Raw genomic sequence first — 72,089 nt, 5'->3', positions numbered from 1 at the left:
TTAACAGATTAGTCTGTTTGCCCTGATCCTGAGCGTGACATTCCCTAAGAGCTGTCTGCACATGTGGGTTGGAGGTTACAGACAAATTTCAAGAAATCAGTGGAATCTAACATTATTCCTCCCAGCCCCTTGATCTGAAATTCGGATCATCCTAGTGATTAAAACTTCACCCGGTCTTTGGATAAATCTAGATAATATGTCATTAATCTCTTGTTGGGTAAAATACTCAATAGTTGTTTTCCCTGCTACATGGCCTGTAGCCATATCCCTCTCTTCCCACCGGCGCACAATAGGACGTGCACCAAACGGATGTTTTCCCTCATTTCCCTCTTTAGCCTCTTTCTCCAGTTCATCCCAATCCTCCTGACCATCATCTGTATCGTCCCAAATATCCCCATCCCAACTATCAGGATCCCGATCTGCCTTAGCAGAGGTTATAACAGCCTGCACCTTCTTAGAATTTACCTTTCCTCTCCTTTTTTTATATTTATATTTTGCAACCCTAATAGCTACACTCTCAGCAATAGTCTGGTAAATTCAAGCCTGATCAGCCAAAACATAATTCTGGCATTGTAGCATGGACAAATGACTTTGTAAGTCATTCCCTTTTCCATTTCCCATTTTTCCTTAAGCAGGCTTTCCTTTTTGTGGGGACAGAGTCCCAGAGAGCAGTTTTCAGGCTCTCGGCCTCACATAGAAAGGTGCTGGCTCAGGTAGTAAATGGCCATCAACTGTGATCTGATGGCCATCAGCTGTGGCTAGTTGGCCGTCAGCTGTAACCAGTGAGCCACTGGCCACTAATATAAATGCTGTGGCTACACTAGCAGGAAAATGGGGCCTAGCAAGAGCGGATTGCAGAAAGGCAGATGCCGCAGCGAGAATATAGTGGTATGACTCCCCTACCTATGGCTTCGTGGGTGTTTCTTTTTGGCCTCACCATGTCCTGCGTTCTTATCTGGGGAGCGGGACCAGAGACCCCACAGGCTGCCCTGCATGACAAATGGCGCACCGAGCAGGGTCCCCTGCACGACACATGGTGCAGTCGGCAGGATACGGTGTTGGCCAAAGCTCTCCAAAGGGCGGTGGAGCAGTTTGTGCATATAAACACTCAGTCTCAGGAAGACCAAGAGGAGCAGCTGCCGGAGAGCTGGACCCCCGTGGAGGGGTGGGAAGACATGGACGGTTCCCCAACAGCAAAGACCAAGAAAGCGAAGGTCCTTGTGGCCCTGTGGGCTGGGAAGTGCTTGCTGAGGCAGCCCGGATGCAGGACTTGTAGTCCCAGGAGGAAAGGCTTGCTGAGTCCTCCGTGGGAGATTAGGGTGAGGTCAAGGTCGTCCTTCACCCCCAGGACAGCCCTGGTGAATGACTATGGACTATGGGGAATTGCCTTCCATCCCTAATTTAATGGACTGCTTGACTGTTTGGGAACATGCCACCATGTAGTGGAACTGGCGGATGTTTGCTTTTGTGTCTTGACCGGACGCCATCGAGAATATATGTAAGCACCTTGACTGTGAGTCGCTGTTGTTCCAGCACGGTACCCCAAGAGGCCCAGAGAGAGTGGCAGTGCCCTGAGAGCCCTGCTGAGCCCAGGAAGTCTGGCTGAGCCCAGAGAGAGTGGCAGTGCCCTGAGAGCCCTGGCTGAGTCCAGGAAGACGGGCTGTGCCCAGAGAGAGTGGCAGTGCCCTGAGAGCCCTGGCTGAGCCCAGGAAGTCTGGCTGTGCCCAAAAGTACTGGCTGTCCCCCAAGAAACCCTGGCTGTGCCCAAAACGCCTGGCTGTGTCCAGGATATTGCATTCACCTCCAAGCTCCTCACACAGGGCCCCTCGCAGAAGACACGTTGCGTAGATTGTGAGGCGAGACCCTGTAGGGGTGGAGTGTGGAGACAGAGCCCCAGAGAGCAGTTTCCAGGCTCTAGGCCTCATGTGGAAAGGTGCTGGCTCAGGTAGTAAATGTGTTCCTTTTTGGCCTCACCATGTCCTGCGTTCATTTTTGGAGAACAGGAGCAGAGACCCCGCAGGCTGCTCCGCAGGACATGTGGCGCAGTGAGCAGGGTCTCCCACGTGACACTTGTTTTCTCACATCTTTCAGTAGGCAGTTAAAATGGCCCAACCGCGGCAAGCAACAGACTTCTTTTCTGTAGTGCTGACAGGCACGTCAGCAACTGCGGAGGCTCAGCATTAAAAACCCCTGTATCCCAGTTTTCAGCGAGGCCTCAGCCCTGAGCCCATTCCTCGGCCAGCTGAGAATAGGGGTTCTTCCCATCCGGCACAAGGGCCACCAGGCTCTCAATATCTCTTTTCTTGCCAAATGGCATGGTGATCGCGTATCATGCTCACAGCACCAAAATGTAGCAGCAAGGAACTATGTTTTAAGTGGCCACAGAATTTTGGTGCCAAATATGCATTTACCATGCACACTGAGACGGAGTTGAGGCAGCAAAACACTATTTATTAAGTGAGGCAATAAGTAAGATAGACAGAATAAAGCAAAGTAAGACAAAGAGCAACAGCGAATTCTCGCTACCCACCCAAAGAGTGTTTCCAAGGCGCTGGGGTACCCAGACAGCGTCCTGGCTTCAGGTGTGTCCGGCCCCGTCTGAGAGTCCCAACTAGGGCTCCCCCAGGACACTGATTTTATAGGGTTTTGTCCAATAGATTACCAGTCGGGAAAGAATGCCAGGCCATAACGATTACAATCAGCAAGTATGGGAACAATGAATCACAAGTTTCAGGGTAATTATCTAGGGCAGGAGGCAGGGGACATGGTTTCCACAATTTTACAATGTACATGAGGCTACAATGGCAACGGGACAACCTACGTTCAACCATGCATTTCACCGGCAGGTCAGCTATTGTTCAACCAGGGGGGCTAGTGAGGCCTTCCAGAGTTTACTCCTGCTGACCGGGGAGTCAAAGTCCAGGTGCCACCCAGACAGAGCGTTCCCCTGACACAACAAGTGGAGGGCACCAGGGGGAACCTACCTCACACTATATTTACTGTACACATGGGTACTAGATCTTTGGGGATGATAGATGGGAGGGAAGTTGGGGACAGGGTGAAAAAGTTGAAAGGATTAAGAAATACAAGTTGGTAGTTATAAAATATTGAAGGGGGTGTAAAATAAAGCATATGGGATATAATCAATAATAAGACAATAAGTATGTATAGTGCCAGGTGGGTACTAGTCAGAGGGATCCCTTCATAAATTATATAAATATCTAACCACTATGCTGTACACCTGAAATTAACATAAAGTAATATTGCACGTCAACTATAATTGAAAACTTTTAAAAGGGGTGGAAGAAAAACGGGAATAAGAGGTACCAATTTCCAGGTATAAAACAAATAAGTCATGGGGATGTAATATACAGCATAGGAAATATAGTCAATAATATTGTGATAGTGTGGTACAGTGTCAGAAGATTGCTGGATTTATTGTGGTGATCGCTTCTTTAGCATAGAGAGTATAATCAATCTTATGGTAATAAGTAAGTATAATGACAGGTGGGTACTGTTGAATAACTACGATGTACACCTGAAACTAATATAATATTGTATGTTATTGTATAAATATTGTATGTTAGCTATATTTAATTTTCTTTTAAATGAGCAAGAAACAGAAAGTAGAATAGTGGTTAACAGAGGTTGAAGGGGGCAGAGGGAGGAAAATAGGGAGTAATTGTTTAATGGGTATAGAGTTTCAGTTTGGGATGACGAAAAAGTTCTGGAAATGGATGTGATATTGGTTGAATAACAATGTGAATGTACTTAACGCCAATGAATTATCCACTTAGGATGGTCAAACTAGTAAATTATATATTATGTATATTTTACCACAATAAAAAATGTGAGGAAAAAAAAGAAAAAAAGGTGAGCAAGAATGGATGAACTTTTAAAAGGCTGAGCTGTTGCCCCAATAAAATGCCATGATCAAGTGATGTCCAGTGAGTGTGGTTTCAGATCCAGAACTAGTGATGGGAATGGTGACCCAACACTCAGTGAAACAGCATCACCCCCGCACTATGCTGACAAGTATACAATACAGTGACCTCCCCCATCTTTTCCCACACTGACCTGTGAGCATTTATTCAAGAAGCTACATACACCAGAGAAAGAGGAACACCCAGTTACCTGACAATTATATGCTTTCTGAAAAACAGCTCCTAGCACTTTTTTTTTGTTGTCGTTACCATAGTCAACTTAACCATGTGAAATCAAGTGACATGCACCCAGAATTGCTCAGCATGATCTGGGTCCTATGAGACCCACCAAATTATAAAGTTAGGCGAGCCCAGCAGAAATCCATCATAAGATGAAAATAGTACATCTGGGACCAAGTACAAATAGGACCAGGGGGCACATGCAAGCTGCATGAGCCAATATCTGAGACCCCTGGTCATCAATCAGTTACTCTAGCTCTCTTCCATCAGCTGATCCTATGTGACCAGCTGAAGGAGGAGGAAAATGTCAAGCTTAGTTTAAAGTGCATAGTTTATTATATATATATATATATATATATATATATATATATATATATATATTCCAGCCAAAAGTAGGCAGGGAGTGCATGCCAGCTGCACACAGGGGAGACCTTGGAAGACAATGGCAAAGTGAAATCACTCCAGTGTGTGGAGCCTTGGGAAGTCCACCTGGTCATTCATTTGTGTGTAAAGAGAAGTGGCCCGAGAACTATACAGACACCCGTTCTAAATATTGTCTTTGTAATTATTTGGTATTTTATTTGTGAATGTCCTGGCAAATAGTCTGAGGCCTGGGAGAGAAAAGGTGGAAAATCAGAGAAAAGGATGTCTGGGGTAGATGTCACAATGGTCATATGAAAGTGGACACAAAGTACAAAGAACTTTTCATGACATATTAAAGGGCATCAGAAAACATCTGTGGTGAAAGAGTCACCATCAACCAGGTAAACAGAGGCCAGTCGACATTATCCAGCTGTTTAGTGACCCCTCCGTCCTGGGGTTGACATGTACACACAAACAGAATGGCTATGATGCGTATACCCAATCCCATCAGCCTAGGCAGATAGATTTAGCTCCTGCTACTTCTGCATGTCCAACATACCCTCCAGTGAGATCAATGCTAAGCCCTTGGGTTGGCACTGCTCTTTGAGGAATGAACCAACCTCGGGTCCCTCTGTCCAGAAAGGCCATCAGTGTGTCACCGGCATAGACACCCATTGGGCTTATGGCTTTGCCGTTCCTGCTGGCAGGGCATCAATCACCACCAGTATTTGGGAGTTGACAGGATGCCTGATCCCACACAAGATGGCCATCCAACCAGGAAACCCACTTTACAAAAAATGATGGGTGAGAGTACACCTCTGACCACAGTGTCCACTAGAATTGTCCTGCACCACCCAGAAGCTGCTGGCCTAAAAGACCTTTGGAATGGCCTTCTGAAGCTGAAGGCAGAGCAGAGCCACCAGCCCTGAGGCAATCCGTGTGAGAACGGAGCATATTCTTCTAGTACGCACGTCAATCAGATATCTTTGGAATCTGCTGTGTACCTAACAGGACAGAACACAGATCTGGGAAACCCTGGGGGAAGCAGCAGTGGTTCCACTTACTGTCACTTCCCATGACCTTCTCGGAGGCTTTTTGTTTCCTGTCCCAACAATTTTGGACCCTAGAGGTTGAGGGTTCTAGTCCCCAAAGGGTGCTCACTCTCGCCAGGAAATGCAGCAAAGTCCCCAGCGAACGTTAAGTGATGGCTGCCACATGGACCCCACCGAGCTAGGGATCCGTCAGTAAAGAGAGTCACCAAAACTTGTCAAGTATAATTGACCTTGGTAGCAGGAGTAGGTAGAGTTGCCCTTAAAAATGGAGGTCATTTTGATACTTTCGGGTCTTGCTTCTATGATTCCTTAGGTAGGACCCAGCTGTGGTCATTCTGGTCTAATTATTCCCCACTACTGAGGCAAGATCCTTCGATGTACTATACCTAACTTCCCATGAGTCCCGACGTTTTCTGTTTGGGCTGCTGAGAACAGGCACTCATCCCAGCCCCCTGTGAGCACCAAGCATTGTTACTTCAGGTTTTTCCCTGGCCGTAGGTAGCTCCTTCATACACATGTGCTGAGCTGTACTCAGCCAAATATTGGTGAGCATACCTTGTGAAGATCTCTGGAATTCTCTGCTCAGCTTTCTCCTCTCTGGTACTCTGTTGTGCAAACAGTAGCCACTTTGGCCTCCCCAGATTGTCTGCCTCATAGTCTCAACTGGAGTTTGCCAGGCTTTGCTTGGGTTCCCAGCTTGAAAATTTTCTCAAGGAAGTAAGCTGGGATAATCATATGACTCATCTTGTTTGTTGCTTATTTTTCAAGGATCACTACCCTTTGTTAAAATCATTGGGTGTGTGTGTGTGTGTGTGTGTGTGTGTGTACTCATATGTTTACATTTACCAGCCTGACTTTATATTTTATTTTTTTCCAGTGATAGAGCAAATCCAGTCGCTATTGCTCCATCTTGGTCAGAAGCAAATGTCTTCTCACACTTAAACTTTGTAAGTACCAATTTCTATTTAAAATGGTAGTTATAGGTTTTCTGTTATCTCTTTGTTGAAGTAACCCTAAGGATCACCTCCCGTTAACTGTCAGCTGTTTTACATTTTCCTCTAAAGTGGAAAGTGAAAAAATTAAATTTATCTAAGGATAGAGAGATATTTTTATTGCTCCTCATATTCAGACTGTCCTCTTTAAATATTAATTATATTTTAAGATCTTACTGCCCAAAGCACACGGTGCCTTATTAAGGGTTACTTGTGAAATTATTTTCAATAGGTCTGTCTTATTCAAAAGAGAGGAAAGGAATTTCCCTAAAGGAATGTTTATAAATATGTTCTCTAAGCCAGGGAAGTAATACTTTCAAAGCTTCTGGCTCAGTGTGTAAATAAAATATGAAAATCCATAAGAACCTTTGAAAACTTCTGCTGTAGGCTTTAATCCAAACTTTTCAATAAAGCTGGATTCAACCAACTACCACTTACTTTTAATTCAATTAAGCAAGTATGTATGGAGACTCCCTTATGTACAAAGTCCCAGTGCCATGAGGAGAAGTGGGCAGAGCCAGTCCGTAAAGTGCTAGCATCAGTACTGTAGTGTAATTTAGGACAACTTCTGTATACATTAGCATTGTAAATGCCATAAATGGTGCTTCCTACAAACTCTCACTGAGGATCAAATTAGCTCTCATAAAGAAATGTAAATGGGGAGGATCACTTCATAGATTGTGTAGATACCTGACCACTGTGCTACACACCTGAAACTAATATAAAATAATATTGTCAACTACAATTATATATATATCTATATATGGTCATGGATGATAAAGTGCAGCATAGGGAATATAGTTAATGGTATTGTAACAGCTATGTATGGTGTCAGACAGGTAGTAGACTTGGGGTGGGAGGGTTATTACTTTGTGAGGGGTCTAAATGTCTAATCATTATTGTTTTGTACACCTGAAACTAATATTAATAAATTAAATTAAATTATAAAAAGAGATGTAAAATTAAAAAGTGTCTTGAAGAGTTTCAATTAGAAATAATAGGGCAAAGCTCTGAAGAGAGTGGAACTAAAATGAGAAAAGGCAAATGTGAGAATGTATATGATGAATTCTGAGGAAAATGGATGCTGTGAATTCCGATTGGCTATGGTGTAGCCTACATGCATGAGAGTGAACTGGAGAATGGGAGCTGGATACTCTTTGTTTGTTGCCAAGTAGACAAGTTTCCACCTGACAATAAGGAGCTTCTGAAAGATTTTGAACTAGAGAATAACTTTGTCAGCAAAATAAATAATACATAATGGTGTACATAAAATAAAGATTTAGAGAATTAGGGCATTAAAAGGATATATCAGAGACATCAGAAAAATTAGGACAAAGCAGAGGTGTTTCAAAGATATTTTATATAACATGCTGCTTTTTTAAAAGGTAAAATTCTAAAGTAGAAGAAACAGCATCAACGGAGGAAGAAGATGTGAAGGAAGAGTAAGAGAGGTAGCTGGACTCTAAAAATGCTCCGAGTTACAGGGAGTGTAGGGGAATTTTTAGAAAACAAAATTTAAACGTCTCACAAACTTGAAAACTGCTAAGTTTCAGAAACAAAACAACAAATACTATTTTCACTTTTAAATGATCACATATCAAAAAATGACAGGACCCCCAAATGTTTAACAATGCCCTTGGGCAATATATACCATGAGGCTTAAAATGTTTAAATCCGTTGTCCTAGTAATTCCCCTTCAAGGACTCTGATTCTAACGATAAAAACACTCAGAAAAAAAATTTATAAGCAAAGCCAGTAAACACATTATTACTTGCATTCTTAAAACACTAAAATAGTTTTAGTTGTTCAAGCAAAGGAAAATAACACTGAACCACGAATAAAACCTTCTCTAACCCTTACTGCTACACCCCAGGAATTTATTTCCACAGTCCCATCTAACCATATTTCAATAAATTATATAATCTCTATCACTCTCACACTATAAAGAGAGGTTAACTTTTCTAAGAGATTACATGATATGAAACGTAAAAACTTCCTGGCACCACAAATCACAACACAAACACATGTATAAGAAACATAGAAGAAAAAATGACTTAAAGAAAAAAAGGAATGAATATAAACAATATGATTATGAAGTAAGTGTCTTTGGTAATAATTTGAAAACAAAAATCCCTCCAATTTAAGATCTGCTGATGTGATTTAGGCATTCTCCTGCTTTCAGAAAGGTGATGAGAATACAAAAGTAAATTAAGTATGATCTTACCTTCAGAGAGTCCATTGTCTGGTGAAAACACAAAAATGTATCTGTGAAAATATAATGTTGAGATTTTATACACACGCACGCACGTACCCACGCACACGCAGCACACGCACACGCACGCACACGCAGCGCACGCACACGCACGCACACGCAGCGCACTACTAGTAAATATAGTCAACAGCTAGCAAGTCAGCATCACTGTACTCTACTCAGATGGCCTCTCATCTGAAAAAAATCAAAAAGCAATGTTTTTAGCAATTCTAAGTGAATAATTACCATACGTTGTAAAGTCAGTTACATATGGTTTAGAACTACATTTAGTATGCAACTCAAATTTATGGCTCTATGTGAAACAAATTCTTTACAAATGATTTCAAACCTAGTCCCAAGTATAAATTGGTAGAGAAAAAGAAGTTCTTTTTTTTCTTTTAGGATACAATTTTTCTTTAGAATACAACAAATACAATTTTGAATTCATTTAAAATTCGTAATATCCTATTTGTAGGACCCCCATGAGCATATCTATAATTGAAATCGCATTCGCAGGAAATATGTTTTGGGAAAGATGTTTTAATTCATTGGAAGGCTATGAATCTATGAAAAGGTGTACAAGTTTGTTTTTCCGTGTCACAGATAAGACTGTTTTAAAAAGCAGAAGTTGCTAATAGACATATTGCTAATTTTTTAGTTGGTACCAAAATAAGTTCATGAAGTTAAATTATTCTTGCTGGAATAACTGAATGCTGAGATACCTACTACATAGAACACATAAAAAAGTAAAGTGTTTATATCATGAGAGATTGATACAAATATTTTATAAACAAAATATGCCATAATAAGCCAGTATTTGAATCTCTCTTTATGTTTATGAACCCATATATTAAATTCTTGCAATATTGTTATGTTACTTAGGTTAGTTAAGGAAAAAACAATATCTATGGTTGAATTTACTATTAGAAGCATCATTTTAATTTATATTTCATACCTAAAACTGTCTATAATAGTAAAAACAAACATATATAGAGGATGACAAAAATATGTATACACATTTTAAGAAAGGAAAACTATTAAAATTGTAATACTCAATATATACCGATAACAAAAGATGAATACAAGTCACGTTTGACTTGTGCAATTACAAGAGGTGTTCAAAGTGGTTACCGTCAGCATCCAGACACTTCTGATTACAGCGAACTACTGCTTGAGCAACGCTGACCAAAGTGTCCACTTGTGTACATTTTTTTGGCACCCCCAGTATACACACACACACACACACACACACACACACACACACACACGAATATGGGAACTTTAAAACCTTGCTCCCTAATTATAAGTATAAAACTAGAAGGATATTCAAGGCAGTATTTTAGTTCAAAATTACTTTCAGGGCAGGAGAAATCAAGTGACTGCTTCAAAGCTACAAAGCTAAGAAGGTTCAGTTACTTCTCCTATGCTAGTATAGCACTATTTCCACAACATCATTATATCTCCCAAAACAAGAAGGAATTTAATTTTAGCCTCTTTCATTAGCACACATTTTACATTTTTTTGGATAGAAATTCAAAAAAACTAGATCTAGAAAGAGAGATGACATTGTTAACACCTTATTACTATTTATTACTCTTCCTATAATTTTTTGAATTATAAAAACATGTACATCTCTCAAAAGACATATATATTTTAAAAGATAACACATGGAAAATTATTCAGTGGAAATGAAAGATAAACACTACATTAACCACTGACTATACTCCCTAACAGTACATATACTGTTTTATATATATATATATACATATATATACACTGTTATATATACACTGTTCAACATTGGTAAAGCTCAGAGGACATGTTCTTCAATACCATGTTATCTATCATGCTACCTAATGCTAATTGTAACTAGGCACCAGAGAAGGAAGCTGGGTTAAACACTTAAATTACAGATACCATTTACCAACCATATTTCGTTCTATGAGGAGATCAGAAAATAATTTTTAAATAATTATTCAGAAAAATGTCAAAGGAGATGTAAAAGGGGCTTTTATTTTTTCATAAATGTTTGTCTTACTTGGTGTATAATGAATATACCTCACTTCTACACCTCTAATACAGTTTCACTTATTGTAAAAAACAACCTGATATAATTTTTGAATTTCAGAATTTCATCACTTATTCATAAATTTAAGGGTTTTGTTGTGCTAAATTAGTTTCTCATTATTTAGCTATTTGGGGATATTTATTTTTATATTCCTATTAATATTCTAGTCTGAATTAATCATAATAGTGTGTATAAGCATACATAAACATAAAGTCACTAGTTTGGAAAAATGTTTAATCCAATGGGTTTTGAATTATCCGAAACACTTATTCTTCCTTTTGACCAAAGAGCCATATGACTCGGGCAGACCCCAAGGTATTGTCAACCCCAAGGTGGAAAGATTCTGTTGCACTGAATTAGTAATTCCCAGAAATAGGTGATTTCAAGTTCTTCCTCTTATATAGATGTTGGACAGAGCTACCCCTCTTCTAATGCAGGTATAAAAAGATAAAAGGCAACTGTTGATCTCCAGGGCATCCCAAACTTCAGTGTACCTATGAATCATCTGGGCATTCTGTTAAAATGCAGACTCTGATTCAGCAGGTCTGGGGTGAGCTGAGATTTTGCCTTTCTAATGAGCTCCGAGACCCTGCTGCTGCTGCTGCTCCATAGGCCACATTTTGAGGGGCAAGAAGTAAATCACATTTCCCTCCCTCTTTTCTTTAGCCCTTCCCCAAGTCATGTGTTTCAATTGCCCTAAAAATGTATTTCTTACACTATTCAGTTAAAAATCAGAATGTATTAGGGAGAATAAATAGTTGTCCTTCCTTCCAGTGTTATGATTTTACTTTAGTAAAATTGGAATAGTACCATTATACCGTATTTCAGGTTATTATCAGTTAAATAGGCTCTGCTTGACTGCTTTACAATTTAATCATCATTTATAGCCTTAATTTGGGGGGAATATAAATTCTAAAATCAAAACAACTCACTTAATAATGAACTTTTGGAACAATGCCCATTTATAAATTTGGGTTCCACTGTATTTTATAAACTCAAACAATAAAAACCCAAATGAATCAAAGAAACATTACAATGGGCCAGGTAAAATACTATGATATATAGTAAGTCTTTCAAAATATAGCCATAAACTGTGTTAAACACAATGTATTTGTATAATGCAGAGCAATTATGGAAAATAAAAAGGTATTGAGTTATAAAGTGAAACACAGACAGTTTATAAAATACAATGTATACAGCAGTAGAATATATAATCACATTTCTAGTTCATATTCTTAAAATGTTTACCTTAGTCAAATATGCTCATTAATAAATATTTATTGAATACCCCCAACCTACACAATCAGGATATAAAAAAAGAAATAAGGTATAGCCAAAAATCTCTAGAATAAGAGAGTATAATAAAAAATTTAATGAAAAGTATCAGTGCAACTTGAGAGGTGCTTTAGACCAGTGTGAAAAATACAAGGAAAAGAAATTCTGCTTCCTAAAGTCAGGGAGGACTTCACTGTACAGAAAGAACATGAGCAGGATCATGAAAGACAAGTGGTTTCCTTAACTGGAGATGGAAACAATATTCACAAGGGCACAGAAACTGGAAAGAGCTTTTCAATTTTGGTACTAGCAAATACGTTGGTGAGATCCCATCCCTGGGCCCTGGGGCAGGCAGTCTGTGCTGGGGAAGGAGGCTGGGGAGCTGGGTGCCACAATTAGGAGGGATCTGTGCCAGATTAGGGAGTTCAGACTGGATCCTCTAGTCTGAACCATTGCTCTTCAGACCGGATAATGTATCACCCGAGGTACACAAAGACTTTCCAAGACCACACAAGCACAATTATCAAAGCATATTTATTCTTTCCTAAAAATCATCTATCTGAGAAAGCAACTGAAGTCCGTGCTACTTATCTTACTCCTCTTTTTTAAAAAAGGCATCCACCTCTACCTTGACTAGTGCATTACCCCAAGGAGCTAAATCTTCCCCAAATCAAAGGTGACGGTTGATGTGACTCTCAATGTTGAGAAAGTACCTACAATGCTGTATAACAAAACTGTTAGCAAATCATATGCTTTCCATTTCTTTGCTTACAATAATATTAAAAGGGGTCCTAATTGAATTGTCACATGACAGATCATTAAAAATAATATGTGATAAATCACTTTATGATTTTTGGTATATAACTAACTCTAGGACCCCATACAGCCCAAAATTGAATAATGTTGATAAGAAAACAAAATACTTCTTACATTTCCATCTACTTATATTTGAACTCATTTTCTCAGTATTCTATGCATGAGAAAATATAAAAAAGAAAATGACCCTGTCTCCTAGCAATGAATAATATTTACCCATGACTGTACAAAATCATTGATAGAAGCCTTATAAATCTTTTGAAGAGACACATTGCAAAAATATTTAAATAAATATTAATGACATTTTTAAAGTTTGAAGATCTATCCTTTGATAATAAAGAGCTCTGAAAGTTTCTATGATCAAATATGAGTTTCAGAAAAACACAATTCTGGTGACCATATTAAGGATCAAATGGAGAAATTGGAAACAGACTAGCTAGAATATTCTTGCAATAGCTCAAGTCAATTTCACACAGACTTCTTCTTTTTACAGAATTAGATAATAGTTCATTAAGCTAAATCATTGCTTTATTATCTTATTCGTCCCAGTAATTCTACTTTTTTCCCCCTCATCTGATCCACGTTGTGACAGAAACGGACAGATCAGGGCTATGTTACAAGTACTGTGACAAAAATAATTTAGTAAAACAATTACAACTCAGTAAAAAAATTGTGGTCATTATGAGGGTCAAAATACTTCCCTTAAATAGGATGAAAGTCTAATTGATTTGGTTTTCTATTTCTTTCCTCCTTTGACTTAGCTGGGTCTGGCAGCCTAACTGCATAACATTCAAATTTCTGAAGCAATGTACACAGTTTTCCTTTCTTGAGTTTGTCTCAATAAAATGTCTTCATTTTTTCTTTAAGTTTCAATGTGAAAAACATTTCATCAAGTTACTGATATGGTGATTTGTCTCTAATTTAATATCTACCTATTTATATTTAAATTATCTGATGAATTACTTGCTTTATAATATACTGTCTATAAAACAGTAATAAGTGGTAATATAAAACTGATGGCAATGCCAAACTGGAATAGTGTATATGAAGTATTACTAGTCTACAACAGGTAATGAGTAGCTAAGTTGCTAAAAATTCTAGGCTTGCTAACAATTTGCATGTATGACTATTTAAAAAATATATAGTTGAAGCAATTGCCTGTATTTCAGATGTTTCTATATTGCTCCACAATGCCTTTCTTTTTACTCTATGGTTTGTGTAGAAAGTTTTCAAAACAAGTTGTCAAATCATGATATAAATTCAGGTCTATTTGAAGAGATATGAAAACACTTAAAGTCGGGAATACGATTTAAATATTTAAGGTTACAACAGATTCATTTATAATTTATGGGTTAGATGCTTTAGAAAGGTTAACATGGTTTCTTGGTTAGGACATGTCTACTGTCATTTCAGGGGATTTTAGAGCACAAAAAGACATTCTTTTCCAGTCATACTTACCTATACATGCATCAACGCCCTCCCTTCATCCACTCATCCTCCTCTCTCCAATCATAAATGAAAACAAACTCAATTATTATTTAGTGAGGACATACTCTGTTCCTGGTTCTATGTTAGGTACTTGGCACTCAGTGGCAAGTCATAATTCCTATTGTTTTGGCTTTTATAGCATAGCCCCAAAGCAGACCATAATTAAATAATGTTATTTTAATCACAGTTGCTATTACTACTCTAAAAGACTACCGTTGTAATGCGAATGGATAACAGGGCATTGATCTACTTAAGGAAGCATGAAAGATGATCTTTCAGCATTCTTGTAACTGATATTCAAGTTGATGTCTGATGGATGGGGAGTTGGCATGGCAGAGGATGGAGATGGAAGAAGACTGTGCAGGGAGCACTCCAAGCAGAGAAAGAGACACTCCTACATTATAGTTCCCAGGACCAAAGAGCCTTTTCAAAAACATGTAAGAGAACATATAGTGAAAATTATGTTTTAACCAACTTGAGATATACCAAAGTTGTGCCTAAAGGAACTGTAATAATAGTTAAAATTTTGTTTTCATAGTGAAACAGTTGCTTATCAAAAATCTTTCTTCATGTCGTTAGTGCTTATGCATTCATGAATACCAATCTGTCTTTGTAAAATATATGTAATTAAGTATTGTACTCTGTCTGGTGGCTCTTATTCACATACAACTTGCACAAATTTCAATGAAGTCCTCTTTATAGTAATTTGTCATTGTTATCTTATTCTCTAATGAAAATGATGTATACACGAAGAATAGGGATAATCAGAAATCATTATTTTCATTTTTCAAGATTTGAAAAGAAACTTTTTAAAATAGATACAAAAATAACACAGTTATTACAATTATAAAATATTAATCTCCTTTCAGGTCTGTTTTACACCAATAAAAGGAGATCTTTAGGGAGTTTCTAAAGCATAGATTATGAAAACGTTAGAATTAGAAAATGTTTTAAATAAAAAAGTTTTTAAATAGAGATAGGTTATCAGATTTAACAATTATTTTTTTTATGGAATGGTCTGAAATTCATGTGTACGATGTATCCATTCCAAGAGAACAAGATAAAACTGAAGTGAAAAAATAAAAACGAAACTTATTTACACTCAATTGTCTTCAGGTCTTCATGTGTCATAGAAATATGATTGAAACTATCACAAATTTCAAGATATATTTATTCTTCTTTCATACTATCCTCATGTATGCTTAGTATACTCATTTATAAAATCACTTTTAAAACACTTATATGAACATTGGTTCATCTTGTTTGGGGCTCTCTGTACTTCCTGGGTTTGTATGCCTATTTCCTTCACCAGGTTAGGAAAGTTTTCAGACATTACTTCTTCAAATAGCTTCCCAATCCCTTGCTCCCTCTCTCTCCTTCTGGTACCCATGTGATGCAAACATTACACTTTATGTTTCCCCATAGGCCCTTTAAACTACCTTTATTATTTTGTATCATTCTTTTTTCTTCCTGTTGTTCTGATTTGGTATTTTTTGCTACCTTGTCTTCTAAATCACTGATTTCATCTTCTGCTTCATTTAATAGGCTGTTGATTTCTTCTAGTGTATTCATTTTAGTTGTATTATTTTTTCTGATTTTTTTTATGGTTACTCTATCCTTCTTTATGCTTACTATCGCTTTGTTGAAATTCTCACTAAGTTCCTTAAGCATTCTTCTAACCAGTTTTTTAAACTCTGTCTTGCTAGGTTGGTTGCCATCATTTCATTTAGTTCTATTTCTGGAGCTTTCTTCTGTTGTATTTGGGACATGTTTCTTTGTTTCCTCATTCTGGCTGCCTCCCTGTGTTTGTTTCTATGTATTGGGTAGATCTCCTATATCTCTCAGTCTTTTCTGGATGACCTTATGTAATATGTGTCCTGTGTGGTCCAGTGGTACAATGTCCCTGATCTCCTGTTCCAGGACCAACTCCACCATTGAGGTGTCCCTCCCATTATCCAACCACTATCTGAGGGTTTGGGGTCAGCCCGTGTTATGTCTCTGACCCTCCTACCAATCTCAATGTGAACTCTTCTTTATGTCCCTAGTAATAGTTCAGCTAGTCTTCAGATGATACTTGAGGTTGATTGCTCTATAAGTTATCTGTAATTTTGATGTGATCTGGGAGGCAGTAGACATAGCGTTTACCTAACACATCATGGAACTTCTTCGGAATGTTTTCCGTTTTACAGCTTATATGCCAGCACTCAAAACTCAGGGTCAAATTTTGACAAAAGATGTATTTAGTCATACTGAATACTAAGATAGTATTTCTATCTTAGGTTTGTCAAAGTAAATCAATAATGAAAAAATGAGCTAAGATATCCTAAGGAACATCCGCCTACATTTAACAGGGTTTAAATGTAACTTTGTGATCAGCTCTTGATTTACAGAGAATATCATATATCAAGACTTTTGATATAAAATGATCATTTCTACTTACTGTGCATCATTGTCCATTGATGTGATGACTATGGATGATAAAATTTATCCAAAGTTGAATATGTCAGAATGTATGTGACACGTGCAGAGTGGGTGGAAGAAATATTGTGAAACACATGAGTTTACATTGATTGGAACAAAGGTGCGAGATGATAGGTGAGTTGTATGTTATTAACTGAGACCTAACTGGTCTTTAAACTACTACTTTTATATCATATCTGTGCAAAATACACTTAAGATGCATTGTATAGTAATAGGGGCCTTTTAAAATAAATTGTTTTGTCCCCTGCCTACTTGATAATTCAATACTTCAAATCAGTTAGAACTTTGCAGACATACCTAAAATTTTCTTGTGTGTTTGTTTCTTTAGTACTTTAAAGATAAAGAAACACATTTTAAGTAATAAATGTCATTATGTGCCTTTAAAGTTTCCTGTGAGTTGGGTTCAAAATAATTTAGTTGTCTTTGCTCTGTGTATAAGTTACATAATTTGTTACTTTCAAACACCAGTACTTCAATACAGTTTTTTTGTGGGTTTTTTTTTTTGGGGGGGGAGGAGGTGTTATGTACAAACATTGAGAGAAACAGGCTCCAGTCAAAATGGCAGAGTAGATGAGTTCTGTGCTTGCCTCCTTCCAGGACAACCTCAGGATTACAACTAAACAGCAGAACAGCTATCGCTGAGCCAAACAGAAGTTCTGTAACCAAGAATATACAGAAGAAGCCACATTGAGACTGACAGGCGAGGCAGAGATGAGGAATTGACTGGCCCCACACCCACGTGTGGCAGTTAAAAAGCAGGAGTGATACCTCGGCTGCAGAGGTGCCCCCTGAGGAGCGAGAGGTCCCAGCCCCACACCAGGCTCCCCCTCCCAGTGTTCCAGTGTCAGGAAGAGAAGTCTCCATATTTTATGTCTATGAAACCAGTGGAGATTGTGGCTGAGTGAGATGGAGGGCTGCTGGAATTCCAGTCATTACTCCTGAAGGGACCACACATGCACTTACTCTGAGCTCCAATACTGGGGCAGCAGGGTGAAAGGTGCCAGGGAAATACAGAGAGGAACTGAATTGTCTGGCATCAGAGCAAGGACTGTGGGGGCAGCTTTCTCCCAGATAGAAGTGCTGCTAGAGGCCATTGTTCCTTTGTGGAGCCTTCCCCTCACTCAGGAGTGCAGAAGCAGGCGGCTGCCACATCTGAGTCTCCATCAACCTGGCTAACACCTCTCGCCACATCCTGGTAGTTCCCTGAGATCCCACTCTACACAAACTTAGGCCCACCCATGTCATTACCATAGGCTTTTTCATACAAACAACCTGTCTTGGCTCATGCTGTGGACATTCCTAAAATCTCTCCAAGGTTCAAAAACCCCAAATAAGCCGCATCTGACCTTGCTTGGCATACTCCATACTTCTTGCTAAGCAGCCCCAACCTGGCACTAATGGCGGCGAGCCTCAGTTTCCAGTTTAGCCTCTCCCAGTCACCTCCAAGCTTAGCACAAGTGGCAACCATCTGCAGATCACATTGTAGCTCATACTAAGTGACCCCAGGCAGGCAGAGGCAGCAGCTGATTTTGACCTGCAACAGAGCCACTCCCAAGAGGCCCCAGAAACAATACACCAGTGGCCATCTATGGATCACAACAGAGTACCACTTAACCACCTCCACAAATGACATACCTGAAGGGCAAATTTGGCAGACACCAGAGCCCTGCTAAAGTGAATCCTACTCTATAGGGTCAGTCCCTATACAATAGCTCCTCCACTGTAGTCACAGACAGTCCTCACAACCAAGCAGCCTGAAGGGCAATCCCACCCACTGATGTGCAAATAGCAACCAAGGCTCAACTAAAACAGAAGGACACACCTGGAGCACCTAGATCAGGTGACCAGAATGATTGCACCACTGGGCCCCACAGGACACCTACCACATAAGGCTACTAGACCAAAATCACAGACATAGCCGCTCTATCTAGTACAGACAAACAAACACAGAGAGGCAGCTAAAATGAGAAGACAAAGAAACATCTTCCAAATAAAAGACCACAACAAAGCTCCAGAAGGAGAACTAAACAAAATGGAGAGAAGCAATCTACTAGACGCCGAGTTCAAAATACTGGCTATAAGGATGCTGAGTGATCTAGAGTCAGTTTCAACAAAGAGACAGGAAACATAAAAATGGACATAGAAAACATAAAAAAAGAACCAGTCAGAAATAAGAAATACAATAACTGAACAGAGAGGGTATTGTGCTGAATGGAGTAAGTCAGACAGAAAAAGATAAATGCTGTATAATTTCACACTTATGTAGAATCTAAAGAACAAAATAAACAAAAAATACAGAAACAAACTCACAGATACAAGGAGCATTTTGATGGGTGTCAAATGGGAGGGGAATTTGGAGGATGGGTGAAAGGGGGAATGATTAAGAAGTACAAATTGGTAGTTACAAAATAGTCGTGGGGGTGTAAAATATAGCATAAGGAGTATAATCAATAATATTGTGATGGCTACATATGGTGTCAAACAGGTACTCGATTTATTGGGGTGATCACCTCATGAGTTACATGGATGTTTGATCACTGTATTGTACACCCAATACTAATATAAAATTGTATGTCAATTGTAATTTAAAATTTAAAATTATTTTTAAAAATTTAAAAACAGTGATGCATACCAATATTTTGCTTTTGATCACATTTATAAGCATAAATTTACCTTCCAAATTACGTTTACTTAATGTTCAATTTTGTTTGCATTCTTGAGGATGTATTTATTTGAAAATAAAACAATACACATGTATATTTAAATATTAGGCAGAATACAATCAATGATTTTAAATTTTCCTTGAATAATCCATATAATGAATAATTCAAATACAGATAAATGAGAGTTGGCAGTACATTACAGTATATAATTTTGTGTTTTTCAGGAAAATAAATTTAAAGCAAATTCCTATTACTTTTTTTCTTTTTATTATAATGACCCACTTTTGGTATTTCATTGTTACTAATATATATTTTTAGAATAAAATTTTGTTATCCAAGGAAAAAACAAACAACTATATGTTGATTATAATAAACCCAATTTAAATAAAAAGACAAAAGGGGCTGAAAGTAAAAGGATAAGAAAAAACATATTATGCAACAATAGTTTATAAAATTTGGAGTGGCTATATTAATATTAGAAAAAGTTGATTTTATAACACAAATATTAAGAAGCTCATTCATAATGAAAAGCAAGTTATTCAAATGACATAAATATCCTAAAAATTTATGTACCTAATAGCAGAGCATCAAGACATGGAATAAAAACTGATAGACCTACAAGAAGAAATGGAAAAATACACCAATTAAGTCATATTCTTCAATAACCTATCTCAATAATTGATAATGCAAGTAGAAAATCGGTAAGAATATAAACTTTTAACAATATTAATAATCAAGTTCCCCTAATTTATGTTGATAGAACACTCCACTCGACAGCATCAGAATACATATTTTTACAAGTGCACACAGAAACATTCTGGTCCACAACACAAGTCACAAAAATTACAAAGGATTCAAGTCATACAATATGTAGTATATGAACACAATGGGATTGAATTACAAAAAGTAATAAAAATGTTTCAGGAAAATCCCCAAATACTTGGAAACTAAATAACACATGGACCAAAGAAGAAATCTAATGGCAAATAAGAAAGCCTTTGGATTTTAATGAAAATACAACATACTGATTTATACCATACCATCAATGCAGTCACAATCAAAGATGCAGCAGGGCTTGTTTTCTTGTTTCTTGTGTTGGTTTTACTGTTTTGTCTTTGTTTTGTTTTTGTTTTTAGAAATTGAGAAGCTAATTCGAAAATGATATGAAAATGTACAGGACTTAGAATAACCAAAGCAACTACATGATTTCAAGACTTATTACACAGTTGCAGAAATCAACACGGTAGAATATTGACATCGAGATCGACAAATTGATCAACAGAAGAGACTAAACTCCAGGCATAGACCCAGAAATATATAGAGAATTGACGTTTAACAAAGGTGTAAAGGCAATTCAGTATAGAAAGTATAGTCTTTCCAACAAATGCTGCAGGAACAACTGATATACATGAAAAACATATAGACCTCATGTTAAGTGTTCTTAGCACAATTTTAAAAACCTGATGCAAATAGGGAAGAGGTGGGAACTTTATGGTTTAATTTTCTTCTTACTGGAGGAGAGGGAAATAAAGGCCTTAATAAAGGTTGCTTTTATAAGCTGTGTGCGGGGGAAACACTATCCTTTCAAATTGAGAAATTTGTAGCCTTGGGGTTAAGTTACTATGAGTTAGGTTTCTATGATTCAGTCTACAAAAAACTAGTAGAGGGTGGGTCTCCAAGACCCTCACAGCTCTTCAACCAGAAGAACTCTTTTTATACTAATATATTTTACAACTTAGCCATCTATTTAAGATTTTTTTAATGAGTTTATGCTGCTAAAAAGAGTAATGGAAATTATTTCTTTATTTATCATAGTAATGCAAAATACGCTTTTTATCAATAAACTTGAAAGAACTTTTTCAATTTGTGGTCTAGGGCATGTGTGTACATGCGTGTGTGTATACACACAATGTACATTCACAAAACCAACATTACCATTTTAGGAAGCTTCAAAAATTCTGTAGGTATCTTCCAAATTTCTAATTTTAATTAATTAATTAATTCTTAATAGTATCACAAGCCTTTCATTAATTCTATTTGGTGATAAGAAAAGACGAAATAGGACCATTTGTGACAACATGGATGGATCTTGAGATTATAATGCTAAGTGAAATAAGTCACACAGAAAAAGCAGAGAACCCTATGATTTCACTGATATGTGGTATATAAACCAAAAACAACAAAAGAACAAGACAAACAAATGAGAAACAAAAACTCATAGATATAGACAATAGTTTAGGGTAAGGGGAGAGGAGGGAGCGGGGCTCTAGAAGACGGTAAACAGGGTCTAATATATGGTGATGGAAAGAGAACTGACTCTGGGTGGTGAACACACAATGTGAGATATGGATAATGTATTGCAGAATTGTACACCTGAAATCTATGCAACTTTACTAACAATTGCAAAAGTTTTACCAATAAACTTTTAAAAAAAATTTCTGAGGTATCTTCCAAATTTCTAATTAATTAATTAATTCTTAATAGCATCACAAGCCTTTCATTAATTCAATCTGGCAGCATGACAGCATCAGAAATACCAAAATAATTTAAGGTATACAGAAAACTGCATAACATAAGAGTGTGAGCTACTTGAGGGCAGGCATATTAAACTTATTCATGTTCATATCTCCAGCAGTGGCATATCAGACAAAGAACATATAACACACCAATAGTTTATTGAGTCATATTCCTAAATAAGTATCCAATTTTTCATTTTGATTTATTAAGCAAATATCTATATGAATTCCCATAGCACACAAGAAGAAAATTTTTAAACACATTAAACTTAAAATACAAATGTATTAAGTATTGAATCCTTGAATGAAATCATTTCATAACTTTTTGGATGTGAAAAGTCAAAATCTCTCCATAAGGTAAAAAATTGTATCTACTCACACAATTACAAATGATGGAGGAAATCAATATTCACAGCAGCTTCCATATTAGCCTCACCTAAATTTTGTTGCATTTGTGCTCCATTGGCAACTTTAAAGTTTGTTATTATTTATAAACCACTAACCTTTGCATTTTTAATCCATAAATACTTTTCTTTTTCTTCTTTTTAAGGCTAGATAATTTATGTAAAATAAACTGCAAAATGAAACAGGTGATTTAGTCAAAGCATATGCTATATTCCTGGGATAAAACAAATTGGGCTTTTATTACAGACATGATGAGGTAACTAATAATCTTAACATGCAACAGAAATAATTGAAGGGTATGGAGAAGAATGAAAAAAATTCAATATTACATCATGCATTACTGAGGCAATCTTTGGTTTACAAATTTGTTTTCTGGATTATTGAACAAAGTACATTAGTGCCATCTCCTGGTAATTATAACAACCGTGAAGAAGAGGTTTAACTTGCAAGAAATGCCCTTACTTAATAAGTATTAACATTCATATTTACAAATATAAGTGGAGGGGAGAAGCCCGTAGATCGATCTTCCAATGGCAATACAGTAATACTGTAATTATTATTTCTTACATACGGTAATATGAGTATTAATTTTTTCACCTATATAAAGGTATTTTTTTATTTTAGTACCTTACATCATGAATATTATAGCTTTAATATTAAGAATTTATACTAAACATATAGGAGGGGCATGTGTGAGTTGTCTCATGTTTTGATATTAATTTCGTACTAAAGCCAGTGGATTCATACCTTATAAAAGCTCTTCTTAACCTATGTCATTTGTAAAAACATTTCAACGGAATTAGAGGGAAAGGTATTAGAATCTTGTACTGAGGGCCTGATGTTCCCATACATAAGTTTTCAGTATTTGTTTCTAAAAGAGCATTTTCCAATGCAAAGAGCTTTAATAGCTTCTTTAGAAACTTTTGTGTGTGTGTGTGTGTGTGTGTGTGAGTGTGTGTGTGTTTAATTTCTATGAGAAAGGTCATTGTTATATGTTGTGCTGTCTCTCATGCTCAAATTTAGTCCATTTCTTCATATTTTTAATTAAATGGAAATATACATAAATGCACTTTACTTTGTTTCTCTGTTTTAAGCTGTGGGTGATTTTTGCTGTTTTCCCATAAAATTACTGATATTTTACATCTTTTTTCAAGAAATTAACCAAACTATATATTCAGTAAAGTAGTGCTGTCTGTATGATTAATTAGGGATTGCTGAAATTTAATGTCAAAGACTAGAAAATCTTCAGTGAATGTAAGGTTCATGTAAAGTAAAAATGTTTTCCTATTTGGTTCAAAGATATATCCTCAGCACTTATAAAAAGACCTGATATATAGTAGGTGTTCAGTGTATATTTATTAATCTTCTTAATGAAAGAGGATAGGAATTTATTAACATAAAATAAAATTTAATATAAAATTAAATCTGAAGATTTTATTTGAGCCTCCGTTTATTTCTTATGTCTCAAAATATTTCAAATGGAATATACACACAAACACATACACACAATACATAAGCTACATTAATTTACATATAAACTCTTAATTTGAGCTTTTGTGTTTGGCCCACTTTTTCTCTGTCTGCCCACTTCCTCTTAGCAATTTAATTTATCCTTAAGGTTTCAAGTAGCTCCAATATGTGGATGACTCCCAAATCTCTACCTACAGCCATATCCCTTCTCGTATGCTCTAAAGTCAACCCACATTTCAAACTCTGCTAAGTATATCTGTTTATATACCTGGTATATCTGCTAAATGAACCTGTTCTAGATACACTTAACTCTAGTAATAAACAAACCTGAACATATGCCCCCATAAATGTATTTCTTCTCTTATTCCATATTTCTGTTAATACAAGACCATCTTCCCAGCTAATCAGACTTGAAATTAGAGTAAACCTCAGATCTATTTCCTACATGAGATATTTACACTTATATGCAAGCACAAAAACACAGCACACACTTACACACCCCTTTCCACTTTCACTGTTATATGCTCAGCTGAAACCTTGATTAATTCTCAGCTAGCTATATTCAGTAATCAGCCTCATGGCTAAAAAGCCTGTAGTCTCTCCTCACTGCATAACCTCCTAATTCTTGCTGTCTTTTTAATCATCCTAGAGCAACATTACCTCAAAGCATCTTTGAGTAAAACACTAACTCATTGTGTTAAATGAATAAAAGTCTCTAGCCAAGTAAGTTGGGGTAAAACTATATTTTTAAATTTAAACTATTTAATCTACACACAAAAAAAACCCATAATTCATCAATTTCTCCCACCCCCCACCTAATATGCCCTCTTTTGCAACCACCAAACTGTTCTCTATATCTATAAGCTTGGGTTTTTTTCTCTTTTATTTTTTTTTAGATTCCACGTTTAAGAGAGATCATACAGTATTTGTCTTTATCTCATTTATTTCACTTAGCATAATGCCTGCGAGGTCCATCCATGTTGTCGCAAATGACAAGATTTCATTATTTTTTTTATCTTGGCTATTGTAAATAATGCCACAATGAACATGGACATATATCTTTTTCAGTCAGTGTTTTTGTTTTCTTCTAATAAACGCCCAAAAGTGTAATTGCTGGGTTTTACAGTAGTTCTATTTTTGAGTTTTTTAGGAATCTATATACTGTTTTCCATAGTAGCTGCACCAACTTACATTCCCACCAACAGTGCACAAATTTTCCCTTTTCTCCACATCCTTGCCAACATTTGTTATTTCTTGTCTTTTTGATAATAGCCATTCTAACAGGTTGTAAAGTAATATCACAAGTTGGTTTTGCTTTGCATTTCCCTGATGATTAATGATGTTGAACATCTTTTCATGTACCTGTTGGCTGACTATGTGTCTTCTTTGGAAAAATGTCTATTAAGATCTTCTGACCCTTTTTAATCAGATTTTTGTTTGTTTTTTGTTATTGAGTTGCACGAGTTCTCTGTATATTTTGGATATTAGCCCTGTAGCAACTATATGATTTGCAAATATCTTTCATTCAGTAGGTTGTCTTTTCATGTTGATGCTTTCCTTTGCAGTGTACACACTCTTTAGTATTATGTAATCCCACTTATTTATTTTTGCTTTTATTGCTTTTGGTATTGGCGTTCAATTCAAAAATTATTGCCAACACCGATGTCAAGGATCTCACTGCCTGTGTTTTCCTCTACAAGTTTTATGGTTCCAGGTCTTAGAGTCAAGTCTTTAATCCATTTTGAGTTAATTTTTGTGTATGGTATAAGAGAGTGGTCAAGTTTCATTATTTTGAATGTGGTTGTCCAGTTTTCCCAATATCATTTATTGAAGATACTTTCTATTCTTTTATTAATGTGGTTAATGTGATATGTCACGTTGATTGATTTGCAAATGTTGAACCATCCTTACATCCCAGGAATAAATCCCACTTGATCATGGTGTATGATTCTCTCAATGTATTGTTGAACTCATCTTGGTAGTAATACTTGGATAAGGATTTTTGCATCTATGTCCATTAGGGATATTAGTCTGTAACTTTCTTTTCTTTTTGTGTCCTTTTCTGGTTTTGGTATCAGGCTGATGCAGGCCTTAAAAAGTGAGTTTGGAAGAGTTCCTTCCTCCTCTATTTTTTTTGGAAGAGTTTGAGAATGATCAATATTAATTCTTCTTGGAATGTTCGGTAGAATTCACCAGCGAAGCCATCTGGTCCTCGACTTTTGTTTTTTGAAGAGGTTTTTCATTACCACATTTTTTAAAAAGTAAAATTAAAATATTTACTTTATAGCTTAAATATACTAATGTAAATGTGAGTTTCTAGCGTGGGAACATGCTATGCATGTTTTCCCTCTCTTACGTGGACTTTGTATTTGTTTAGGTGAGCCCACCTCTTCAACAATCATTCCCTAGAAGAAGCTTTGGAAAGTACTGCTGCAGAGCACCATTGTGACAACATCTTGCCTCCGCTCAAAAATGGAATGAAAGGGAGAGCACATCCCAGAACTGTGCTGTCTCGTACGCTAACCACTGGCCTAGTGTGACTATTTAAATTTAAATTAATCACCATTAAATAAAATTTAAAAATTCAGTTCCTCAGCACACTAGTCACACGTTGCAAGTGCTCAGCAGCCACCTGGGGCTGGTGGATACCACATGGGACAGCATTGCTCTAGAGTGACATTACCTGAGCTCAGTGGGTTAGTAGTAGTGGCTTGACCTGGGACAAGTTACTAACCTACTCAGGATCTCCATTTCCTTAACTAGAAGCTGGAGAAAACCACCAAATCAACTCACAGAATTAAAGTGATAATTAAATGACTAATGCCTGGCAAGTGCTCAGAAGAGTGATTGGCACATAGTAATAATTCAGTAACTGTAAAGTAATATTATCCATTAGCATTATTAAAATTGTTCTTCATCACCTATTGATTGAAAACCAAGCTTCATAATCTGCTATTCAGATTCTTTTTGAACCATGCCCACCGGCCTTTGAACCTTTATTTCTGTTATTTCCTTATATGCAGACTGGCTTCTAATCAACCTCACAGGTCCCAATAAATATCCCATAGTTTCCCCCTTTGATAAATCTCTCTCATTTGCTGGAATTGCCCTTTCCAATTCCTGTCATCACCACATTTAATCCTGTTCATTACTTAAAGTCCAGATCAAATTCCACCTTCACCACAAAGCAAGAAATAAGCTCTCACACCCCTGACTCTCAAGGCTTGCTCTCTGAATCTGATTTTGTAGAATCCAAACTTTTTGATGTGTGTGTATGCTTTATTTTTTCTACATGAGTTATCCCATGATTCATGGTATATCTTACACCCTATGAAGGTGATCAATGAACATGTCCTAAATAATTGAGCAAATCATACTTTAATATAAAGACTTTAATTTTGCAGTTTAGCCCCCACACCTACTAAGTGACATATGCTATTTGCAAATACACCTTCTATGACATTTAGTATCTTCCTATGGTCTAAAATTCACTGTTTCAGCAGACATGTGAATGCTATGAAGAAAATTTATTTTCCCAATGAGAATAAAATGAGATTATAATACATTGTTGGATCACTGGAGCATTAAAATCAAACAAAACCATAGCTGTTAATATAAATAGATGTTTTATTTGGAAAAATTATTTTAAACTCCTATCTTCAAATGATTGGTTACTAACTAATTTTGTTCTGAAACAGAAATGAAATTAAAACTAATATTCTTGCTTGATATAAATTATCACTGAATTTTTATCATTGGGTGTCCTTTTTTGTCTGGTTTGAATACTGACAATCAAGTGACAGAGGGAAAGGCTCAAGAACTATCCATCTGAATGATCAGAGAATGTGATTTCATGAACGTAAAACACTTTTTTAAAAAGTGAATGCAATAATTAAAAGTGCTTCTGGGCATGAATAAGTCTTAAAACTCAGCAGTATTTATAGACACAATCTTTACAATGGACAAATCAAATGATATATCCAGTGTACCAGCAACTTTTCTTTCATTGTTAGACAAAATGAATAGGAATTTTCAACCTCTTTTAGAATGCATTCAGTATCTGTCAATGGGGAAAAAATTCAATTTCCAAGAGGGTTTTAAAAATCTCTGAAGGGCAAAGACTCAACTATTGCTTCACTATGACAGTGACACAGAGTAGGAGCTCAATCATTGATTACCAAGATGTTAATAATGGTAATAATTTTTAATGGGTATACATTTCCATATTTTATAGCAGCTTTTGGTTAATTTTTTCGGTGCTGGAAAACTGTTCACTTTTAAAATCATTTCGAGTTTTCATCAACACATGTATTAAAATCAAAAGGGAAATGGGTAAATAGAATGCAATAAGATGTTCTCTAGAAATAGTATTATCCAAAAAAGAGGTAGAATAACTTATTTGAGTTCAGGTGCATAATATCAAAAGCAATTTTATTTGGCAGGACCTCAACTGAACTATTAAGTCATTTACTCCTTAATCCCAAATAGTTTGATCAAAATCACCCTTCACTTTTTCTCCTGTTCCATCAAAACTTACCCTTCCAGAACACACAAACACTTCAGCTAGTTTGTAGCAGTATATAAGCTGATGTCTCTACCGGTTGGGTTGCAATATGTAACAAACTTTGCCCCAAATGAAATTGTAAATTGGCACCTTTCAAATTTCCTAATGCTAGCGGTCCTCCTCCGTCAGAAACACCAACATTATAGTGAAGACAATCCAAATATGTTCAAAAAAACATTTTTTGAGGAACTCTCATACACTGTTGGTGGGAATGCAGACTGGTGCAGCCGCTATGGAAGGCAGTGTGGAGGTTCCTCAAGAAATTACAAATAGAATTACCATATGACCCAGCAATCGCTCTCCTGGGTATCTACCCCAAAAATATAAAAGCATTTCTCTATAGAGACACGTGTACGCCAATGTTCATTGCAGCTTTGTTTACGGTGGCCAAGACATGGAAACAACCAAAATGTCCTTCGATAGATGAATGGATAAAGAAGTTGTGGTACATATACACAATGGAATACTATTTGGCGTTAAGGAAAGATGATATAGGAACATTTGTGACAACATGGATGGATCTCGAGAGAATAATGCTAAGTGAAACAAGTCAGACAGAAAAAGCAGAGAACCCTATGATTTAACTGATATGTGGTATATAAACCAAAAAGAACAAGACAAACAAATGAGAAACAAAAACTCATAGACACAGACAATAATTTAGTGGTTACCAGAGGGTAAGGGGGTGGGGGGTGGGTGATGAGGGTAAAGGGGATCAAATATATGGTGATGGAAGGAGAACTGACTCTGGGTGGTGAACACACAATGGGATTTATAGACGATGTAATACAGAATTGTACACCTGAAATCTATGTAAATTTACTAACAATTGTCACCCCAATAAAATTAATTAAAAAAAAAAAAACATTTTTTGAAAGCCACTCATCTTTCACTGATAACTTCACGGAGCTTAATTCAAAAGATCTAGACAAAATATATCTTTAGCTATCTTTACTTATGAGAGAAATAAAAGGAGAAAGAGATGTGAATATTGCATGTATATGAAATATTAGTTTATGGTTATTTTATTATAAAAAGAACATAGGTTCAAATATTTGTATTTTAATCATACAGAAAAGTAGAGAAAATAATATAAAACACTTATTCATCTATCTGACTTCCTTATCATATTTTATTATTATTCTTTTCATATTAGCCTCAAATCATTTTAAAAAATCATCCCTGGGTAACACTCTCTGATCCTATGTCAATTATTCTTTTTCCCAAAATAAAAAACAGTATAAATTTTGTATTTACTGTTCCAATGCATGCTTCCATATTTTACCAATTATGTACATACATGTGAAAATATATGAGCTTATTTGTTTTTAAATTTTATATATGGCCTTATACTTAAAGCATTCTTCTGCAAAACTCCTTTTTCTGTCAATATTAATTTATAAGTACGTTTTGTTCATTAAAACTATAGTATTTACAGATAAACATATTTTATATTGTGTGAAAGAAAAGGGAAGGAGAGGTACATGGTTTTATTTAGGTGGCTGAACATGGCAGGTGAGTAAGAAAGACATACGAGTGGTCATCAAACAATAAGGCGAATGTTTAAATTTAAAAATAATTATTACAGTAAAAGACACATTGCCTTTAATCTCCCTCAAAATACTCCTCCTCTCTTCGAACACACTTATCCCATCATTCTTGCCACTTTCTGAAGCAGTTCTGGAAGTCCTCTTTCTTGAGTGTCTTTAATTGCTCTGTCATGGCTGCCTCAATGTCCTGAAACATTTTTACTTTGGGGAGGAGCCAGAAGTCACATGGTGTCAGATCCAGTGAAGAAGGTGGATGAGGACACACCGTAATGATTTTATTGGACAGAAATTGTCATATGCTAGAAGCTATGTGTGACATGGAGTGTTGTCATGATGGAGGATGAAGTAAAGACACTCACAAAAGAGAACTTCCAGAACTGCTTCAGAAAGTGGCAAGAACTTGTTGCCACTGGGATAAGTGTGTTCAAAGAGAGAGGGAGTATTTTGAGGGGGATTAATGGCAATGTGTCCTTTACTGTAATACTTTTTTTTAATTTAAACATTCACTGCATTGTTTGATGATGCCTCATATATCAAAATGTCTGACCTGGCTTTTCATATTACACACATCCCCTTTTTCCTCACCCCAGTACCAGTTTATAATCATTGATTCCCATGAGATATATCATGGATGGGATAGTGGTCTAACTGTGAATTATAGTATTAAGACAGAAAAAGCTAAAAATCAATGCTTAAACAGAAGAATGGTTTTCTGACCTTATAATTTGATTAGAAATACTAAATACCAAACGAAAGAATTTATTTATTATAATCGGAGAAGGACAATAGCAGAACATGGAAAAATAAGTAAATATTGGTCAAGTCAACTCAGAAAAATGGGCATTGCCACACCAAGTATCCTGTAGGCTGTCAGAGAGACCTTATTGTGTTATTAAATGATGCCATTAAACACGTTAATCTTAGAGATAATATCCCTTTTCTGATTCTATTGATTCTCAGATTATTGATGGCATCCATGTATCATACTTCCTGGGAGAGAAAATGCATTGGTATAACTAACACAAGTATCTAATCCATTTTTACATTCTTATTCTAACTAAACTAAATTGAAATCTTGATTTTTTACATTAGGTTCTTCTGAGATTTAATAATATGTCAGCTTCCTTAAATATAATTTGTTCTGAGAACACATGAGAGTCTCTAACCCTCAGTACCTTAGAGTTTGTACCCAGACAGTGAAGACCACAAAGGTGAATGCAGCCATATGGACCCAGGGGGTGAAGAGCCAGGCTTCTCCCACACCTGCCTGGCCTCATCTCGAGTGTTCTTCCTAGGCCTGCATGTTCTCTTCAACCTGGAAAGCCTTCATTCAACCAGCTTTAAACCAAGCATGTCCTTTAAGACACAGTTTAAAGATAAATCTATTGAAAAAACCATCCCTCATTGTCAAATTCAGAATTAATCACGTAACTTAGTATAGCCTTGGCACATTATGTACACATCAATCTTTCTATTTTACTTGTAACTTGCTTAAGGTATACACTGTGTCATATTCAATTTCTTTGGTCCTAACAGAACCCTGAAGCATGATTTGTAGACAATAGTGATTTCATAAATAGATGTTGAATAAATCAGAAAACCTTAAGGTATGTCATTCATTCAACATTAGTGACATACTTTGTCACATAACAAGAATATGACCTTTTTGACACAAATCAGTTTTATAATTTTATGTGTTCACAGCTATACTTTTCTGTTTGAAATTTTCTGTTTCAGGTATTTTCTCTTCAAAATATGAAGTGGTCTTATGACTCAAAAAGGAATAAATGAGCATACATTATGCACAGATTTGAAATAGGTCATTCATATACACACAATAGCAATTTTAAAAGGTCTTGTAAAAACATGAACTTTAAATTAGATTAAATTAATTAAATAAAATAAATGAGATACCATGTTTTTAACCAACATATTGACCAAGATTTTAAAGATACGTAATACCTTATATTTGAGAAAGTGAGAGAAACAAATACTCATATGAGATGGTATTCAGATATACTGCTGGTAAGAATGGAAATGAATCCAATCTTTCTGGAAGGAAATTTTGCAATATGTATGAAAAGTTTAAAATGTATATACCGATGGACGCCCCGGGTTGCAGAGGTCGGCGTAGCAGCAGGCCGGTGTGCCACCACACAGGAGCCCAGTCGCAGACTTCAAACTACAGCAGCCTAGGCAATGAACTCTTCAGAAAACAATTTTGACATCAGTAACGGCCGCCCCTTTATCGTGCACACCATGGCCCAGCAGCAGCCTTACCCGAGCTTCTGGTACCAGAATCCTGCCTATAATCCATTCTGCGTTCCCGGGGCAGGGTCCAGAAATGGAAGCCTGTATTTCCCATGTTCAGTGGTGCCCAATGAGTATCCTGGCTTCCTCGTACCTCAATCCCCGTTGCCCACTACACTTAACCGCAGACCGGGATTCCCTATGTGTTATCATCCAGCACAGTTCTGGCACTACAGTGGCTATGCAAAAAAAATGAAAACACAAGAGACTCAAACTGAACTTCAGCAGGAGAATATGAGCATAAAACAAGATTTACACTCTAAAGGCAACAGCCGTGACATAGGCAGGGTGACCAGTTTCTCTACTAACAGTGACATAGAAACTGACAACATTCCCGAAGAAACAGATGGGGGTTGGTCTTCGGTTGCCCAGAAGAGGGAACTACATGGTAAGAGCTCTCCTAATGACACTCTGTGTGGTGACACACCTCAAGGAAGCTATGCATCTGAGAACAAGAAAATGATGGAAGAGGGCAAAGGATCCCTTATAATACAGTTCTGGAAGACTTTCCAAGAAACCGTGCATTTGTATAACCTGGCTTATGGTAGATCCATGCCAGAGAATGTGCAGCACAATGGGATTTCAGGGAGTTCATGTGAAAGTCTGGGTGTGCCCAATAATCCTCAGGAAGGTGAAGACCCCGTTTATAAAGGTGAACAAATCGCTGTCGGGTCAGAGCAGTGTCAGGATGTAAGACATGATGAGATGTTGAAGTCAAGGTTAATCGTGGAGATGGATAAAGAAAAGAAGGGACATGTAGCTGTTCCCCAAATCCTGCCACCTCCAGATGAAGTCAAAGACGGAGTTGAGATCCATAATACTCTGAACTCAGACTTGTACCCATCTTCTGGAGATGTCACCACGCTTCACGAAAGGCCACTGTGCATCACCATGGAAGCAGTCAAGGACCTGAGCCTACAATCTAGATCCCAGAAGACCCTTGTTGTTGGGGAAAGAAAGCCAGACAACAGTAGGGGGTGCCATGGCTTCCCTGAGAAAATAGATGAAGAGGAAGTGGGAGAGCAGAACAGCTACCCCCAGCGGGCTGTTCCCTCAGCTGCCTGGTTGGCCCAGTTTGAGAAAGTTGATGAAGCCATCCAGTGTGATAGGAGCTGGAGGCAGGATGCAGAGCTGGAGAGGTGCTCTGAGTCAACAGAAGGGAGTCTAAAGGGAACAGGGAGAGATTCAAGACCTTGAGCTTTATCCTGCAGATGAAAACTTAAAGATATTGGTAATGATTCTGTGTTTAATGTATCTTGAGTCTCTTATACAACCAATTTAAGGAGATGTATTATTCCATCACTATTTCATAGGAAACTATTTTCTGAGTTCCAGTTACAAAGAATAGCTAAATATTACAATGTCATGTTTGGTTTAGAACATGATTTTTCTCTTGATTTGAACTAATACAGCTATTATACAACAACCAAGTTAAGAAAATGTGACATTGTAAAGCCTTTGGAAGATTAATATTATTAAATTAAAAAAATAATAAAAAAAATAAAAATAAAATGTATATACCTGATAATTCCACTTTTTGGAATTTATTATAAAATAACCAGAGATGTATAAAGAAGTGTATGTTCATGGACGTTTAGCAGAGCATTCTGTATCCTCTTCATTTTTTCTCTTAACATTGTAGCATAAACACTTTCCATTTCTATAAAAATCCATCATAAACATTTTTAGTAACTGTATAATATTCCACTATATAAGTGTACTATAATTTACTAATATTAAACATTCAAGCTATTTCCAGATTCTCATCATTATAAATAATGCTGCAATGAATATCTTTCTCTTCATATTTCTTCACAATAAGGTCCATTTTGATAAAGGGGTAAGAATATTTAAGTGATTAATGCACATTGCCCAACTGCTCTCTAATTACCTTTGAGTGGTTCAGTATAAACACTTACCAGAAGAATTTATGAATCCATTTCTCCATGACCTCTTCAGTAGTATTACATTTTTTAAATCTTTTTTGATTCAATAGATGAAAACAATGGTTCACTATGCTGCTTTGTTTTCCCTTCTTTGATTATATTTAAGGTTAAACTTAAATGTAATTTTTTATATATTTAAATTTTTATATATTTGTTGGTAATATTTATTTCAATTTTATAACTTGTCTTTTCTTTGCCTTTACTTATCTTTTTGTTCACTTTAGGGGTTCCCCCCCTTGATTTGTGTGAACTTTATATATCAAGATATAAAAAAAATCTCGAAAATAAATGACCTTTTTTATGCAAATCAGTTTTATAATTTTATGTGTTCAAAGCTATACTTTTCTTTTTGAGATACATATTAATAACTATATGTTTAGAAAATACTCATCTAGAGACCAAACAAATACATAGATCTACATAGATTTGTTCAATTGTTTACATTTATGCTTTAGTCCTAGAATTTCCTTGGAGTATAATCTCATGTGGAAGTAGGGTTCCAAATAATTTTCTAATTTTTCCAGTGTCATTTGGTTGATAATAATTTTTAAAAACCTTTCTTTCTCATTTAATATATGTCTTCCTCCATTCAACATAAATTTCCTATCAGAGTGGGTTTCAGGATTATCTCTTTTGTTCTACTGTTTTGACTATCCTTATAAAATTTCAACACTGCTTTCATAATATTGTTTTTGTAATCTATTTTTAATGTCTATTAAAGCAAATTTTCTGCAATTATACCTTAAAGATAGGATATACAAATGGAAAATGGCCACACCACAAATGACAAGAGAGCTAATCAATCACCTCTGCAGCAACCAGCTTGGGAAGCCAACCCTCAGCCGCTGCAACAAATGATGGTCAATGACTACCAGCTTGCCTAGTCTGTCCCCACTTCCAACTCACAACAAGCAAGCGAAAGTAAATAAATATGCTCCCTAAATCAACTTCATGAGATGACCATCTTCTTGTTAACCTGCCTCTATTCCCATGCCTACAACCTCTAATGAGAACATACCTGAAGTCTTCCCTTTCTTTCTTTCCAAAGTTCTCCCACCCGCTGCTTGTCTTTTCATCTCTGTCAAACACAAGTGATTGTGGCTGACTCCCTTACTGTAGCAAGTGATGAATAAATAGCCTTTGTTCTCATTTGGGTTTTTGTTTTGTTTTGTTTTGTTTTTCATTTATTTCCACATATCTCTTTTTCAAAATTTTCATAGCATCCCCAAAATTTAGAGAATCACTTTGAGTCTGCCTTTATTTTTCTCTTAGGAATGAATCTTAACTTTAAACACCAAAAAGTTCCTGGGTGCTGTGTCTTTAGCTATGAAACTATAATTTTTCCCCAAGGATTAATCTTTAAGTCAAAAGCCACCTGGAACAGAGAGACCTGTTCAGAGACGTAATAATGACTATGACTGAAGCTCTAAAAAAGGCTTGTTGCTCTTATAATACTTACAGGATATTGGACACAGAAACAGACTCTCATATAACAATGCTGTGTTTTCCACTTAAAATACATAAAATTAAAGAGAAATTTTCTAGTATAGCAAAAATGCTAAGGGCCAAGAAAGGCCTGATATAGGCAGTAAATTATATTATTAACTACACCCTTCAGTAGTCTTCAGTGACACCGTTGAAGAGTTGGTGTTACTGGAGGTCTGGGAAGACTGGAAATCTTCACAAACCGAGGTTCTGTCAAAGGCCTGTGCTCAGACTAACAACCTTGGCATTCACTGAGGGATTCCACTCCAGGGAGAGAGATGACCTGTCCTGGGGTCAGGATTGGGTGGGGTGGGGGTACATGAGGGAAGATGAACCCCCTATCCTCACATAAGCACAGAGACCAAAAAGGATTCCGCTATCAAGGGTAAAGGCATTCTAAACTAAAGCACAGGAGATAGAGAACTAAGCCGAGCATCAATCAGATTTTGTTCTGTTCTTTTAAAAAATTCAGCTAAACTATAAAAATAAACACAAATGATCTGTATGACAGTGTTTAGAAGGTTCCTTGTGTTAACTTCCACCATCAATTTTTTTTTTCTGACTCTAATGTTTAGAATGACTCTTATATATAACTTAGAGTAAAAAGTGTGTAATAATATGGTTCTGTTGGAACATACAATAGGTCTGTTTTTTATTATTTGTCAAAAAACTATTATTAGAATCAAGTAAAAGTTATTGATTTCCTCTTCAACAAGATGTAATAAATCCAGAGATTGTACTAAATTGAATATGTTACAAAGTACTTCTTTGAGGAAAATAACTGTGTATTGTTTCCCTTGCAGAGTCTAATTTTTAGAAAAACATCACCTGGGCAGCAGGAAGTGATGCTAGAGACTACACAACCTAACAAAGTGATAGTGAATGTCAGATTCCCTAGGTTACAGGAAGGCAGAGATGGCTGGAAGATGCAGGGCAACTTTCCAGAGAGAGGAGAGAGCTATGCAGAAAAGGAACCCCACACATCTACACAGGGATTCCCCCTGGTGTTAGCTGAGGACCAACAGGGCATGAATAGGATGAAACTCCCAGAGCTGGGCAAGAAAGTCAGGGAAGTGCAAACTGAAAAATTCCCAGACATTCTATCTCTAACCTCCCAGAATGGGGAGTCCTCCGTTACTCTGCAGGACATTCAAACATTCACCAGAATCCCCAGAAGGACCAAGGAAATATATACACACATATATGTGTATATGCATATATACACAGATGCACATCATATTACAAATATAGGTACTCATTATATGTATTTGTGATACACGATATATATCTATGCAAATCTATGCATAGAACATATATATGTATATATATATATATACATATATATATATATATATATGTATATCTCACATATGTGTGTCTAGAGAGGGAGGGGGAGAGAGAGAGAGAGAGAGAGAGAGAGAGAGAGAGAGAGAAGGCAGTTACCTACTTGATAATCCAACCTACAAAAAACGTCTTCTCTAGATTCTGAAATTCTTCTTGAATTGCTATCCATGCCACGCTTGTGTTTACAGGTTTCTTTCAAACAAAAACATTCCTGGAAAGTACTATAACATTCCCAGGAACCACTATTAAGCCTTTAACACCCTGGCTTGGATGCATTTCTGACATCACTGGAGGACCCTCCTGAAAGGCTGGATGGACCTCAGTATTTAACCCCGACAATCAAGGAGGACTGATTCCCCTGGTTCTAGACCATCCCTCTACTCAGGGCAAAATTTTAGCTCTAGAAATGTGATTAGATTACACTCAGTGCTAATGAAGAGACTTTAAGAATTGCAAAGTGCCACATAATCAATTGCTAATTTCTAAATAGAGTCTTAACAGCATGTGGTCATTAAGTTTTTATAATTTTAAGTTAGTTCAAAAGTGAACAAGCCATGTCATGACCATTTTTTCATGTCTGCATGTCAATCAGCCAAACTGATGAATTCTGAAACAGAACTAACTATTCACTTAATTTCCTCCTAATCAAGATATTTACTTTCTCTTCTCATTTCATCCCTTCCAGTCTAATCAACCTGCCTTGCTGTGTGTCTGAACCTCTTATCATTTTCTGTGAATCACTGTTTATAAGCAAAAATATATAAATTATAAGGGCTCCCATTCAATATACCTCTGAAATTCTAAAGCACATTATGCAAAGAAACATTTGCAGAGTTGCTTTAAAAGTACAGAATTATTTTAAATTAAATTATTAATGACAACACTATTTATTGAGTGTATGCTAGGTGCCTGACACAATTATAGAGAAGGCACTATTATTCTAAAATACATTTTGAAAATGAAGAAACTGAGAGAAGAAAATTTTAAACAACGTTGACTAAAGTCATTTTTGTAAGGTCATTTTAAAAGCCAAATAGGTACATTCACCGCATTTTGATCGCTAAGCATCTGAAGTATTTAATTTGACAGAAAAATCTTCTCAGACTAGGATTTGATAACTGTTAATTCTGTGAGAAGATTGTAGTTATCCTGCAGCTAACCAGATTTAAAAGGGGAGGCCTCAACATGGCATTTCTTTTATCTGCTTTCTAAAAATTATCTCCAGGCTACTTTTATCCCTTCAGAAACCTGCCGTATATGGGGCCCAACATCACTCTCCTGAGATCTTTTCCATCAAAGCAAAGCAGCTCAGGCTAATTCCAACAGCTCTCATATACTCAGAAAAAGGCTGTTTTGCACAGGTTTAGTGTGACCTCTAACCCAAGAGTAAGAAAATCAGATGAAATTTATGCCAAAAAAATGTTTAATAACTTTGATGAGAAATATTTCCACCAACAGCAGTCTGGTCTCTAGTCTTTGGCACATTTCCTCATAACTAAATATCATCATACTATAGAGAAAACTAATGTTACAAACAATTTAGTAACTTTCGCCTGTTGAAAATTTTAACATATCTGGAAAATTATCCCATGGGTTATAATTTTTAAATGTAGTATTTATGGATGATATAGATATTTATTTGTTTTTGTTTTGCTTTTTCGTTTGAGCTGTTTGGCTCAACATTGCAAAACAACAAGCAGATTCCAAATAGGCCCAATTAGAAGTGTTACTAAATAGAAATTGCTGCTTCAGATTTGAACTAACTTAAAAGATACTGAGCAACAACTATGTAGAAAGCTAAATTCTAGGTGGTTTTTCTCATACTTGATTTAGGTTTCTGTTTTTGTTTTCTAAACTACTCAAAAATGGTGAGTCATTTCTTTTTTAAAAAAGTAACAGTCACTATCTAAAGTACAATAAAACTTACATAGAAAATGTTTCTGGATATCGCCATGGAATTTTTCATAGTAGAATTTTAGCTATTATTTAACATATTTAGCATAAACTCTTCTTATACTAGAAGAAACACTGGATGATGACTATAATTCTCAATCACTCACGCTCCAGGGTTCAGGCTGGTTTAGAGAAACCAATAATCCTGCTCTCATGACAATTACTGTGCAAATCCCAAGAAAATTTTCTCCACATCACACTTGATCTGTATCTTCAAAACAGAAGCACAGCAAATCCATAAAAGTTAAAATATTGTGCTATACATGTTAGAAACTAATTTGAATCATGGGAAAGATTTGAGTGGTAGAAACACTCAGGAAAATGGAAAGACAAATTAATTAACTTATCAATTCCTCCCTCACAGATAACACGAATGAAATGGATTCTTGCGTAAGTACTAATATTTCCAAGTAATGCCAAGGACCCATTTTCTTGCTTCACATTTTGTTCCAAATTGAGTTTCCAGAGATAATCACAAATTAGGGCAATAGATGAAACATTTGCTCATGGCATCTGGAGAATTTTTGCAATATTAAACAATTCATTACACTATTTAAGTTGTGTAAATGTAAGTCTAGAGGAACATGTGTGAATGTAATACGACTCTTTATTTTCCTGACTAGGTGGGTATTTAATGTAGATGAGCCTTCCAATTGATCCACATCCTTGTGAACAATTAGTATTTTAAGTCTTTTTAATTTTAGCCATTATTGGTAAAGGGACAGGTATAAAAGCAAGAATTTTACCTTCAATCTAGAGGCATTCTTTGTGCTATACATTGTAGCCCATAGTTTGAATTTGTTACCAGGTGAAATGGTCTTATGGTAGCTATAGCTCTTATATTCATCAGAGCAATTCAAAGATAACACATAATATTTTACAGATCTGCTCAAAGATAAACAATCTTGAGTAAACATATATCAAATTTGACCTTACAACAATTTTTGATGTACGATAGAAATGTCAACTAAATGCTAGGAAGGAATTAGAGTTAATTTACACTTAGTGCAAGATGAACTGTAATAGTTAAGTGAAATAGATCTTCACAGAACAAATCATGATTTTTCACATAAAACAAAATTAATTTTGAATTTCCAGTTATTTGATATGAACTGTTGTATGCTACTAATAATGTCAGCAAAACCAATTAAAAAATCCAAACTGATCTAAATTTGGCAACTTCTCTTTTTTGTTTGTTTATTTTTGTTTTTGTTTTTGCAACTTCTCTTTTAGGAAAACAAATATATATGTATATATATATGAATATATGTATATAAATTTAGAGAAAGTGTTTTTTTAAAATCAAAAGAAATTTTGCATGAAATATGCAAAAGTGATAGCCAGTTAAATATAAGAACAATACTATTAGAATGTATTAGAACAAAACAAAAATATTTTCCATGACCATGAAGAAAAAGATTTACATACAAATTATCTTGAAACTAATTTCTACAAAAAGTATATTTCTGGCATTATGGAGGTATAGTGTTTAACTGAAGAAAGATTTTAACAAACTGAGCAGCACCGAGTAAGTTGTTTGTGGTATTCACCTTCCCATTTGGGTTAAAAACCATGGTTCAATTGGACTCAAATCTTGGGTTGGCCAGTGACTGATGACTTAAGGTTTATTCCTCAAAAAGGAAAAAAAAAATGGAATGGATTGTATCCATTTTCTTTTACTTTCTGTTCATCAAAAATGTCAGTTGAGAATCATAAAAAGAAGCCACAAATGGATAGACCTTTGTGCTGAGAGGTGATAGTGAAGGATCTTGTACAAAGAAGGAATCAGAATAAGGTGCTAAGAGAGGAGGAACAGACTCAGAAATAAACAGAGATGAAAACCCAGGTGGCCTCCTGAAGGAAAGTGCACAGGAAGCTTAGAGGTCGAAGGCTTTCTAGCTTTCTGTACCAGAGAAAAGCAGGTGAACTTCTATGAGAATTCCATAAGATTTTTCCATATGGAAAACTTGGGACCAAGATATCCAGTTCCACAGCACTTACCTCCTTGTAATTGTTAGTTTACATTTCTGTCTCTCCAGCAGACAGCTCCCAGCTCTAAAAGAGCAAAATAGGAGTCTGATGTTTGTTCATATCCTCCATGCCATGAACATACTTAATGCTCAAAAATTGTCTAATGAATTCATAAAATCTGATTTAATTTAAAAATCAGACACCAGGTCTTCCCACTCTTTCAACGGCACCAGTTGTAGTAGAAGAACAGAATTAATAACATTACAAATTCCATCGTGCAGGAGAGAAAAAGAGAGGGAGTTGGAGTTGAAAGGAGACATGAACAGAAGGAAAATAATTTTGACAGTTCTAGCTTAAGGCAGAAATCCTCAAACTCGAGCGAGCATCAGAGTCACTTAAAGGGCTTGTTAACATACTGATTCCTGGGCCACATCCCCAAGTTTCTGACTCAGTAGATCAGAGGTGAGGTCAATAATATTCATTTCCAACAAGTTCCCAGTTACTGCTGATGCTTCCAGCCAAGGAAGTTATGTGGAAAACCACAGGCTTAAGGGAGTGGGAGGTGGGGAAAGACTGAGGAAAAAATGGAGGGAGATTTATAGTTGGCCTCGTAGACTAAGGCATTAAGTTATAATTCTCTGTCAGAAAAAAAAAATGGATTAAAAGGCTGTAATTGTTCATTTAGAATTGATTGGTAAAATTTAATTGATATTACTGTTTCAAGCAAGTAGAGTTAAGATGTCTGGGTTTGTCTGGGAGAATCTTGATGTTCTCCTATAGCCAAGCATGATAATGAACAATGCTTCCTTTCTCTCTCAGGAATGCCCCAATTGGGACACTAAGTTATATATGGTCACCTTACTTATAAGAATGAAATACAAAATGTATGGAAACTGGGAGAGATGATCCTTCTCAGTCTACCTGGGCAAGAGAATAAATGAGCTGGTGAAAAGGAGAAACAAAGATCTTTATCTATTTAATGCCCTTTCCAAGAGATCTTTGAAAAATACTAAGTAGCAGACATTTCCCAAGACAGAGAAAAAGTACTCTGAAAACCAGAAATAAATAAGTGCCAGTCCCCGACTCAAGATGACTAATGGCTACGTTTTTCTTAGCCCAGAATAAATGTATGCCTTTCAGAAGTAGGCCTTTTCAGGACACCCATACAAGGAGGAAAAAAATATAAATCCCCAGATATTCTAATTAAGGACAGCTGAGAGAGAATCCAGAAAGGAATTTGTTTTAGCACAAACTTTCCAGGGAATTAAAATACATGCACCCTTTGACCATACTTTGAAAAACATTTCAATAAACATGGACAAGGTCTGATACATTCTCTTCCTAGTAGCAATGACATTTTAAAATCTTAACCCAAAGAAATAACTATAAAAGAAGAATCCAGAAATCAGTTGAGTGTACACAGATGTCACTTTTCTCCACTTAGAGAAGTCCTTAGTAGTTCTAAGATCTCAATTCCATCCTTCCGGTATTAAAGCTGAAAGTTTCCTAATACTATCAGCAAATCATAGTGAAATAAGCTGTGAATTACTTCCAGAAACCCCTTTAAGTCCAAGGACATCAGGCATTGTCAGTGGGGGTAGGGAAATCCCCCAGTTGCCACGGGAGATATGATAGTACCTTATAATCTGAAGGCACCTTGGCTGCCATAACGCAACATTACCTTTATTCAGTAGAATTTACATAACAAAGTTTTCTCTGACTTGATTTCTCTCAGTAATGTAATATTTGCATGACTCAATTTTGACATCTTAAGGCCTGCATAATAAGCATTTTTCCATTGAATTTATGATGTAGCCATGCAGAGCATATCCTTAACATCATGTCACCTTCTTGGTCATACATGGAGATTATAATGTTATTTACTATAAAATTGCATTGACAGCATCTTAGGCGCATTGTGACAGCATTTAATTTTCATCGAAGTGAGTATTGAAAGCACATTTTCACAAAAATCTCTTGAAAGGGAAAAAAAAAACTGCCAGATTTGGCTTCAACATAATCATTATAGTTTTCTGAAAATAATTTAACTATTTAATGCTAATCAGTAACACATTTTGGATTGATGACACATGAAGGAACTGAATTTTCCTGAAGGACTTCCTAAAAAAATACAGGATGAAAATTTGTCGGTCTCAAGAAGCAGGACACAACCCAGAACCCCCTGCTTTCATTTTAAGTTTTTCCCAGATCATTTATCAGAAATCATATTCCATATTATAACAGTATTTTTTGCAAGTGTTCATTTAAAAATACGCATTTTTAGTATAGAGTTAGGCAGCATAGTCTACCTTAAAGGTAAAGTCATTTTGTTTTCTTCATTTTAGAGTAGGCCAACAATGTTTAATCCCAGGGATTCATTTTGAACACATTTTTCAGGCCTAAATTGCCAATATTTTCTTAGACTTATTTACCACTTGGCCTCACACCACATGCTGCTAAGTATTTTTGGCAGCAGAGAGGAAGAAGAAAGGTACAATAATAATAGCTAGCATTGAATGGGTGCAAGCTATGTAGGAAGCACTGAACTAACCAAGCACAATGCATACAAATCTCATTTATTTCTAACAAGAATCTTATGGAGAAATGCACTGATTATTCACTCTCTATGGTGAGGAAACTGAGCCCTGGAAAGGAGCAACTTCTAAAGGTACATGTGCTTCTAAAGGCACATGGCTAGTAAGCAGTAGAGGGATTTGAAAAAAAATTGGCTCCAGGACCCACGATATCATTCCTCTTTGAAAGAAGAGAAAGGGAAAAAGAGGGGCCAGAAGCATGTGTGTCACTGGGAGTGGGAGGGCACAAATGTTTACAGCCATAGCAGTGTTGCCATTTCCCTTCCCAGTTGGGAGGCTGCTGGAGGGAACATTTTCTGACCCACAGCAGATGGAGGAAGCTGGGATAGATGAAGGCAGAGTAGGATTTGCCACTGTTTCTGAGAGGACTGAGTAGGGTCAGCACCTGGGAGGGTATCCAGAACCGACCACCAAGGCAGGGATATTCAGGGTTCCTACCGGAAGTCTAGTGAGTGGCCTGAGAGCCAGGAAAATGTGAACAGCTAGGAGGAGTCTCTCTAAGTAAATAGCAGAGACAACAGCAGGTGGGCCTCACAAGTTGGATCAGAGTCAGTCATTATGCAGATCTATGTGAGGCTCAACTATGGGCAGCCATATATACCCTAAGGTGATAGATGATATGGTTTTAGTACCAAATTCTTCTTTTCTTACTGTAAGCTAAAATATTTGTCAGGATCTGTCCACAGTGAAATCCTGTCAAAGAGCATTCGGGTTAAATTCTGAACATCAATAACTTCTTTCCCAAGAATGTCATTTGACAAGCCACCAACAGACATGCAAATAAGCACTTGACTTGACAGCAATTATGTACACTTCTTTCTTATTCAATTGTTCAATACTGAGATGTAGATTAACTTCTTCAGAACATTCAATCCCCTCAATATTTTCTTAAGATAGTTGATAGGAGCTTATAATATACATAAAAAATTAGACAATCAACTTTCAGTTCAAATTATCCCAAACATGTACACTCCTAAAAAGAATCACTCATTTGGATTATTTTTCAGTTATAAATTTAAAGGATTTCAATAAGACAAATGATTCTCAAGGGACTTTTAAATAAATAATCTTGTTAGTTATGTTAAAGTAAACTCTAGACATGGGAGCTGAGTGATTTTCAATATAAGGAAACGTGCCACCAATTTTTTGCCTTCAACTTAGGAAAAAAATGTCATTGCTTAAATAATTAAGAAATTTTCTATTTGACTCTCTGAATCTATTGCTAAAAATCATTCTTGGTGATTTAACTTCATATTTGATAACTTATAACATGGAATGGATAAGATTCTCTCATATACGTGCGTGTATGTATCTGATATATAGATAGACATCCACACATATACATAAACACATAAAATAAAGAAAAATATATACACACATATTTGTCATGGCCATAGTTTTATGGCTCTAACAGATTATTTGCTATATTGACAGTTTAGTTCAAACAAACTATCTCCAGATATGTGGTAAAAGGTCATAGGTTTACAATGAAGAACTAACTATAAGCCTCTGTCTCAAACTTGCCCTTCCTCTACGAGTCCAACCCATGCCCTCCATCAGTTTTTTTCATACTTTTTCCTTTTTAGTTCCTTAGGTGGCTAATTTCTCTTCTCCAAATACTGTTGCTGTACCCAAATTTTATTGTACAATCAACTTTATATATTAGCTATTGCCTTCCTAATATGACCGATAAGGAGGATCTCCCTTACATCCCCTATCTACTCATTCTGCTAATGTCATTTAATCACTACCCTGATTAATCAACTGTGCAAATTCAATCAAGATATGTACACCTGAATTTCTTGTCCCACAAACCAGAGCCAACGTCTCTTGACTTCACATTTCGCTAAGATGAGGACACCTTAAGGGTCAGGAGGAGGCTGATGGTCAGTAAGTACATGAGTTCTTTCCCTACCAAAGAAGGAAGCTAGAATTCCACTTCCTACTCTGTAGGTGCATTGCTGTGACTCCTCTGCCCCACAAGAAGGACGTTTTGTCATGAGATTTAAATGATCTTATCCATTTTTTATGACTTTACCACATCTGTAATATTTTTCTAAGCTCTCAATAATTATATATTACATTGAATCTGATTTTTATCTCTGAACCACACTTTTCCAAAAATCTCCTGATCTTCTACTGGTTTTCTTGGTACTTATATTAACTCATCTCATTATTTCCTAGATTCCCTGGAATCCTTCTCAAATTCTTCCATTTTGACATACAATCATACATGTAATTACTTCTGATTTTGAAATATTTTAGATTTAGAGAGGAGCTATAAAAATAGTACAGAGTGCCCCTATATCCTTTAGCTAGAATCTCCTAATGTTAGTATGATCAAAATTAAGAAATAAACATTGGTACATTACTATTTACTAAACTGGAGACTTTATTTGGGTTCACCAGTTTTCCCCAAAGTGTTGCTTTTCTGTTTCAAGATTCAATCCAATCCAATCTTTGATTGCCATTCTTCTCCTCTAATCTGTAATAGTTCCTGAGATTTTCCTTGACTTTTATAACTTTGACATATTTTAAGCATAAGTCTCAGATATTTTATTGGAAGTTCCTCAATTTTGAGTTTGTCTGATATATCCTTATAAGTACAACAAAGTTATGGGTTTTTAAAGTGAATATCAGAGAGACGATATGCCCTTCTCATTGCACAATTTCAGGCAGTACATGATGTAGATATATATTTTTTACTAGTTATGTTAAACTTAGTCATTTGGTTAAGGTGATGTCCACCATGTTTTTCATTAAGAAGTTACTTTTTTCCCTCTTGATAAATAATATTTAGTGGAGATACTTTGAGACTGAAAAGTACTATTTTTCCTTAAATTTTTGGTCTCCTGATTTTTTATGGTATCTAGATACCATATCCTTCAACTCAGTATGTTAATATTCTTAGTAATTCAAGTACTCGCCTGCCCCTCAACTAAGGATAGATTTTTCTGGTTCTCTTCTCCAACTGCAATGTCCTTTCAGTAGTATTCTAAGAGCAAAGTATTTGGTTCCCCTGTCCCACAGATCAAGGCTCCTGTTCCAAACAGGAGATAGAGGGAACATGATCCAATGGAGTTCAACGTTCCTTCCACAGTGGCACTTTTTCCCATCGAGTTTTTCACCAGGAGAGACATTTCTTAGGATTCTCCATCTCTTGGCTGTGAGTGCCTCCCAGGGTTCATGGAGGAAAAACCATGCAATAGGATGCAGACTTCATTTCTCTGTGATTTGTTCTCTAGTTCTGATGCTTCTTCTCATTATTTTTAGGCTCTCTCACATTCTTTCACTTGTATTCAAATATCTGATTGTACACATTCAAGACTAAAGAAACAAAAGTGCGTATTGGAAGCTCTATCTGTGGAGAAGGGGCTTGTGGATGGCAGGCCCCGCTTCAGCATGAGCATATGGGGTGCCCGACCATACTTTACATTGATGCAATGTTACAGAGACAAAACAAAATGGGTTTTGTCCCTCATTTACTAGACCAAGAGTTGGGATGATGACTGTTCTTCATTCAGACTTTAGTCTCTCTGCTTTCCACCTCCACCGTATAACCTCTAGAATTTAGAGTTTCTCTGAGATTCTACCAGAAAGATCAGCTCCCATTTAATCAACATACCCCTGAATGTATGCTAGGCTGTGGCTTTCTTGGTAGTGTTTCATCTGTCAGCACTCTTCAATTAATTTTTCATTTCAGAAATGTATTTAAATCTATTATCTGCTGATTGCTTCATGTACATTTTTTGTAGGTTGTATGTCTTCTTAAATATCTGTCATCATTTTTATGATTTCTTAGGAAAGGAAAGTGTTAAATATGAGCAATCAGTCGTCTTGAATTAAAGCTAAAAATTTCATTGAATGAAATTTCTGATTTAATTTAAAAATCATATTTCCACGGGTGAATTTTAATCATAAATATAGTCATTTGTGGTTATTATTTTTCATCAAATAATAGATTTTAGAAGTTCTTTACCCTTCTTTTTTTTTTTTTTTTTGGCCTTACCATAAATACAGTTATCCAGAAACTGATATATAATATGAAGCAAGGCATACAGTTTCCTTGGAAACTGTTATGTTACAAATACTTTTTTTTTCCTTTCATAAGTTTGCATAAGTAGGTAGTGGGATAGAATGAAAAGAGCAATGGACTTGGAGTCAGTAGACGTGCATTCTAATGTGTACCTCAATCTATATCTCAGTCTGCATATATTGGATAGGCTTCCATGATAATCAGTAAGGTCCTTTTCAATTGTAAAATGTATTATTCTAAGACTTTGATCTCTTTATTTTGTTGTCTTCATTGATGCTCTGGATCCATGAAGCCACTAATTCAGCTTCATTGGTCAAAGCTTTGAGTTTTGGTCACCTAACTTATCTAGCAAACACAACGCTAACTTTCTGAGCATTATACATTTCCTCCTATATTGGACAATGTAACCATAAAACCTTTCACTCCCAGAGTCATTTTCTAAGAACATTTTCCATATACATAAAAATTTAAGGAAGGATGGGGGAGCAACTTCGAGTAGTTCATTACCTCTAGGAGACCTCTAGATCCTGCCACTTCGAAAATGGACCAGGGAATAGCAATGATGAAAGGAAAGCAAATCTGTAGGTTGGCCAGTACTAAAGCTCTAACCAAATATTCATGACAATAATTAGATAATTTATTCAAATTTCTCTCTTAGGAATGTAAACATGAACTATAGAGAGAATGAAGAGTTGGTAGCAGAAGATGAAAATGTACATATGAGGGGAAGTCATGAAATATCAGGGGTCAGAGTGGGCCACAAGTAAAAATATGATATGTTTATGTTAAACGAAAGTCAAAACTGAGATAGATAAAAGATGTTCATAATAGAAAGTGAAGCAAATGATGATAGAAGAAGCAGAAACAAGAGAAAGTGTATATTTCAATGGTAGGTGATGGAGAGTCTCCTACTGATGAGGGCTAAATTTAACTCGATTTTCCTAGGTCCTAAACTACTTTCTAGTCTCTGTGGTCTCTGACCTATTTCTGGATTCCCATTAGACTATTCTTGTCCTCATTCTCAGGTGCAGTATAACCACATTCTCACTATTTAAGATAACCTGAGTGAACCTCTGTTTCTAGCCATAAAAATAACCCAGCACATTTCCCAAGTAGATCATAAGCCCTTCACGTGTCCAACAGTGTCTTCTTTGTATCCAGTAGAACATGTGGAGTATAAACACTAGGGCTTCTTGACATGGTCTTTCAAGGGTTCTGGAGACTGAAAGAAATGTTATACGGTTATCTAAATATTAGAGAAGCAGTAAACATACTTAAACTCTTTCATACTACTGTCAAGTATGAAAATATTACTCTTGATATACACACTACAAGAGTAACTGGAGTTAACTTAAACTACAAACTGTGACAGAACATAACTTCTTCCACTGGTTATCACAAAATCACATTAGTCTGAGACATTCTAAAACATCCCTATGGTGAATCAAGATAAGATAAGATAAGATAGGATAAGATAAGATAGGATAAGATGATAAATACTGGATGTTATATTAATTTTTGCCCAAAAGACACATTAGAACTGATGGTCTGGCTAGGTCTTATTTTTGGAGAAAAGCAGTATGTATAGTACCAGGGGAGTAGTAGACTAGGAAGGAGATTGCTTCTTAAATTATATAAATGTCTAAGTACTATGCTGTACACCTGAAATTAATATAAAATAACATTGAATGCCAACTGCAATTGAAAAATTTTAAAGGGGGAAAAGGATGAAGGGGAATAAGAGGTCCGAATTTCCGGATATAACACAAATAAGTCATGGGGATGTAATGTACAGCATAGGGAATATAGTCAATAAATTGTGATAGCATGGTGCGGTGTCAGATGGTTGCTGGACTTAATCATGGTGATCACTTCTTTAGGTATATAAATGTTAAACAACATTTTAATATTTTTTTAAAAAGAAAACAAAATATAAAATATAGCAGTAATTATAATACATGTTGAAATGGCAATATTTTTAAGCTATTGGGTTAAGTAACCTATACAATTAAAATTAATTTTACCAGTTTCTTTTTTTAAAAAGTATTGGACTTGATCTAGATGCCCTGCTCTGTTTTACACACACCCACACACACACAGAGGCAAACACACACAGAGGCACATAGGGATGTATTCTACAATATGTGCCATGTATTGACACTATTCAGTGTGGATAAAATCTCTAAGGGAGCAACTTCCCATATGTTCACACTTCTTTAGAAGCCCATGTGTGTCTTGAACAGAAGAGAAGGTTTATGTGCATGAGCTGGGCTAGAGAGAAAGCTAGACTAAGGATAAAAGATAATAAACACTTTCATTTTCAAATAAACATTCTCTCTAAATAACTGCAAAAATCTCTACTTCTAAAGTATCTTTACTTTAGATATTACATAAAGCAAGAAGGATAAACCCATTAAAATTAATCATTCATCATATGAAAAATGAGATGCTATAAATATACATTATAAGGTTGTATATCCCAATGGCATATACTGAATGCTCTTTCAGAGGAAAGGTAGAGAAATGAAGTATGAAGCAATGAAAAAAGAAAACTGCAAGAGGAGACATGGCAGTATTAATAGTAACCAAAATTATATCTATCTTCTAGAAGTCTTAGGTAGTAGAATTTTACAGTAAATCTCCATTCATACCTAGTAATCAAATTTGGTTTTACATTTAAAATCCTGTGTTTATGCCAACAAAACTGACAAATCCTACCAAGATTGGAACAAGAAATTATTTGTCATGCAAAACCACTTTCAGTTTGGCTACAGAAACATGGCAATATTAAAAAACAAGCTACTAAAAGTTATATTTAAAGAAATCCATTTACTCTAACAATATTGCTTCTGAATAAGTGAAAAACGTACAAAGTTTAAAATCCTCAAAAATGAAAATTCAGGGAAAACATCACTTCTGTTGACATTTAAAATTAAGAAGTCATCATAGTAGACTTGACTGTTAAAGCTACCATCTGCCGTTCTACTTTCAGAGTTTAGCTGTCAGAAACCCCAGGAATACTCATCAGAGGCCGCACTGAAAAAAACAGAAAACGTACATGAACATTTTCTGTTGCCCTCCAGCTTATGGAGAAACACTTTCCTTAGCCATTGTGCAAAATCCAGAGTGTGGAGCTTTAATATTGATTTAGACTTGAAACTGGGAATCTGTAAGCATCTAGCACTTACTGATTTCCTATTATGAACCAGGCCCAATGCATACAGGATGACTGCTGCCTGATTGGAACATGTAACCTGGTAGGGAGACAGACACATGGGAGAAATCATGTCAGAGAAATGAAGAACGTGCTATTATATGTTATATATATTACATATATTATATATTATATGTAATATAATATACAACACAATAAGTGCTAAAGATACCTTAAGCTGTTTTACTTCTCCCCCAAATAACCGAGCCCTAATAAATACCCAATTAATCTAAATATTGTGTATTTCTTCCTCCAGTCAACATAACCTAAATACAGCATAGGAATTAGGTGAGTCTTCGAAAGAAGCAAAATATATCACGTTGTTCTATCATATTTCAAGATCAAGGAGAAAATCCACATGCCTACTGCCCCAATCTGTTATCTCAATGCCAGTGCCTGCCTCCTCTACAAGAAACAAAGCTCATAAATTTAAATGCACAGAGATGCTAGATGAATGACTGACAACATGGAAGTGAGTTGGAAAGTTACCATGCTAGATAAATACAAATGATTACATAAAATTCTGCGCATTAAATATTTATACTCACTGTCTCCATTTGATCGTTCAAGTTGTGGCTTAAAAGATTAGCAGAAAAACAAAAAAACTCATGTCTTTAATCAGTATGTGAACACCTAGCAGAGACCCTGAAATTAAAAACACAAAAATGCCGCCATGAGAGTTTCCCTTTACTTTTGAAATTCTAAACCTGCTTAGAAATTAATAGCATCTCAAGATGCTATTAAAGTTCAAATAAAACTTGTGAAGGAAAGCTACCTTTTACACATATATTTGTTCCATTTCATTTATGACAGTTGAGTTTCCATTAGCAATATAAGAAGGCAAACTTGAGTGAGTTCTTTACAAATAGTTTTGTTTTAAAACATCAGCTTTGCCTAGAGTTACTAAGTATAATTTTTTCACTTCTGTTTTAATGATGGAATAAAAATCATTTGAGGGGCCGGCCCACTGGCTCAGGCGGTTGGAATTCCGTGCTCCTAACGCTGAAGGCTGCCAGTTTGATTCCCATATGGGCCAGTGGGCTCTCAACCACAGGTTTAATTCCTCCACTCTCACATGGGATGGTGGGCTCTGCCTCCTGCAACTAAGATTGAACATAGCACCTTGAGTTGACCTGCTGCTGAGCTCCCGGATGGCTCAGTTGGTTGGAGCACTCCTCTCAACCACAAGGTTGCTGGTTCGACTCCTGCAAGGGATGGTGGGCTGCACCCCCTGCAACTAACAATGGCAATTGGACCTGGAGCTGAGCTGCGCCCTCCACAACTAAGACTGAAAGGACAACAACTTGACTTGGAAAAAAGTCCTGGAAGTACACACTGTTCCCCCAATAAAGTCCTGTTTCCCTTCCCTAATAAAATAAAATAAATACTATAAAAAATCATTTGAAGTTATTAATTTTTATAAATATAATTCTACCTAGTATAAATGGGTTTTGCATGATGTTAATAGCAAAAGGTAACTACCACAATTATTTTGTTTTAGATAAATGGGTATTTTAACATATATTTTTATTGTTTGTCTTAAATTATTATTCCTATTTGTTGTATGTAACTCCTTCTACTAAGGTTCTTTTATATTTTATGTCACTGGGCAATAGCCATGACAAATAAAGTACCTACTGGTTTAATGTTTCCACGTGGTTAACAATATAGCGTGTAATAATAGCTATCTTGCATCAGAAACATCCAGTTGATGGAAGGAGTTTTTCATTCTCTAGTTAACATATTACTCCAAGCTGTACATACAACATCCTCTCTAGCTCCAGATCAGGGACTGGGATGGTCCCACTAAACAATTATCAATGAACAGACTGCGACTGACGCCAGGAAAGAGCTGGGTAAAATTTCCCCATCTTCTTTCTGCGTGTTTATTACTGATTACATACATACAGTCTGTCAAATCTTGAAAGAAGCTGTAAGAAAATGGTAAGAATCAGGGACCCAAAGTGTCAGGAATTCAAATCTACAAGTGTTTATCAAACTGCCACCACGTGCAGCACCCTGATAAAAGCATGGGAACACGGGATGGGAAAAAGACCAGATTTCAAAATGGAAGCCCGGGAAGTGTGACTTCAGAGGGAATCTGAATCAGAAACAAAACAAACAAACTCCTAGCAAGTGGAGCAACTAGAAGTCAGGACAAAAAACTGGGTTATTTCCCGAGAAGAAGAGCAGGAAGGAATTCGGGGAAAGTGGGCAAATGTCTGGAAAAATCCCCCAACAACAAGGGTCCATGGAGCGACTGGAAAAGTCAGGCAGATCGGAAATTGAAAAAAAGGTCAGACAACCTGCCCAGGGCAATGCTTATTTAGACACAAATGCTTCCTCCAGCTGGCAGTGCCTGGGGCAAAACATTCTGAGGCTGGATTTTTCATTTCCTGTCATTGCCTTTTCAGAAAGGTATGGGATATGGATAAATGCAAACCAAATGTAACATTTTACCCATATTGGTGTCTAAAAGGTGCAAAATAATAACTCAAAAGATAACTTATTTAGTGACATCTTAGCTGAGGAATAATACAAAAAGCACAGTAGAAACCAACTAATTTAGTAAAACATGCTCACTTAAAAAGGCTGAATATATCCTGAAAATTTATTAGCGTTTGCATAGGCATAATTATTTTTCCTGCAGCTCTAATGAAAAGTTTTCTCTGTTACTTGTTTAAAAACCTCACCAGCAGTGGAAGAAAAAAATTCAAGTTTCTTTTGCCCCTACTGAATGCCAGAAACTGCTCAGGACGCCTTATTCCTTTAAGAGCTCTTGTGTTATAACTATGAGGAGACTATGTCTCTTACTCCATTAAAGCTGGGAGGAGATATTTTGCAACAGCTTGTAGTGCAAGAAGACTCCAGGTCATAATTACCATAGACGTTTTTATGTGGTTTCAGACCACTCACACTTATTATCTGTTTCAGTCACAACTTACTTTCTTGCTGTGTTTAACTGTGTTACTTCCCACGGTTTTGGCAAGATGATGCAAAACTAAGTCACATCCTGAATCTCAATCCATGACCAGTTGCTTCAACCTAAACTGATTTGTTATGTACATGTTACTGCCCATTTTGCATTTAGCTAATAAGAAATGATAGCTTAAACAGTTTGAAAACAAGAGTAGGGAGTTAAAATATACAGTTTGTGGGGTGGCCAGGTGGCTCAGTTGGTTAGAGCTGGAGCTCTTAACAAGGTTGCCGGTACAATTCCCACATGAGATGGTGTACTGCGCTCCCTGCAACTGAGATTGAAAATTGTGACAGGATTTGGAGCTGAGCTGCGATCTCCACAACTAGATTGAAGGACAATTTGGAACTGATGGGCCCTGGAAAAGAAAACACACTGTTCCCCAATATTCCCCAATAAAAAAATAAATAAAATAAAATATATACAGTTTGCAAGGCTACAGACCACAGAGGATATAAAAATACAGAGAAATTTCATCCACCAGCTCACTGACCCAGATCACACATCCTGTTGCTGAAGTTAGAAGACTCTCGTCTTAGCCACTTCAGTTTAATGAGTGGCTATGACCATTCTCCCCTTCTTTTTCTTCTCCCCATACATTTCTTTACTATGATTTTTTTAAAAAAACCTCCCTAAGTTCTCTGCGTACTTGAGAGAATGAACTCTACCAAAGATGAAAATAGTGAACCAGAAACCAGAGTTTATTGACCTCATTCTTCAACTGGAACAGTCATATCATATATGGGCTGAGAGTCATTTCATTACTCTGAATTCTTGTTTATTTAAAATATGAATAAGAACACCTCACAATTATGATGGGAAACAAATTCTTGTTTATATTTTTACCAGATGTTGATTTTTTTACTGCAGATGGATTTTGCATAAATTGTTCCTCCAGTAAAGGAGAAGGAAAACAGTAATGGAAGCCACATGATTAAATAGAGCTGATCCCAAGTAATGGACCTCATAAAATTCCAAAGCAATTCTCTATAAGTCTGATGTGCTGATGCAAGAAGCTCTTCTCTACCTCCCAAGTTCCTTGTGTTATTGTCAAAGGCCCAGTTCATTCCTGTTGTTTTTACTATAAACTTCCTCCCTTCAGTCACGCAGATCATAACATATAGAGATATCGTAGGACACGCCTTAGGAATAATGCTCAGGAGTCCTCACACTTTCTTAGGGTGCTAAGTAGGCGATGCTGGCTGAGTAGAATCTGAAGATAAGTTCAAGGTTTACTAACTGCAGTGGCTTTGGTTTTAAGGGAAATGTCAATACTCACCTGGGGTAGTGCTTTCTTTTGTCTTTTTGGTCTATAAAAATACCTTGATGAACCTCTTTGAGCATGAAGGTAACTGCTGTATTTATTGCCCAGGGTGTGATTTGGAAAGAGAAGATAAAACAAAGCAACAACAAAAATGTTGGGCAAACCTAAGAGAGGAAAAATGTGAAGTTTTTGAGAAGAACCCAAGAGAAAGGAGATAGTAGAAAAGCAAAACTGGGTCCAGCACTAGGGTTGAAAGAGGGGATCCAGAGGGACAAGGCAAGTGAGAAAGACCACGTGTCAATAATGGCAGGAAGCTCCCAGGAACAGTGGTAAGTCACTAATTGTTAAGCTTTTTCTAGGCTCTCTGCAGTCACTACAATGTCAATAAAAGAATGCCAGCTGTGACAATCCTGGGATGATTCTGTGGAAAATTAAGGGAAGAGAGATGGTGACCAGAATGAGACAAAGCCAGCCAGGGGAAAAGGATGGCAGCTAAGAGAAGGGGACTGTCACTGATATAAAGGAAAGGTAACCTCCACTCCCCATTCACCAGGAATCGACAAAGATAATAATGGGGAGAGCACCAGTGGACTTCCCCAGGGAAGCACTATGGATGTCAATGTATTCTCTTTGGGTTTTAAAATAAAGGTGGCCTGAAGACCCTAGAGGTCAGGGCGATAGCAGAACCCCCTGTGATACCTTTCAGCCATAGTTTATATTCCTTTCTCTAGCAGCTGTGACTATTGCAAGTACTCACATGGATGTGAGAAAACATTTTGGTAGACACTTTGTTATAGCCACATACTCATATATTGGTATAAACAAATCATGTTCATGAGCTGTTTCATTGAAGAGAATCACTTTGGATATTAATACACTTTCATTGCGTTCCCTTTTTTACCAGATAATCATCCTCCAAAAAAAACTGGGGTCATTATGTAATGATGGCTAAACTAGTAAATCCTAAGTATAATTGTAACCATAAAATCATTTATTCTAATTTAATAAATGCGGAATGTGTGATAATTGAAAGAGGGAATGAGCTAAAGTTTACATTTACATAACAATATTAAAAAGTGACTAAGAAATGAATAACAAAATGTTAGCAAATTTTATTTCTTAAGGAACAGTTTCAAACATTATGGGTATCTTTGCATATGCAAACAAGTCACTAGCAGAGGAAGTTGTTGGCTCAAGTACTGGTTATACTGGGTTAATAATAGTGTCCCTTCAAAGTTTCTGTCTTTCCAGATCCTCAGAAAATGATCTTACTTATAAATAGGGTCTTTGCACATGTAATTAGTTAATATGAGATCATACCAAATGAGAGTGGGTCCCAATCCAATGACTGAGGGAAGAGGGAAATTTAGATACAGAGAGACATATAAAGAGAAGAACATTATGTGAATATGAAAGCAGAAATTAAAGGGATGCATTTACAAAACAAGGAATGTCAAGGAATGCTGGCATCCACCAGAAGCTAAGAGAGAGGCATCAGACTCTCCATGAGGGCCTCCAGAAGGAAACAATGCTGTGAAGACCTTGACGTCAGACTTCTGGCCTCCAGGGCTGTGAGAGAATAAATTTCTGCTGTTTAAGCTACCTAGTGAGTAGTACTTTGTTACCAGAGACATAGGAAACTAATACATTGATCACGAATCATTTCCATCTGAAAATAAATAAGGATGCTGAGAAAGACACATTAAGCTTATTCAAGTAATGGTGTAAATTTGAAATGAACTAAGCATTCTTTATTTAAATAGATTTTGCAATTCAGTGTTTCTGGTCATTCAGACCAGTGTTCTATTGATTATCCATTTTAGTAAGACTCTATTAATATTTTCAGTTTTGAGACATCTTTTTTTCTAGTAAACTTTCAACACTTGCCTCCTGACTTTCAGATGAATTCCTAGGTAACAGCGATCTAGACATCAAGAAAGCAGGAGATTATCACCTACTTATCTAAGACTATTTCATTTCTGGTTTAGTCATCATGAAGGTCACCCTTTAACATCCTTCTTCAGGAACCAAATGAGTCTCTCAGAATAATGGTGTGTGTGTCTGTTCATGTTGTCTACTCATTACATCTCAGTATATGGGATGGGAGTGGACAGGTTGTTCCCTGACAGTGTTCGGTCACTTGCTTTCCCTGTGAAGTTTACTGAATTGAAAAAGTGTTGCAAATAAGCACTTTTGCAGTCAGTTCTTTATGAAGGCAAAGGGAAAAGACAATTCGTAGACTTTTGGTCTTTTCATGCTTTTCTTAGGGCCACCAGGAAAAAAGGGCAAATCACAATATGCATGAAGCTTGAAGTAAAAAAAAAAAAAAATTGCATATATATATATATACATATATATATATGTATATATATATATATGTCGTTACTATTGTATCTACCTTCTTCACATCATGGCGCACATAGAAAATAGTTGTATTCATACAGCGCACTGGGGTAACTAGAAAAGACTACAACTGATCGCCTGACAGCTCAGCAGTATGCAATGGACCACGTGATGGGTGGGAAACTCTGATCAGGTCATTCTATTCAACGTAGTGGGAAACACATTGTGTTTTTGTGTATGCATTTACTAGTGGTAAATTTAAATTTTCTAGTGGTTTATTTAAATTTTTCAAAAAAAAAGGTAAACTAAAAGAAAATTCCCTCCTTCCCTAAATTCAGTGTTCTCTTATTTAATAGCATCATCTGAATATCTATTAATAACATATCATATATGAATTGCTTGATATCATTTTTTTTACCATTTTTTCTCTTTTAGCTTGCTGCATTCCATCATGGTTAGGAGGGGAGAAAATACCATGTGAGATTACATCAAACTAAAAAGTTTTTTCACAGCAAAGGAAACCATCAATAAAACAAAAAGGCATCCTACTGAATGAGAGAAGATATTTGCCAATGATACATCTAATAAGGGGTTAATATCCAAAATTTATTTTTTAAAAAGAAACTCAACTCAATACCCAAAAAAAAAACAAAAAAAAAAACCCTATTAAAAAATGGGCAGAGAACATAAAGAGATATTTCTCTAAAATGGACATGCAGATGGCCAACAGACAGACATAAGAAAATACGCTCAATGTCATTAATCATTAAAACATGCAAATAAAAACCACAATGAGATACCACCTCACCTCAGTCAAAATGACTATCATCAATAAATCAACAAACAACACGTGCTGGGGAGGATGTGGAGAAAAGGGAACGCTTGTGCACTGTTGGTGGGATTGCAGATTGGTGCAGCCACTATGGAAATCAGTATGGAAGTTCCTCAAAAAATTGAAAATGGAACTACCTTATGACCTAGCAATTACACTTCTGGGTATCTATTCAAAGAAATCCAAAACACTAATTTGAAAAAATGTATGTACCCCTATGTTTGTTGCAGCACTATTCACAATAATCAAGATGGAAACAACCAAAACACCCATCAACAGACGATTGGCTAAAGAAACTGTGGTACATTTATACAGTGGAGTATTACTCAGCTATAAAAAAGAATGAAATCTTACCATTTGCAACAACATGGATGGACCTTGAGAATATGATGCTAAGTGAAGTAAGTCAGACTGAGAAAGACAAATGCTATATCATCTCACTTATATGTGGAATGTAAAGAACAGAATAAATGAGCAAACAAAACAGAAATAGACCCAAAGACATAGGGGAAAAACAACCTGTTGGTTGCTAGATGGGAGAAAGGAGGAGATGGGGAGAAGGTAGAGGGATTAGAAAGAGCAAATTAGTAGACACAATATAGTCATGGGGATATGAAATTCTGTATGAGGAATATAATCAACAATGTTGTAAAGATTATGTAAGTACCAGATGGGCACTGGACTTACTAGGGGGATCACTTCATAGACTGTAGATGTGTGATAAATGCACTACACACTTGAAGCTAAGTAGACTAATATTGTATGTCAACTATAATTAAATATATATATATATATATATATTTACACATATGTTGTCACAGGAGATGGAGTATAGCATAAGGAAGATAGTCAATGGTATTGTAACAGCTCTATGTCAGGGGGTAGTAACTTGTGGGAGGGGGATTATCATTCTGTGAGGGTATAAATGTCTAACTATTATGTTGCTTTGTACATTTGAAACTAATAAAAATAATAATAATTTTTGTTAAAAGAAAGACTATAATACATAAGATTTTTATTTTCCTCCACATTTGATGCAGGATGAAGTAGCAAATCCATTGCAGTATTAAAACCATGCATAATAGCAATATAGACTGCAAATCAAAGTCATAAATCCTGACGTTGTAGCCAACATCAGGATGACCCAAAACAGTTATAAAATGCTCATTCCAAGTACTTATGGTAAAAGCTAAGTGATTTAATTTATTCTGCTCTTATTACAAGCAAAGTTCTTATCGTCTTTACACTTTATTTAGGACACGGTAGAAGTTAACCTCCTTTCAACAAGTTTTCATCTCCACAGAAGCCAAGCAATTCTCTAATTTATTTATTTCGTCTAACACTACTGACTGGTCCTTACTTTGTCTTCATGGCACCATTTTAAGGAACTAGCAATCGAGAGGAAGCAGGAGGAACTCAGTTATAAGAGAGGTTGAGTTTAAAAATAAAATTAAAATTAAACATGAAATTCCTGATATTCTAAAATATTCATAACAAGTTATATATTCCTATTCCTAAGAAAAATATATTCATAACAATCTACTCATAAAGGTAAATTCTACTTATAAATACAAATTTAAATCACTATATGCATGAAGAATATATTAATAAGAAGTGTTTATAATCAAAAACATGTCCTTATGCCTACAAGTCTTTCCTTTCTGCAGCCTTGGTCTCCAGCTTATGTAGGAAAAAAAAAAGAACATTATTTAACAAGTTGGAGGACCAACAAATTGGTCATTACTTAAAAAGTTGTTATAAAGACAAAAGGAAAACTATTTAACTAAAATTAATAGAGTTGAAAGAAACAAATGAATTTTGTGAATTCACTTTTGGTTAATTGACCTACAGTCATTTCTGCGTAAGTCTGGCTCTCCAAAAGTGATGGTAGCCAAAATTTTGAATAGAATTTAATAGTCTTCATTAACATAGGTAACAGTCCTCTCATCTCTTCCCCAGTACAGTAAATTTTGATATAATCCTCATTAGGGATCAGTTTATTTTTTTCCTCTTTGTCTTTCTACCCATACCCATTAGGCATATAGATCTTCACTTACAGAATTAAATTTTGTTTTTGGCACTTAGAAACTACAGTAGTCCCCTTTATCCATGGGGGATATATTCCAAGACCCCCAGTGGGTACGTTCCAAGACTCCTATATATGTTTTCTCCTATACATACAATTTATGAGAAAGCTTAGTTTATAGCTTATGCACACTAATATATTAACAATAATAACTAATAATAAAACAGAACAATGTTCACAATATACTATGAATGTGCTCTCTCTCTCTCTGTGATGGCTGAGCTGTAACTAAGTGACTAACTGTTGGGGAGTTTAGCATGGACATGCTAATCAAAGGGACGATTCACATTCAGGGAAGAAGCAGGATGGCTTGAGATTTCATCGCACTTCTCAAATGGTATGCAATTAAAAACTTATGAATTGTTTATTTCTGGAATTTTCCATTTAATATTTTCAGACTGCAGTTAACCAAGGATACCTGAAACTGCGGGAAGCAAAACTGTGGATAATGGGGGACTACTGTTACCATAATAATTTTCCATTCTCAGTTTACTGAAAATTTGCTTTTTAATAGCCTATTTCATTGTTCTGCAGAAAATCTACTGATCGTCATTGCACATATTCTATGATAGTTATTTCAACATTTACATATATCCATCTTCATCCCCTCATCTTTGCCATTCTGATAGATATAATAGCTGTAGTAGGACCCCTCTCTAGAGCATGTCCTTATGAGCATCCATAAACTCTACCAATGATAACATTGGGTTCTCCAACTAATTTCATAATAGTCAGTTGTTTTTCTTTGTTTCCAAGACTAACATTTCAAAAGCAAATTTCAAGGTTATATTAATTATTTATTACTTTTTTTAAGAAAGTATCACAAGTTTCCATATCACATTACAATTTTCAAATGAAGGCGATGACATTATAAAACATATTATTAACAATAGCAGGAAAAAGTAGCATATCTCTACACATCTTTAAAATGATTTTCGTATTTGCACTTAAAATCAATAAAATATGTAAATTAAATAATTTGTTTTTAAAGTACAAATATTTCAAAGTACAATTTGACATATAGCAATTTTAACATTAGCATGCAAGATGTTTGCAAGGTTATTATTGCAAGGTGCTTGAAAGATTTGAAATATCACCAAAGCAAAATAAATAGCTTCTTTATCTAATCAGAATAGTCAGAGCAACTATTTGTGAAAAAGTATTCCAAAACGCTTTTGCTCAGAACCTCTTTCTCAGAATTTTTCAAACTGAACTAGCATTTATGTGCTTCATATTTAACACATAGAATAGCAGTATTTTAAAAATTAATACAATTTTTTAAATTTAATGTACAAATGAAATAATGCAATTTTCTTATACATATCTATAACTCCTATATCTAAAAATGCCATTGGATTTTTTAATACTCAACTCCCATCCCCTTTCCTTGACCTGACATGCTGCCAGCTCATTGCACAATAGATACAACTAGAATACTACCAGAATTAAAAACAAGAAGGCAAATACTAGATACAGTTAATTTAAATGTCTTTATAATGAATTCTCCCTGGTTCTGGGATGGAAAGGCTTATTCCCAACTATGGAACTATAACTGAGTCATTTATTCCCTAAATATATTGGACTTGTGGATATGAAAGGGTGACGTAACCCTGTCACAAAACAGAAACAGAGCAACGACAAGATCATGGTTTGAATGAGGTGTTCATTGCATATCTGGTCCTAGAGGTGTAAGACTTTGCAAAAGCTACCCTCCAAATAAATATTCTTCAAACACATATTCAATCTTTGTTAATGAGAACAATTTATTTAATGGATTGTTGTTCTAGTTGGTTGGCACAAAAGGAAAAGTAAAGGGAGGTGAAGAAGTAGAGCCAGTGTATAAAAATTCCTCTTAAAAGAAACCTGGACTATTAAGGAGAGCAGAGGAAAGGGCCAGTACCTGGAGGGGGATGTGGGGCCCGAGTCTTGTTTGTGCTGCTGAAGAGAGCGGAATAGTAATCGGTGATCAACAGAACACAGAACTTCACCCAACATATCTTTGGATATAAATCTGACAGGGGGAAACGGAGACAAGGGAATACTGAAGAAAATGAATTGAGGTCCATGATGAGAAACAAGATTATAAGAGAGAATCTAGCACCTTTAAATGACTTCAAGTCACCAGGGATGCCATATTTCAGGGTGCCACAAGAATTTAAAATGAAATACCATATTGCTGACAGCAATTCCTGAAAACAGTATAGATGCCTCAAAAGGGAATATGTCCATTGTCCAAACAGGGGCAAAGATGGATTCTGTCCACCAGTGAGCGCAGCATGAACAACGTGCAAAATGCTAGACTGCATTACTGGAAGTGGGGTGTGTAAATGTTCAGGAAAAGAATCCAAGGTCACCAGGGCCCAGCTTGTGGTCACTTAGTACAAATTGTGTACATTTTGCTTTAATTCCTTTTTTGAGAGAGTTATAGACCAGCAAGTCAAAGAACTGGGATACAAACAGAGAAGGGGTCACAAACTATGCCCCACAGTCCAAATCTAGCTGGCTATTTGGTTATTTGTTTGTTTGTTTTTGTTTATTTTAATAAAGTGTTATGAGAATAAAGTCATCCTCATTTATTTATAATTATTTAAGACAATGCCATTCCTCTCTCTCTCTCCCTCATCTCGTGGGGAGGCCAGCTGTGCTGCTGTTACAAGAGGTCCATGTGGTAGAAACTAAGGAAATAAGGCCTTGTGTCAACATCCAGTTTGGAACTGAGGCTTCTAATCAAAAGATGTGTGCATAGGCCTTCTCCGAAACTGATTCTCCAGCCCCAGTCAGGCCAGAGCCAGATCCCTCCAACTAAGCCTCTCCCATATCCCTGACTGACCCTCAGAGATTATGTGAGATATTAGATTTTTTGTTTGTTTGTTTTAAGCTACTATGTCAAAGTTTGTATTTCTTATGAATCATGTTCACCATTCTTACAAACGAATAAAAGCTGACTTATTTCCATGCCCAGTCTTTCCTCCAAATCACTGATTATCTCTCAAGTTGTTGAGAATAAAAAGATTTAAGACATAAGTGAAAAGTCCTTCAGACCCTTTTTTCCTTTATTTTATCTTCCACACTATCAGAAATTATGTTTTTATAATATAAGTTTCACCCTATTCCATTCCTTCTAAAAAATCTTTTCATAGCTCTGTTGTCTGCAGGTTAAAGCTCAGCCTCCACACCAGGTCCTTCTGTGGCCTGACTGCAGCCCATTCCCCATGCGTCATTCACCCATAACACGACATTCCCAGGTTACTTTTTTGCTTGATTATAAATTCCCTGAGTAAAGGCACATAGTCTCATTCATCACTGTATTTTTCAGTGCTCAGTACAGTGCCTGATATATGGTTGGTGCTCAATACATTCTGTCTGCTTGGTAAAAAATACTCCATCTTGATCCCTCCAAATTTTGTCCCCATCTACCAAAAAACATTATCTGATCATCACCTTCCAATCCCAGTGTCACCGCTTTCCTGATCTAATCCTATTGTGACGGTATTAGGTGCTCCCTACATAATTTTTATAACACTTATAACATGTCATATTAATATATTTACCTTTAAGTCTTCCCTACTGCATCTAGGATAGAGCTATGGTTCATTTTTCTTGACCTTAATAATTATTGAATCAAACTGAAATCCTTAGTCCCCATACTCTTAAGACTTTGGATTCAAAGATCACTAGTCTATATTAGAGGGAGGAATAAGAACATTAAGTGTCAGACTTAAAACCTTTATAACACCTCCAGTCTTTACTCTTAATGATTTCTAAATAAGATTATGTCAAAGGTGAAAAAAATGTTCTTACAACCCACACAAAAAAACGTGAAAAGATAAACAGAAAATACAACAAATTCATTAAGTCATCCGTATATATTTCAAGAATGCGAGACTGGTGTTTACAGAAGGGAATGTGATGAAGTAGAACAATGTCATGATGTAAGTGTATTTAGTTTTCACCTGTTATTTTCTAGAAATGAAGTTATACACTTATAAACAAATGGACAAGGATTAAAAAAATATTGAATTCTAACCAATAATAATAAATGGTAATAAATGGTAATAAAAAATGACGAAATTAATGAGAGAAGGGGCTATAGCAGTTAAGATATAATCTAAGCCAATTCTTTAAAAAAGTTCCCTAAAGCATCTGTCTAGACTCTGATTAAACACTGGCAGTGCTGAGAAACTCATTACCTCGATCCATTTTGAGGTCTGGTCTAATAGTTAGAAATTATTACATATAAAGTCAAATGCTTCCTTCTCATAATTTCTACCTGTTCATCCTAATGCTGTCATCCAGAATGTCATACAATTAGTCCCAACCTGCATGACCTGCATGACCATCCTGCAAATAATCAAAGATCTCTATCAAGACCTCTACCAAGAATTACTCATTCTCCAAACACATCTCAGCTCTTTTATGTCTGTCCCCAGACAGTGACCCAAAACCGTGTTCATTGGCTCGCTGTGTACACTCCTTAATTTGATTGAGAGGTCCTTAAATTAATTAAAGGAAGTCATTTAATCACATTGAAGAGTGCAAATGTCAGGCCATTGACCACAGGACACAGCGCCTGGGTAAGGTCTGCCCGGTGCCGAGTTGAGCAGCTGTATCCCTGCTCTCATCATGGATATTCAACACCTGATATTTTCAGCTCTAACTAAAATGCCTTTCACTGGCCACTATAAATCGTTACCTGACCTAGATGAGGTAGATGTAAGTAGTGCCATGAGGTTCCTGCATACTACTTTTAGAAATATGTGGGGTATCAATCAGTCAGTAATGTGTGGGAGACAAAGATTAGTACCCCCATTCACAGACAAGAAATGTAAAACTCAGAGACTGAATGACTCAGGGAAGCTCACACAGCCAGATGGAGTCTAGAATTATCGGAATCTTGTGTGTTGCACTAGTCACTGCACCATATACCATCCTGTATGTTTTCTATGATGTTTATCTCTAGCATAATTTATAACAAAATATTCACATGCTAACATAGAATTAGAGTATGAAATACTTTAAATATAGAACTCTATTGTTTGTGTTTTACCATCTTGTGTACATATTTTAAGTATCTGAACAAAAAGTCTCCGGCTTGTTTTGTACTTCCAAACAACAAGGCCTTCTTACAATATTGAAAAAGTGAAACCACCTTTCATTCAAACTGGCAGGTAATTATTCTTCAGGGTCTAGAATGATGAAAGTAGCGTTTTATGCTAAGACTCTTGAGATTGTAAACAAAATAAGAATTATGTGTGTAAACTAAGAGTTATGAACTATGGATTCAAAATTTATTAGCATAGACGTAAAAGCCATTTAAAAGATTGAAAATGATACAGTTTTCACTAGCTTTTCAGTTCCTTTCCAGCAGGGAATTGACGAGTCCATTAGAGCCTTAATCTACGTCTGCAGAGAGAGTTCGGACAGAATCCTGCCCAACAACCTGTGGCTGATGCCTGGGAAGCAAGAGGCGGGTCCTTGACTAGAGAACCAGAAGAACTTGAAACATGTAATTTATACACCACCCAATGGTCCTAGAACATCAATTTTTTGTAAGCTCAGAGCCATGTAGGTGCATCTACAATGATTTAATTGCTGTGATATAAAGTGGGATGTCACAAAGTTCATTTGGCAGAGAACCATCGTCCTCTCGAATTCACTGACATTTCTTCACCAGATTCTGGTGCAGCTTTAGGGAAAATGAGGTGAAAATCTCTCTTTTCCACCTTCTAATGATCTCTCAAGTTTGGGGCACCCCAGTCAGTCATGTCAGGTTGACCATCATAGTTTAGCCAAAGATGCTTATTTTGTAATACGTTCAGCTACAATAATGGTCAACTTCTCACCTTCCCAGGCAGTGAAACTTTCATGTCATCTTAAGATCTGGCATTTACTTTGCTATAATTTACCACATTATCCTGCTTCCTATTCTCAGGCGCTGTATTTTTCTCTGTTCAGCCTTGATTCACACTCCACAACCTGGAATTTTTTTCTCCTATAAAATATTCATTAAGTTGCGGCAGAAAATCATCTCTTATGGTTTTATTATCTTAAAAAAAAACCACTGAGAGAAGCTTTTTCTCCCTGGAGGATTTAATCACCTTTCCTCTAAAGATATATAGCTTAGGGATTTCTGGTCAAGATGGGAGAGTAGGTAAATGTTGTGCTCATCTCCTCTCAGGACCACATCAATTACAACTAAACCAAGAACAACATTATTGAGAATCACGTGAAGTCTAATTGAACTGAAGCCCTACAACTACAAACATACAAAAGAAGCCACCTTGAGAGTAGCAGGAGGGGCAGAGACCAAAAACATGGAATGGGCTGGTGCCACACCCACAAATAACCATTAAAAATTGGGAGAGATATCTCAGCTGCAGAAATCCGACCCTCCCCACCCAGGAATGAGGGGTCCCAGCTCCTCCCTAGTCCAGGGTTCCAGTGCTATGGAGAGAAGTCCCCATGACTTCTGGCTATGGAAACCAGCAGAGATTATGACTGAGTGAGATGCAGGGTGGCTGCACTCCCAGGCGCTCCTCTTAAAGGGACTGCACATGGACTTGCCCACCGATTAAATCACTGGCTCTGAGCTCCAGCACTGGGATAGCACTCAAAAGGTACCAGGAACATATAGGGAGGAACTGAGTTGTCTGGCTTCAGACTGAAGGATGGAGGGGCTGCTTTCTCCTGGAAGGAGGAGCAGGTGAAAGCCATTGTTTCTTCTTTGAGCCCTCCCCCTTCCTGCATGCAGACGCTATATCTGAGTCTCATCAAACTGGCTAACGCCATTAATTCGCCCTGGTGATTCTCAGACCCCACCCAACCCAACTTTCAGGCACACCCAAATATCTTCCAGTGGCTTTTCCGTAAAAATGGCCTACTTTGGCTCATGCTGTGGACATTCCTAAAATCACTCAAAGGTTCACAAAACCCACACAAGCAACATCTGGTTTCAGCATGACTTGTATCTGTGGCTGAGCAGCCCTACGACCGGCATTAGTGGCAGCTGGCCTCGCTTTGCAGCTTGGCTTCTCAAGGCACCTCCAAGTACAGTGCAGGTAGTGGCCATCTGTGGATTGATTGGAGGCTCATGCCAGATGGCTTCAGGCAGGGCTCAGGCTGTGGCTGAACTTGGCCTGCAGTAGGGCTCTTCTCAGAAGGCCCTGGGACTGCAGGCCCAATGACCAGCTTTAAAATGAGCTAGAGCATCACACAGACAACTCTAAGGATGACACATCTAAAGGGCAAACTGAAGAGGCACCTGAACCCCTTTAAAGTGAACCTGCTCTGCAGGATCAGCCCCTGAAAAACAGCTCCTCCAACTATAGTCACAGCCAGTCCTCACAACAAGTTAGCCCAAGGGTCAATCCCTCTCATTGACATGTAAACAATGGTCAAGTCTCAACTACAAGAGGAGGGCACACACAACATACACAAGAGACACACCTGGAGCATCCAGCTCTGGTGAACCAGGGAGACTGCTCCCCTTGGTCCCACAGGACACCTACTGCAAAATGCCACTCTACAAAGACAGGGAGGTATAGCAGCCCTACATAGAAACAAACAAAAGGTGGTAATCAAAATGGGAAGACAAAGAAATATTGGGCAAATTAAAGAATGGAACAAAGCTCCATAAAAAGAACTAAACAAAACAAAGTCAAGCAATCTACCAGATGCAGAATTCAAAACACTGGTTATAGGGATGCTCAATGATCTCAGGGAAAACTTCAACAAAGAGATAGAAAACATAAAAATGCAGATAGAAAACATTAAAAAAGCACCAGTCATAAAGATTATAATAACTGAAATGAAGAATACATTAGATGAAATCAAAGGTAGATTAGATGAAACAGAGGATCCAATCAGTAATTTATAAGATAAGGTAACAGAAAACACCCAATCTGAACAGCAAAAAGAATCCCAAAAAATGAGGAGAGTTTAAGAGACCTCTGGGACAACATCAAGTATACCAACATTCGCATAATAGGGGTACCAGAAGGAGACGAAAGAGAGCAAGGAATTGAAAACCTAACTGAAGAAATAATGACTGAAAGCTTTCCTAACCTGGCAAAGGAAATAGATATACAAGCCCAGAAAGGGCAAAGAATTACAAACAAGATGAACAGAAATAGACCCACACAAAGACACATCATAATTAAAATGTCAAAGGTTAAAGACAGAGAAAATCTTAAAAGCAGCAAGAGAAAAGCCATTAGTTACCTACAAGGGAGCTCCCATAAGACTGTCAGCTGATTTCTTAACAGAAACTTTGCAGGGCAGAAGGGACTAGCAGGAAATACTCAAAGTGATGAAAAGTAAGGAAGGATCTACAATCAAGACTAGTCAACCCAGCAAAGATGTCATTTAGAATCGAAGGACAGATTAAAAAGCTTTCCAGACAAGAAAAAGCTAAAGGAGTTCCTCACCACCAAACCAATACTACAAGGAATGTTAGAAGAACTTCTTTAAGACATAAATAAATAAATAAATAAATAAATAAATAAATAAATAAATAAAATGTGAATAACAAAATGACAATAACTACATATCTATCAACAATTACTTTACATATAAATGGATTAAATGCTCCAATCAAAAGATAGGGTGGCTGAATAGATAAGAAAACAAGACACTTTCATATGCTGCCTATAAGGGACTCACTTCAAATCGAAAGACATACACAGACTGGTAGTAAAGGGATGGGAAAAGATATTTCATGAAAGTGGTAACAAAAACAAAATAAGCTGCACTAGCAATACTTATACCAGACAAAATAGACTTTAAAACAGAGCCTATCACAAAACAAAGAAGGACTCAGTGTTCCCAGTTCTGGGTAATTATCTGAAAAAACCCAAAACGCTACTTCAAGGGAACTTGTACATCCATATGTTCATTACAGCATTGTTTACAATGGCCAAGATATGGAGGCAGCCTGGGGTTTTGTCAGTGGATGAATGGATAAAGAGTAAGTGGTACATATATACAATGGAATATTGCTCAGCCAGGAAAGGAAATGGGTTCTTGCCATCTGCAGCGGCATGGATGGACCCGGAGAGTACTATGCTGAGTGGAGTATGTCAGACAGTGAAAGACAGATGCAATGTGATTTCACTTACACGTAGAATCTAAAGAACAAAATAAATAAACAAACAAAACAGAAAATTAATAGATACAGAGAACATCTTTATGATGGTTGCCAGATGGGAGGGGGCTTGGGAATGGGTGAAAAGTGGGAAGGGATTATACAAATCGGTTGTTACACAGTAGTCATGGGGTTGTAGGGTGTAGCATAAGGAATATAGTCAGTAATATTGAAATAACTATGATGGTGTTAGTAATATTGCAACAACTATGTATGGTATCAGATGGGTACTAGATTTATCAGAGTTACAGATGGGAGAGGTGTTGGGGAAGGGGTGTTGGAGGAAAGCATTAAAGCATTAAGAAGTACAAATTGATAGTTACAAAACAGTCACGAAGATGTAAAGTATAGGGAACATAGTCATACATAATATGGTAATAACTATGTGTAGAGCCAGTGTCACATGGGGTGTCAGGAAGGGTCTCTTCTCCCGCTCCCCACATAAGAACCCAGGACATGGTGAGGCCAAAAAGGAACACGCACGGAGCCATAAGTAGGGGAGTCATATCACTATATTCTCACAGGCGGCATCCGCCTCTCTGCAATCCGCTCTTGCTAGCCCCCATTCCTTCCTGCTAGCGTAGCCACAGCAGTTATATTAGTGGCCAATGGCTCACTGGTTACAGCTGACGGCCAACTAGCCACAGCTGATGGCCATCTGATCACAGTTGATGGCCATTTACTACCCGAGTGAGCACCTTTCTATGTGAGGCTGAGAGCCTGGAAACTGCTTTTGGGGGGCTTTGTCCCCATAGCCAGGTAGATACTAGACTTGTCAAGGGGATCACTTCTTAAAGTATATAAATGTCTAACCTCTATGCTATACACCTGAAATTAATACAAAATAATATTGAACGTCAACCTGTAATTGCAAAAATTAAAAGGGGGGGAAGGCAAAGGGGAATAAGAGGTTCAACTTTGCAGTATAAAACAAATAAGTCATGGGGATGTAATGTACAGCAGGGGGAATATAATCAATAATATTGTGATGGCGATGTACAGTATCAGATTGTAGCTGGACTTATGGTCTGTATGTAATATTTCTGTATGTAAACATTGAATAACTATTGCATGCACCTGAAACTACTATATTATTGCAAGTTGTCTGTATTTTAATAAAAATCTTTAAAAAAAATAAAATAAAGATACATAGCTTGCAATAACCACGAAATCATGGAAATAGCTTTGGACTTGAAATCAGTATATGTGACTTTGAATCCAGTATCTATAACTTAGCCTGCTAAAGTATCTCTGAGTCTTGGTTTGTTCACTGTTAGGCATGAAAACAATGCCTACTTCAGAGCCATTGTAATGACAAATTTAAACAAATCATGTAAAACCAAGTAAGTATCCAAAATGTGTGAATTTTCTAGCTACAGATATAATATCCTAAGGCTATTGACTTTTTAAGTCTTCAGAGCTCCAACTATATTGTAGATGTTCATAAAGTAAAAATTATTATCCAGGGAACTAAGAGCCAATATGGTAACAGAAGGTAGCAAAATCTCTACTGAGTGAATTAAATGTTGCTGCTAATAGCACTTTACTTACTGAAAATATTATTAGAAAAAAATCGCAGGAGTATTATCTCGCAAACTTTTTTGTTAAAGTCAGGAAGATTTATTTTCAAAACTCCATATTTTCTATTATCAGATATATAGGTATTTATTTTTGTATTTCATAACGTTGTAAAGAAAAAAAAGTATTTTTTCCATGGAAAAATCTAGCTTGGACAATACTGAGTCCACTTCTATCAATACTCAGAGAAATCACATGGCTCTTAAAAGTAGCCTATGTACAGGAGCTGAGAGGGCACTAAAGACCTTCCAGTGTAAAATTTAAGTAATGGGAGAACTTACTCAGAAATCTTCTAGGGCATTAATGTGCTCATAAAATGTGATAATAGATGGGGGCATTTTCTCATCGTTAACACAAACTGTTTTTCTGTGAGGAATAAATGATATAGGTACTGAAGATTTCCAGTTCACTTAAAAAGGCATACAACAAAGCTGGATGTTTACTTGAGTTCAAATTAAAAAGAAGCCAACTAAGGTTTCCAAATGTAAACACTTTTTGATATTGGCAAGAGGGACCAAGAGCCTGAAATCCTAAGGAAAGGTGCAATAAGAAAGCTGTGAGATATGCATTCAATATAGACTTTGTTGTGTCATCATCTTGGACTTTCTAGCCGGCAAGCTCTCCCTTGAGGGCCCCAATATATTAAACTCGCAGAACTGAGCAAAAGAACCATTGACCCAAATGAACTGGAGTCTTCCTTCCAATTGGAAAATAATTGTTGCTTTCCTCCCTAAAGAAATGGTGCTGCTTTTATTTATTAATGCTATGGGCAGAATTATGTCACTTACCTATCGATATTAACAGTACAGAGAGGGCTCTACAAGCTGTTAGTACTTAACTTGGACAGTTACTCTCAACATATACGATATTACTTTAGCAGCTACTCACCATGAATAA

This window comes from Rhinolophus hipposideros, assembly GCF_964194185.1.
Source record: "Rhinolophus hipposideros genome assembly, chromosome: 25".
NCBI lineage: Eukaryota > Metazoa > Chordata > Mammalia > Chiroptera > Rhinolophidae > Rhinolophus > Rhinolophus hipposideros.
This window is presented reverse-complemented; position numbering follows the sequence as displayed.